Source organism: Denticeps clupeoides, chromosome 13 (assembly GCF_900700375.1).
Source record: "Denticeps clupeoides chromosome 13, fDenClu1.1, whole genome shotgun sequence".
In the NCBI taxonomy this organism is placed as follows: domain Eukaryota; kingdom Metazoa; phylum Chordata; class Actinopteri; order Clupeiformes; family Denticipitidae; genus Denticeps; species Denticeps clupeoides.
This window is the reverse complement of record NC_041719.1, coordinates 21689822-21761910: the sequence shown is the minus strand read 5'-3', so window position 1 is coordinate 21761910 and position 72089 is coordinate 21689822. Positions and strand designations below refer to the sequence as shown.

The following is a 72089-nucleotide window of genomic DNA, read 5'->3' as shown; positions in this document are numbered from 1 at the left end:
CACCGGGAGGCGGAGTGTGTTTGATGGTAAATAGGAACTGGTGTAATTCCATTGCCCCCCTCACACACTCGTGCTTGCCTAATCTGGAACTATTGTCCATCAAGTGTCGTCCCTTTTACCTTCCTCGGGAGTTCACATCGGTCATCATCAGCGCCGCTTACATTCCGCCGAAAGCGGACACGGACACTGCCTTAGGCGAACTGCAGGAGGCGCTCACACAGCACCAAACACAGCACCGGGATGCTGCGCTTATTGTGGCAGGAGATTTTAATAATGCCAGCCTCAAACGCGCAGCGCCGAATTTTATCAGCACATCACCTGCCCCACCAGGGGCGAAAGGACACTGGACCATTGCTACACTATCATAAAGGACGGGTACAGGGCACAATCTCGTCCACCATTTGGAAAATCCGACCACGCCGCCATCTTCCTCATGCCTAAATACAAACAAAGGCTTAAACAGGAAGTTCCGATTCAGAGGGAGGTGGCACGCTGGACGGACCAATCGGTGGCCGCTCTTCAGGACGCACTGGATGACGCAGACTGGGACATGTTCCATAGTAGTTCCGGAAACATCAGTGAGTTTGCGGAAGCGGTTGTGAGTTTCATTGGGAAACTAACGGACGACACCGTTCAGAAAACGATCGTCAGAACGTTTCCCAACCAGAAGCCGTGGGTGAATAAAACCATCCGCGACGCTCTGAAATCTCGCACCGCGGCCTATAACGCAGGGCTGGCTTCCGGGGACATGGAACCATACAAGGCTGCGTCATACAGCGTCAGGAAAGCGGTGAAGGAGGCGAAGCAGCGCTACGGGAACAAACTGGAGTCACAACTCGAACAGAGTGACTCTAGGAGCCTGTGGCGGGGACTACGGACAATAACGGACTATAAAGCACCAACATCCGATACGACGAACGCGGACGTGTCTCTGGCAGACGAGCTAAATACGTTCTATGCTCGCTTTGAGGCTGCAGCTAAAGGCGCTAGCGATGCTACGGCTAGCGGCTCCAACAGCTGCAGACAGGAGGACACTGCCAGCACCGAGAATGCGTTCGTCATCACCGAGCATGATGTGAGGAGAGCCTTCAAGAGAGTGAATACCAGGAAGGCAGCAGGACCAGACGGCATCTCGGGGAGAATCCTCAGAGCCTGCGCGGACCAGCTAGCACCTGTGTTTACAGAGATATTCAACCTCTCTCTATCTCAGTCGGTGATCCCCACATGCTTCAAGGAGTCCATCATTGTTCCGGTCCCCAAGAAAACCCATCCTGCCTCCCTCAACGACTACCGCCCTGTAGCCCTCACCTCAGTAGTGATGAAGATATTTGAACGGCTGGTCAGAGACTTCATCATTTCTTCACTACCAGATACACTCGACCCACTACAGTTTGCATATCCCAACCGGACCACAGATGATGCCATATCACATCTCCTCCATACTGCACTCACCCACCTGGACACTCGGAAGGGAAATGATGTTAAAATGCTTTTCATTGACTACAGTTCAGCATTTAACACAATAATCCCTTCCACACTCACCACCAAGCTGGAGCACCTGGGACTCAGCTCATCTCTCTGTCAGTGGATCTCCAACTTCCTAACCGGGAGACTACAGGCAGTAAGGATGGGTGGACATGTCTCAACCTCCATCACCCTCAGCACTGGAGCCCCCCAGGGCTGTGTTTTGAGCCCCCTGCTGTACTCCCTGTACACCCATGACTGTACAGCCACTACTAACTCCACCACCATCATCAAGTTTGCTGACGACACTGTCGTGGTGGGCCTGATCTCTGACAACGATGAGACGGCCTACCTGGAGGAGGTTGGAAATCTGGCAAACTGGTGCCAGAGGAACAATCTCCACCTGAACGTCAGCAAGACAAAGGAGCTAATAGTGGACTTCAGTACAAAGCAGGAGAGGACCTACCAGACCCCTGTCATCAACAGAAGCCCAGTGGAGAGAGTGGACAGCTTCCGTTACCTCGGTGTTAACATCACGCAGGACCTGTCATGGTCCTGTCACATCAACACCATGGTGAAAAAGGCCCGGCAGCGTCTCTACCACCTCAGACGCCTGAGAGACTTCAGACTGCCCTCCAAGGTGCTCAGGAACTTCTACTCCTGCACCATAGAGAGCATTCTGACGGGAAATATCTCAACCTGGTTCGGGAACAGCACCATGAAGGACAGGCGAGCCCTACAGAGGGTGGTTCGATCAGCCGAACGAATCATCTGTACCAAGCTCCCTGACCTTCAATCTATCTACAGCAAACGGTGCTGCACCAGGGCCAGGAAGATAGTGAAGGACCTCACCCACCCCAACAACGGACTCTTCTCTCTGCTGCGATCAGGGAAGCGCTTTCGCTCCCTGAAGTCCAACACAGAGAGAATGAGGAGGAGCTTCTTCCCGCAGGCTGTCCAAGCTCTCAACAACAGTACATAGAACTCATGCACTTCACCTCCAATCACTCCGGACTCTTTTGCACAAAATCACTTTGCACAAAATCACTTTGCACAAAATGACTCTGCGCTTTTTAGGTCCTTACTGCTCTTTCTTTTATGGCTCTTTCTCTCTTTCTTTAAACATTGTAAAAAAACTGTAACTCATTTGCACACCTTCACCCTACCAGTTACACATATTTTATGTTAAAGACGTAAAAGTGTAATACTTGGTTATGTTTGCAATATTTGCATATTGGTTCATTGTTTACTTGCAACATTTGCAATACTGTGGTCTGTAGCAGTTGCAGAAAGCATTTCACTGCACATCATGACTGTGTATGTGACAAATAAAATTTGAATTTGAAAGCCACACCCCTGTCTATACAAGACCTTACAGCTCACAATGCAGATCTGCTGCACTTAAAGTTCCTAAGCGCAAAGTGGCCTCCATACTCCTTAAATGGAAAATGTTTGGGGCAGTAGTGGCTTAGCGGTTAAGGAAGCGGCCCCCCTAATCAGAAGGTTGCCGGTTCGAATCCCGAGCTGTTAGTCCCACTGAGGTGCCACTGAGCAAAGCACCGTCCCCACACACTGCTCCCCGGGCACCTGTCATGGCTGCCCACTGCACACTAAGGGTGATGGTTAAAAGCAAAGGACACGTTGTGTGCACCGTGTGCTGTGCTGCAGTGTATCACAATGACAATAACTTCACCTTAACGACCAAAACCCAAAGATGACTGTGGCTAAGCTCCAAAGATGTAATTGGGAGATGGGAGAAAGTTGTAGAAAGTCAACCATCACTGCATCCCTTCACCAGTCCGGGGCAGAGTGGCCCAACAAGAAGCCACTCCTCAGTGCAAGAGACATGAAAGTTTGCATGGAGTTTGCTAAAATGAGAAATAAGATTCTGTGGTTTGATGAGACCAAGATAGAACTTTTTGGCCTTAATTCTAAGCGAGTCCCAACAGTGAAACATGGTGGTGGCGGCATCATGCTGTGGGGGTGTTTTGCAGATGCAGGCATTGGACAACTGTTTGCAATCAAGGGAATGATGAATGCGGCCAAGTACTGGGATATCCTGGACTAAAATCTTCTCCAGACTGCTCAGGAACTCAGACTGGGCTCAAGGTTTACCTTCCAATAACACAATGAACCTAAGCACACAGCTAAAATAATGAAGGAGTGGCTTCACAACAACTCCATGACTGTTCTTTAATGGCCCAGCCTCTGCCCTGACTTAAACCCAATTGAGCATCTCTGGAGAGACCTATAAATTGCTGTCCACCAACATTTACCATTCCAACCTGCCAGAACTGGAGAGGATCTGCAAGGAGGAATGGCAGAATCCAGGTGTGAAAAACTTGTTGTATATTTCCCTATAAAGACTCATGGCTGTATTAGATCAACATGGTGCTTTTACTATACAGGGAGTGCAGAATTGTTAGGCAAATGAGTATTTTGTCCACATCATCCTCTTCATGCATGTTGTCTTACTCCAAGCTGTATAGGCTTAAGCATATTAGGTGATGTGCATCTCTGTAATGAGAAGGGGTGTGGTCTAATGACATCAACACCCTATATCAGGTGTGCATAATTATAAGACAACTTCCTTTCCTTTGGCAAAATGGGTCAAAAGAAGGACTTGACAGGCTCAAAAAAGTCAAAAATAGTGAGATATCTTGCAGAGGGATGCAGCACTCTTAAAATTTCAAAGCTTCTGAAGCGTGATCATTGAACAATCAAGCGTTTATTCAAAATAGTCAACAGGGTCGCAAGAAGCGTGTGGAAAAAAATAACTGCCCATGAACTGAGAAAAGTCAAGCGTGCAGCTGCCAAGATGCTGCTTGCCACCAGTTTGGCCATATTTCAGAGCTGCAACATCACTGGAGTGCCCAAAAGCACAAGGTGTGCAATACTCAGAGACATGGCCAAGGTAAGAAAGGCTGAAAGACAACCACCACTGAACAAGACACACAAGCTGAAATATCTCAAGACTGATTTTTCTAAGGTTTTATGGACTGATGAAATGAGAGTGAGTCTTGATGGGCCAGATGGATGGTTCCGTGGCTGAATTGGTAAAGGGCAAAGAGCTCCAGTCCGACTCAGACGCCAGCAAGGTGGAGGTGGAGTACTGGTTTGGGCTGGTATCAAAGATGAGCTTGTGGGGCCTTTTCGGGTTGAGGATGGAGTCAAGCTCAACTCCCAGTCCTACTGCCAGTTTCTGGAAGACACCTTCTTCAAGCAGTGGTACAGGAAGAAGTCTGCATCCTTCAAGAAAAACATGATTTTCATGCAGGACAATGCTCCATCACACGCGTCCAAGTACTCCACAGCGTGACTGGCAAGAAAGGGTATAAAAGAAGAAAAACTAATGACATGGCCTCCTTGTTCACCTGATCTGAACCCCATTGAGAACCTGTGGTCCATCATCAAATGTGAGATTTACAAGGAGGGAAAACAGTACACCTCTCTGAACAGTGTCTGGGAGGCTGTGGTTGCTGCTGCACGCAATGTTGATGGTGAACAGATCAAAACACTGACAGAATCCATGGATGGCAGGCTATTGAGTGTCCTTGCAAAGAAAGGTGGCTATATTGGTCGCTGATTAGTTTTTGTCAGAAATGTATATTTGTGAATGTGGAGATGTTATATTGGTTTCACTGGTAAAAATAAATAACTGAAATGGGTATATATTTGTTTTTTGTTAAGTTGCCTAATAATTATGCACAGTAATAGTCACCTGCACACACAGATTTCCCCCTAAAATAGCTAAAACTAAAAACAAACTAAAAACTACTTCCAAAAATATTCAGCTTTGATATTAATGAGTTTTTTGGGTTCATTGAGAACATGGTTGTTGTTCAATAATAAAATTATTCCTCAAAAATACAACTTGCCAAATAATTCTGCACTCCCTTTATACTGAGCAAAGGGTCTGAATATTAGGACCACGTGATATTTCAGTTTTTCTTTGTTAATAAATATGCAAAAATGTCACCAATTCTGTTTTTTTTTGTCTGTGTTTACATTAATGAGGAAAAAAACTAACGTAAATTATTTTAAGCAAATGGCTAACAAAGAGTGAAAAATTTTAGGGGGTCTGAATACTTTCCGTACCCACTGTAAACAAGGTTGATGTGTTTTGAACAATTTGCTATGTTAGTGTCATCGTGCAAGTTTGGGTACGCACTTGCAGACATGCTTGGAGCGAGTGGACAAGTCGTCGCATGGAGAGTGGGCACTGGAGGAGCTGGGGAGGATGACCGGAGGCACTAGGCCTGAGGGAGGGAGGCAGGAGGTGAGTGGGAATGAAAGTGGAGCAGAGGACGCACTGGTTGTATCCTCAAGGTGGTGCAATGGGACCGGAACTCTGGCTCCGTGTGGAGCAGTGAGGAAGGAGGCGAGGGGATGTGCCTGGGGTTGACCGGGGCAGAGGAGAACAGGAAGACGGCTGCCTTGAGGATGGTCCGGGAGCGTGGGTTGGATGGGGGGGGTGTCTTGGGTGGCACAAGCGGATGCTTTTGCTTGGCTATGGATGACAGGAAGGTGGGGCACCTGGTATGCCACAGGGTTGATGTGTCGCGGGGTCCCAGTTTAAAATAAAAATCATAAGTTAATTCCATTAATTATTATTTATAGACCTCCTGGACCTTATTCCGAGTTTCTTAATTCCCTAATTGTTTCCCTAATTGTCGGCGACTTTAACATCCAATGTGATAAATTAGAAGACTTGCTAAGAACAGCATTCCTGTCTTTACTAGACTCAGTTGGAGTTATATATCAGGACCTACTCATGAAGGTGGTCACACACTCAATCTTGTTCTGACCTTCGATTTAAATATAGAAGACATAGTCATTCTTCTGCAATCTGAACTTATCTCAGATCATTTCCTCATTGCTTTTAAAATATGTCTCAGACATAATAAACTCAACTCCGCTCATTATAGAGACAAATGGACAATTACATCAAGTATGGCACAGATACCCTAATGCTGATAAACTCACCGACAGACCCCGCTGAACTCGACCAAGCGACCAAATGTCTAGAATTAACACTAGATAATGTTGCTCCCCTCAAAAGGAAGATAGCAAGAGATAAAAACTTAATTCCTTGGTATAATGATCACACGCGCTTGCTTAAGAAGACCGCCCGGAAATAAGAACGTAAAAGGCGTCAAAGTAAATTAAACGTATTCCGAATAGCATGGAAGGAGAAGGCTCTTAGCACGGCTCAATCTCTCCTCGTTAATAGACAAGAAAAAAAATAATTCCAGTTTCCTGTTTAATACTATAGCCAAGATAACAAGGAATAAGACAGAAACGGAGACTACCACTCAATATCAACATAGTAGCGATGATTTGTTTGAATTTTTTTAATACTAAAATAGTTATGAATAGAGATAAGATTAAAAGCACAACAAATAGCTCCATCGATATTTCTATGTAAAATAATCTAGACAACATTAGAGCTTGTCAAAGCCCATTGAGGATTGTGACCAGAGGACAGATGATAAACTACCAGAACTGTTTTGTGTGTTTTGTTTGTTTATATGTCTTTGTTTGTAGTAAATGGTTAGCCATAAGTGCAATTGTGTCGGTTTGGAGTTTCTGCTCCATTGTCCCATTTGCTATGTCCCTGACCATAGACGAGGGATGTGTTTTAGGGGCTCGTCCGAAATTTCCTATCACGTAAGTAGGATATCTGGTAGGCTGTGGACCTTGGCAGCTGTTCTCATCTGGGTGAGTTGGAGTTTTGACTGTTTATGTGCGTTTTCTTGTGAGCTCTGGTTAGGTAGCGCTGTCCAGCTGAATTCTGCCTTGAGGGGCTCCTACCAACAGATGCTGTATGTTATATTAGTTTATTGTTTTTGTTTGTTTTTTTGGGGGAAAAATCAGGGGGAGGTACACGTCACTCAGAGACTGGAGCTTGCATTTAAAGATGCCTAAAACTGGTAACTGGTAAAACCCTGAAGAAAAGCTAGATCTCAAGTAGCTGACTGGTTAGTTAGGTTAGGAGCTGGAGTTCCTAGAGTCCCACAGGAGCAGACTGAAGTGGTTTTCATTGTTTTGCCGGGTTCACCTTGTATTTCAATCTATATTTTGCATGTGGGGGTAGAATTACTATAGTAATTACTATTAATTATTAGTTGTTAGCTCGGAGAGTATTGCTAGTGAGCTTCGGTGAAAGGAAATATCACTGCAAGAGAAGCAGTGAAGCAGCAAAGCTGCGGGTTGACAGAGAAGCTTGTGAGCTGTGTGAGAAGGAACTGGAACATCAGTTACAACTTAAGCAATTGGAGCACAATCTCCAGTTGAAGAAGTGGGAAGCTGAAGAACGTGATCATGAATGCCAGTTTGAATGTGAACATCAAGAATGAGACTTGGAATTAAAATGTCTCGAACTTGAATTTGCTTCCAAGTCTGTCCTGTCACCACATTAATCCGTATTGCAAACCCCTGGTTTCCACGTCGGCCGACATATTAGACTGGTGCCACCATTTTCTGAGAACGAGGTTGAAAAATATTCTAGTCACTTTGAACGGGTAGCAACAACTCTACAGTGGCCTAAATTTGTCTGGCTGCTGCAGTGCGTTCTTGTGGGGAAGGCTCAAGAAGTTTACTCTTCCCTTTCTGTACAGTAGAGCTCTGACTATGTGGTAAAGACTTCGATTCTGAGTGCCTACGAACTTGTCCCGGAAGTGTACCGTCAAAAGATCCGGAAGTCTAGGAAAGGTGAGTGTCATGGCCAACGCGCCTCCAGCCCGCTAGAGGGCGCCTCACCAGCCTGGGAGACGATGACCCGGAAGAGGAAATGGAAGCGGGCGGTGGCAAGTATAAAAGTGAGGTAACCCCAAGGAGACACGCCCGCTCTTTGTATGAGTTTACTCGCCAGAGACGCTAGCTCTCGCACCCCCGACCCAAGATAATTGTACCTTCCTGAAATACGACCTTCGCCTGCCCATGACTTCGAGAATTGCCTGATCCCCTGGAAACCACCGGAACTTCCTGGCTACAACCTCTACCTGCCCCTGACCTTGAACCTACCTGACCCATCGGTTAAGACGGGATTCCATGCTCCCCTACCGTCCTGACGCCCAAGACCTACTCCCGTCCAGTCCAAGATCCCGGACCATCCTGAAACCCGCCGTCTTCTGGTTCTCCTCTACCCCGGTCCTTCCCAAAGATCCCGAACTGACTCCCCGCTGCGTTGCAGCGCGTCCTTTGCTTCCTCATTCCTCGCCGGCCAGGCGCCCCCGGTCCTCCTGCCCCGCTCGCCCAGTGTCCTCTACCAGTACGACGACTTATCCCCACGCCCAAAGTATGTCTGCAAGTACGTAATCGAATTCCCCCTGCGACAGTGAGCAAATTACTTATGTGGAGTTTGCCAGAGAGAAAGAAGCTTTGTTTAACCGGTGGTGTGTTTCCAGTAAAGTCAGTACGTGAGAACAGCTTCATGAATTAATCCTTTTGAAGGAATTTAAAAACTGCATCCCGGAAGCCGTTGCCACTCATCTGAACGACCAGAAAGTGTCAACACTGGTGCAGGAAGCTGTCTGTCACGAGACCGGCCACCTCATTGCTAAATGCCCAAAACGTATAAAGAAGCGCAGTTAACCTCCTAAATCCTCACCAAAAGGGGTTGGGTTTGTTCAGTCTGCTGTGAGTGACCCCACTATTGTCGACTCTGTTTTTGACCCTTTTGTGCTTCCTGGTACCATTTGCAAAGCTGCTGGAAACAGCAGTGCAGTGCCTGTGCGCATCTTACGAGACACCAGTGCTGCACAGTCTTTTGTTTTAGCAAATTTAGAGGCACTGTATTGTGATGGTCAGTGATAACATCTTTCATGAGGGTCCAGTAATAGTGGAAACCCTAACACTGTCTCTGGGGTGGTAAAAGAGGGCAGGTTGACAACAGCAGTCAGCCTGTTCTTCATGCACTTGGCTGAGTGGTTGAGGGCTTGATGGACTTTGGACCAGATCTTATAGATTTTATAGAGTCAGCTGCTGACTGCTGGTGGTTGTGGGAAACCAGGTGGGTTTGAGGCCTGTGACCACTGTGGAAGGAAAATTTAGTAGGCCAGACTCTCCATGTGTTTCACCTTTAGTCATGGAACAGTTAGAAGACAACAACTGCATATCTTAGGTCTGACCTTGTTGATGCAAAAGCTTGACGCAAAAACTAGACATAAACTGATAAAAGAAAGGTTCTGTGACGTTGATGGGCGCCACTGTCCAAAGTGGTGCGAGCTTGCTTTTCGACCTTGTTCACCCCAGATGTATAAATGCTTGTGAACTGTAATCAAGCGGGGGATGTTCTCTTGTGGGTCCCCCCGTGCGCGGTAAAATAAACTTGGATAATCAATTCAGTTGACTTGCTTTATTGCAGCTCCCCAGACGGCAGAATTTCCACCACAATTGGCGTCACGAACAGGATCCGCGTGAATCCGCCAGGACATGACCGGAGTGGCTGGTCACCCTGGGTCACCAAGATCCATCTCCAAAACCTTGTCTTAGAGTTTCGGAGTGACTGGGACTGCGGTCAGTGTCCTTGGCCGATTCCGCCGGGATTTTTCTCTTTTCTGTCATCTGGGGACGCGAACACGGTGAGCAAAAATATTCCACCTCTCAAACATTTAATGAAAACTGCAGAATTTAGAAGATTAATAAATTCAAGATCAAATTGATAAGGGAAATTGCATATTTGCTTTATTCTGTAGTCAACTGAGTTGATCCAACTAAGCGAGTGTCACTTTTTATTTTGTTTAATAGAGGTTAAAGTCCTCTGAGTAAAGGATCTTGGAGATCCAGTGTGAAATAAGTGTGAGCCTTCTTTACAAGAAAAAAAAAAAAAATCATTCAATCATTAAGTAATATTTCAATCAGTGTGAGTAATAAGGCAAGGGCACAAAGGGAAAACGTGAAACGGGAAGAATTGTGAGCCATTAGTTATCTGTGAGCTCTCTTAGCAAGAGCAGTTGTTTTCGTTGGGCTGTGAATTCCCCGGGTAAACTCGAGAAAGCTGTGTGCCTAAAAAATGGGAAATAAAAGTGGGAAAAGTGACACTCCTATTAGTCCCGAAACTAAGTTAATGATACAGATGAAACAGAAATATGGTGATGATGTGTGTAATCATCTGGTGGACTGGCATGAAAATTACTTTTTTCCTGCGGGTGGGTCTCTTAGTCAAACTCAGCTAAAAAAGCTGAAGGAGGGGCTAGAGGGTAGCAGGCAAAAAATACTGCAGTCAAGTAAAAGTAAAGTAATTCGGAAAATGCTTATAATGGAAGACTGTTTTAAAATATGGGAAGCAGAGGGCGACCGAAGAGACAAGCCAAACACCCAGAACACTCTGACTGCGCTGACTGTGGGAAAGAAAACAACAGGGGAGACCACGCTGAACCTTGATACCAAAAAAAAAATCTCTGATACTGCACCTGCCTCGTTGTATCCGTCATTACAGGGCGCACGGGTCGACCTGAGTTTGGACTCCACCCCTCCGCCCTACCCCCAACAGCAACCCCCACTGGAACAGCAGCAACTCCCGCTGGAGAAACCGTTACAAGAACAGCAGAAACCACCACAGCATGATGGCGTCACTGCTTCAACTTCTGAGAAAAAAACCACCACCAGAGCAGCCGCCCCATATTCTCCACCCAAGACCCGGTCTGCCACCACATCTTCTGAACCATCAGGACCCTCAACTGCAACTCTCCCCATGATTCAGGTCGCTGGGACAGGGGGGCCTACATTTGTTTACAGACCATGGACAACGGAAGACCTTCTGAACTCTTCCAAGCATCTCCCAAATGCAGATCGAGGGGGTGCGGCCCTGTCCAGAGCCGTGAGCGATTTCATCAGAGAATTCACACCGACATCCACCGAAATGGCCCGAGTCCTGCTAAGGCACATGACCCCTGCACAGTATGGTCAGCTACGTGAACATTTCACTACCCATCATCAGCCCTGCACCCCTGGTTGGGCAACTGCTGATCAAACTGACATTGGTGCAGTGCGGGGAGATGCAGACTACAGATGTTGGGCTGAAGGACTTGTGACCGCGATCGCTGGCAACTTTCCTACTGCCTGTGACCTTTCTAAAATCAGCACGTGTGCTCAGCAGCCTTTGGAGTCAGCAGAAGATTTTTTGATTCGACTCCAAGTTGTGTTTGATGACCACAGCGGCCTTGCTCGCCCCCATGATTACCCTGGACAAGGTATGACACCGTACGAAGCGCTCCTGAAAAATACCTTAATTGATGGCCTTCTCCCCCCCCTCAGTGAAGCAACAAAGACTTCCTGCATCATGTGGGCAGATGCTTCAGTGCGTCTCGCTGAAGTTCTGCGCCATGCGCGCCACGCCCAGGCCAGACAGGCGGAAGCGAGGATCAAAGAAGACAACAAAAACAAAGATTCAACCCACAGGGCACAACTGGCTCTGTTGCAGCATGCTGCTGCCAACTCCACTTCATATCGCGGACCGGATGTGTGCTTCAGGTGTAACCAAAGGGGACACTGGGCACGAGATTGCACCAAAAGATGGAGAGGACAGTGGAGACCACGAAGCGAGGAACAAACGGATGTATGCTTCAACTGTGGCCAAAGCGGACATTGGTTACGAGAATGTCCCAATGAAGAAAGAGGATGGAGCAGAGGACATGGTGTTCCCTATGGCGAGAGATGTGGACACAGAGGAGAACACACCCATCATGAAAAATCCCAAACAGCCTGACTGGTGAAGCGGGGCGGAGCTCCGAACGAAGGCGTGGCTGCAGCCCTGAAGGAGACTCCAACCAAGGTCATGCGCACCCACACAGACACACTCACACACATTCCAACAAAGGTCCTGGGGACAGTGAAGTGGTTCAACGTACGCAACGGCTACGGTTTCATCAACAGGAATGACACAAAAGAAGACGTTTTTGTACACCAGACTGCCATAAAGAAAAACAACCCAAGAAAATACCTCCGCAGTGTTGGGGACGGTGAGACTGTGGAGTTTGATGTCGTTGAAGGGGAGAAGGGTGCCGAGGCGGCCAATGTCACCAGGATAACTACCAGAGCGAGGGGCGGAAGAAGAGAGAGAGCCAGGAAATTGGTCCTGAGGGGGTCGCACAGCCACAGCAACGCAGAACTTTGTTCCCTGGCAGGCGGCGCTATCCACCGTACTTTGTCCGCCGACGCTATGGCAGCCGCCCCCCATATACCAGCGCACCACGAAAGGAAATGACAGAAGGAACTGAAGGAAGTGACAACCAGGGTGGTCCAGACCAGAGCAAACCAATGAGGCAGAACTACTACAGAGGCTTCAGACCAAGGAGTCCCCCATGTCCCAGACTGGTGAGGGAAGGCAAGGAAGACAAAGAGAACCAGGAGCCCCACCAGCAGCGATACAGATGCAACATCAACTACCGCCCAGACCACCGAACCTCAGGATGGCAAAGAGAGCAAGGCAGCCGAAACATCCGCTGAGAAAACGTCCGCTCCCGAGGCTGAGCAGGGCGGGGCTGAATAAATACTGATTTACCATCGCTACCATCGTCCGGTTAAGTCAAGTCATTTGACTTGACAATTGTCTAAGCTTGCAACATGCATTTGACCAGATTACCACCAATTGCCTGCAGAATCTATGCAGACTTGTTCTTTTCCATTATTTTTAGGTGACAGTTAAACATTTTGGGGAAACGGCAGATGGTTTTCTAAATCTGTCTTAAGTTTTTACACCAAATGGTTTTTAAAGGGAAAAATTATTTGATATTTGGTCTGTTTTGAGAGTTGAGAGCTGAGGTATCAAGGTATTACCCTTCCCCTGCTAATACTGTTGGTACTGTGAATGTTTCATATTGTGCATCCATCCACAATCTGTCTGATTCCCCGAAAGTTGATCGTTCTGACATCTGGTGGCGGTAAAACTATGCGCTCCACTTTACCTGAGAACTGGTCGGGTGTCTGCACTCCTTCTACTCTTATCCTACCTGTGACTATTTTGCCCGTAAGCGCATCGGAAGTTCCAGTCTCTTTTTCCAATGTTCACTCCCGTTTAGCTAGGAGATCATTGTTTTCTTTTGATTCCCCTGATACAACTTACATTGATACCATAGGTATTCCCAGAGGTGTGCCCGACGAATACATATTAGTTAATCAAATAGCTGCAGGCTTTGAATAAATTTTTATTTTGAATAAATGTTGACAGAATCAATTACATTCATTACAAGGTGCAGCGCTTATCAAACTTCACTAGAGATGGATTTGAGGCTGTACATGGACAATTTAAAGCCACCTCACTTATGGCCTTCCAGAACCACATTGCTGTTGATATGTTATTAGACCCCTAGAGAAAATTATATAACTCTTGTTCATAGTGGTCAATCATGCTTTGAATCAAGCTCCTCCTCAGATGAGACAGATGCAGACACATAATACACTATATATTGATTGATATACTTGTTGATTTTCATTTTAAATAGTTTGTTTTTTTAATTATTTAGTTTTGAGTTTATATTTTTATTTCAATACAACTCCCTGTGATGAGTTACCTTAAACCCTTGATGGAGTGGTATACTTTGATGTTTCTGGTTGTATATTACGTTACTTTGTAATTTAGCATTAATTTGCTGCATACTTTTTAATCATTTTTATAATCATTTTTTATTCTTTGAATTTTGTGTTATTATGTAATTATGTACTCCTCACCTTGCGTACACATCATATACATTTTTGTGCCTATAGTAGAGATCAATTTATCAAAAAAAAAAAAAAAAAAAAAGTGTGGAGTGTGGAAGGAAAATTTAGTAGGCCAGACTCTCCACGTGTTTCACCTTTAGTCATGGAACAGTTAGAAGACAACAACTGCGTATCTTAGGTCTGACCTTGTTGATGCAAAAGCTTGACGCAAAAACTAGACATAAACTGATAAAAGAAAGGTTCTGTGACGTTGATGGGCGCCACTGTCCAAAGTGGTGCGAGCTTGCTTTTCGACCTTGTTCACCCCAGATGTATAAATGCTTGTGAACTGTAATCAAGCGGGGGATGTTCTCTTGTGGGTCCCCCCGTGCGCGGTAAAATAAACTTGGATAATCAATTCAGTTGACTTCCTTTATTGCAGCTCCCCAGACGGCAGAATTTCCACCACACCACCTTGAAAGGACAATGCCCCGTGGCCAAGGAGCAATGTTAGTACTGGGCGAGTTCCGCGAAGAGGAGGTGTTGGGACCAGGAGGTGGGTCGGGTCGAGCAGTAGCATTGGAGGTACACCCCCACTTCTTTGTTAATTCGTTTGACTGGCTATTGGACTGGGGATGGTTCCCTGATGACAGACTGACCGACACCCCCAGTGACAGAATCTGGAGACAAACTGGGGGCCTCGGTCGGAAAAGAGGTCTATTGGGGCCCAAAACTGTCCACCACAAGCTCGAATGGGGGTCTATGAGGGGGCAACTCCGGCACTCTGTCCTTATCAAAGATGGTGGCAAGGTCATGATAGCAGTTTGGGACCCCCGGCAAGAAGGGGAGGAGTTGTTTGGATAACGTGGCTTGGTCGTGGCGCTGATGGGTGTGGCTTGGTTGTGGCGTGGTTATACGTGCTGGGATCAACATGGTGCTTGTTTGGACATGGACGTGATTCTGCATGTGGGCGTAGTCAATATTGTGTTTACTTTGGGCATGGATGTGTTTTTTTTATGGGCATGGCATGGGTTGAGGGACGTGGCATAGTCTCACTGCAGCAATGTGATGGAAGCAAGAGCAGCACGCAGGCCTGGCTTGCCTGGGTTGGTGGTGGACGCATTGACGTCCCCACTTTGTAAAGGTGATAGTGGTCCAGTTGATTTTGGGTTCGTGGGCAGTCAGCCATGGGTAGTCTAATACGATGGGGTCATGGGGAGTCGTCGTGAGATGAAATACTGCAGTTTCTATATGGTTAGGCTTGAGGCAGATGAGTACAAGTTCTGTTTAGTGCTCACCAGGGGGCTCCAGAGCCTGGGTGAGCTGGGGCATTTTTCAACAGTTGTTGTCTGGGTCGGCTGTTAGGACAGTCTGCGCTGAAGTGTCCACCACAGTAGTAGCACAGCCACTGTTGTTCTCATCGTTTTCCTGGGGAGTGAGCATGGGCTGGGCTTGGCCCATCTGCATGGGTTTGTTAGTTATGAGGGGGGCGGAACTCTGGTGCCGTGCTGACACCGTTCTTGACTGCGCTCAGCGAGGCATCGTTCTATTGACGTGACCGGTGCAATAATACTGTCCAGGGTGTTGCTCAAATCATGGTTCACTTTCATCTTTCCTCGCCTCCGAGAGACCTTGGTACAACGCGGCAGGGAGGGCGGCATCAGTCCTGCAGAGCCGGGGGTTCCATCAGAATTGTGTTGGTCTGTCCTTGAGGAGGGAAGTCATTCCACCTTGCGGAAGTTATGGATGAAACAACGGTAGAAACTAGCAAACCCAAGGAATTGTCCATACTGAGATGGCATTATGTAATAAATGACATAAAGAACATATTAAAATCTGAACATCTGAAAAAAATTGTGTCTTGAACCACCAGAAAAAAAAATAGCTTATTTAACTAATTGACATAAATTTATTCCGATGACTTATTGATTATTGTCATTTAAATTTTACAATAACCATAGTGGAACAACAGTTTGAGAACCAAGGTTTAAAATAATTAAAGGCATTCCCAGACCAGACTGGAAATTTTCTCCAGCGTATCCTGGGTCGACCTGGGGGCCTTCTGCCGGCAGCAGATGCCTGAAACACCTCCCCAGGAAGGCGTCCAGGAGGCATCTTGACCAAATGCCCGAACCACCTCAACTGGTTCTTCTCGATGTGGAGGAGCAACAGTTCTTCTGTGAGTCTCTCCCGAATGTCTCCTCACCCGATCTCTAAGGCCGCACCCGGCCACCCTTTAGAGGAAACGTGAGGTTACTTGACGTAACCCCGGTTCTCTGATAACATGAGTGAGGTATCTCACTATGGGAACGCCCTCAGCGTGACCGATCGCGGAAGCACCAATGACACCACGTCCGTCGCAGACGGACCAATGGCAGCTGCACCCCGGGAGGCACGCCTCCCTATATCAGGTGCCGCCGCCCACCGGAACGGCCTTCTCTAGCATGCTCTTCCCCGTGCCAAAATGCAAGGAGGGGAAAGCAGTGAGATACCTCACTCATGTTATCAGAGAACCGGGGTTACATCAAGTAACCTCACGTTCTCTTTCAAACATTCGCTCGGTATCTCACTATGGGAAAGATATGGCCAACTCCCGTATTGCATGCTTTCCGAAGTACCTCCGTCCGGACGCACACGGAGCCAAAACAACTCTAACCAGCGGCACCGACACTAAGCACAGCGTGACGTCGAGTCGGTAAAACCCAATAAATGTGTGTGGCGTAGCCCAGCTAGCAGCAGCACAAATATCACGTACAGAAACACCCCTGAATAAAGCCCAAGAGGTAGCCGTGGCTCTAGTGGAATGAGCCCTAAGCCCCTGCGGGGGCGGGAGACCACGTGCATGGTAGGGCATGCCGATACCCTCCACCAGCCAGCGCGATAACCGCTGGGATGAAATCGGTTTACCTCTGTATGGAGGAGCCCAGGACACAAACAGCTGGTCACTCCTCCTGAAAGCTCTGGTTCTGTCCGTGTAAACCCGCAAAGCACGTACCGGACACAAACAATGCAGCCTCCGATCTTCTTCTGAAGCAAATGGAGGGGGGTGAAAAGCGCTCAGTTCCACAGCGCTACAATTATAAGCAGAGTTAACAATCTTGGGAACAAATGCAGGGTTAGGTAACAGCACAACTCTAGCATCACCCAGGCCGAAGTTCATACAAGAAGGATGAACAGAGAACGCATGAATCTCACTCACCCGCTTCGCTAAGGACAGCGCGAGAAGCAAAGCTGTCTTGAGGGTCAGGAGATTCACACTCACTTGTTCCAGAGGCTCAAAAGGAGGTTCTGAGAACATCTGCAGTACCAGGGGCAAGTCCCACGAAGGGACGAAAAGATGACTAGCCGGCCGGAGCCGGCGGGCGCCTTTCAGAAAACGGCGCACGAGAGGATGCTGACCAACCGACGTGTTGTCAAACCCCACGTGGCATGCTGCTATAGCAGCTAGATACACTTTAACAGTGGAAAACGCCCTGCCCTTGTCCAACATGTCCTGCAGGAAACATAACACATCAGTAACCGAACACACAAAGGGCACAACCCGCCTCTGTTCGCACCACTGTTCAAAAACGCGCCACTTGCTGTCATACAGTGTGTGCGTGGATGGAGCCCTGGCACTCTGGATGGTGGTGATCACCCTGGCAGGGAGACCAGCCGCGTCCAAATTCAGCCTCTTACGGGCCAGACCCACAAATTCAGCTGACCTGGAGAGGGGTGGAAAATCTCCCCTCGCGCTTGTGACAGAAGGTCCCTGCACGGCGGGAGCTGCCAGGGCTCGTCCCACAGAAGCTGAAATATCTCCGCCAGCCACGGCCTCCCCGGCCAGCGGGGGGCCACCAGCAGGAGAGTCAGACCGCCCTCTCTCACTCGCGAGAGTGTGGGGCAAATCAGGCTCAGGGGTGGGAACGCGTACATCAGCGCGTCCGGCCACGGGTGCGCCAGCGCGTCCACCCCCAACGGCACGTCGCTGTCTTTCAGAGAGAAGAACAGGGGACACTGCGCGTCTCCGCGCGAGGCGAAGAGATCTACGGCAGCCCTGCCGAACCTCTCCCAGATCTGAGTAACCACCTGAGGGTGGAGTCTCCACTCGCTGTATAGGGGGTTCCCCCTGGAGAGGAGGTCCGCCCCCGAATTCACCAAACCCGGCACATGCGTCGCACGCAGTGACGCAAGGTGCGCGTAACTCCAAAGAATTAATCTCCGCGCCAGAACGTGCAGATGGCATGAGCGCGTCCCGCCCTGCCGGTTGACATATGCCACCGCGGTTGTATTGTCCGTCCTGATAAGAACATGACAGCCCCGCAGGTGGGGGAGAAAATGCACCACAGCGTGAAAAACTGCCAACAGCTCCAGGTAGTTTATATGGGCGTCCCGAAGCTGTGATGGCCAGAGCCTGTTGACCGTCCTGCCTTCGAACACGCCGCCCCAGCCCGTGAGGGAGGCGTCCGTGGTCACCGTCTTCCTTACGGACACGACACCCAGTGGCGCGCCGGACAAATAATTGCCCGCCCTCTGCCACCAGCGGAGAGCCGTGAGGCAGTCCTCCGAGACCGTGACAGAACGGCCGAGGTGCCGACGGGGACAGAGACGCAGCGCTGACACCCAGCGCTGAAATTCCCTCATGTTCAACAGACCCAGCGGGACCACTGCCACGGTAGAAGCCATGAGCCCCAGCAGGCGCAGGCAGGTCCGCTCTGCCGCTGCTGAACAGACCAACGCACTGTTTTAACGACAGTACGCATCTCTCGGACAGTGAAGCGCGAAAAGACACAGAATTTATCTGGAGGCCCAGATATTCTACGGTCTGGGACAGAACCAGTGCGCTCTTGGCGTAGTTTATACTGAAACCCAGGCTGGTGAGGTGGGTCACCAGTACTTTCGTTTCGTGCACTGCCTGCTCGCGCGATCGGGCGCAGAGCAGATAATCGTCCAGATAAGCCATAACCCTGACGCCCGAGGATCTGAGCGGGGTCAGAGCTGCTTCTATGCATTTGCTGAACACACGGGGCGCGAGGCTCAGGCCGAACGGAACCGTGAGAAACTCGTAAGCCACACCGTGGAAACAGAACCGGAGATACCGCCTGTGGGCAGGATAGATTCCTATGTGAAAATACGCGTCCTGCAGGTCCACTGTAGTGAACCAGTCGCCGGGACGAACCGAGCGAAATAGGCCCTTGTGAGTGAGCATTCTGAATCTGAACCGCCTGAGGTGTTTGTTGAGAACACGCAGGTCCAGAATAGGGCGGAGCCCTCCGTCCCGTTTTGGAACCAGGAAATAGCGAGAATAAAAACCCTGCTGCATTTCCTCCATGAGGACGGGCCTTATTGCCCGTTTGCTCAGAAGGGAGGTTATTTCTGCCTCCAAAACCTGAGCGGCATCCCCAGTTGCCAGCGACGAAACCACCCCGTTGAACGCGGGGGGACGTGCCACAAACTGCAGCCTGTAACCTTTCCCTACCGTCGCCAGGACCCAGGGGTGAACTGCGCATGCGCGCCAGCTGTTGACACGGCGCGCAAGGGGGTTCATCTGCCCCACCAGCGGCGCGTGAGCACCATCTGGTGGAGGCGCAGAGGCATGACACTCTCCGCTTAAGTTTCGTTTTTGTTCGTGCGCCTGCGCCCTCAGCCCTAGGCGTGGATGCGGCAGCGCCATTTTTAATTAACCCTGTGAACGGCAAGGGGAAAATGAACAGGGACAAACCCGCCTTACTCACTCCACTCTCAAGCTCGACCGAACGAGCTGAGGGGAGGGCGTAAGAGGAAGCACGGTGTGAACTGGTGCTTTGGTCCTGCAATGATGCGGGGGAACAAAAGTGGCCGCTGAACATTGAACAGAACGTACTGCCGACGTGCACACCGTCGCCCGTTTTGCTGGGGGAGGGGCGAGCGTGACGTCGGTCAAGGGAGGGGGGAGGCCAGAGACCACGTGGTGCTGGCGACGCACCTGGTGTGAGGGAAACGAATCCCTAGGTCTGCCGGCACTTCTTACCGCTGGGGGGAGGAGCCGGGCGGTGCTGTGCAGCGACCGCCGCGTATGACGGCTTTGTCCCCTGTCTGAAGCTGGTAGCCCGGTGTTGAGCTGCCCTCCCCGTGGCCTGCGGGCCAGGTGACCTGAAGTCAGATTGGAAACCCCGGTTTTGAGGCGGGGGTCCCGGGCGAGGGGGGGGAGGGGCGCACGGCGCCGGCTTGCGAGGAAGACAGAAGTCGAAGGCTTCTCCTTCTTTCTTCTGGAGATCGCACCTCTGCCGCATTGCCTCGACTGTTGGGCCGAAAAGGTTCTTACAGTCCACCGGCGCGTAGAGAAATTCAACTTTCTCCCGGTCGGTGAGACTGGATAAGTTGAACCACAACGAGCGCTCGCCCGCGACGGTGAGACCCATTGTACGGCCACAACTCTGAATCGCGCCGCGTGAAGTGCGCAGATTCAGGTCTGAAATCATGCAGATCTCCACCCAGGTCGCTGGATCGGGGTTGCCAGAGTCCAGCTGCTTTCCCAGCTCCTCGAGCAGTTCGGCTTGGTACGCCGTCAGGAGCGAGGTCACGTTAAGTGCCCTGGCGGAAAGCGCGGAAGATTTAAAAATCTTCTGATAAATGGACGCGGTAAAGCGATCCATTTTACCTGGGAGCGACTGTCCTGTTGACGAAAATGAAGCCCTCCTGGTCGGATGGAGGTGATGAGCCACCGAAGCCTCGACCGTGGGGGGGCTGGAGAGCCCCAGCTCCTCCATGTCGCCAATATCCAAACCCGAGTAGCCCTTGACGGGAACGCGGTTAGAAAAGGGTTTATCCCAGGACCGTCTGACCTCGGTCACACACGCAGGCACCGCGGGAAGCGATTGGCTGAATGCGGGCGGACGAGAAGGGAGTCTTTTCCCATCGAAAAAGTCCCTCTCAACCCCGAGGTCACCACGGGGGGCTGGCCATGCAATGCCCAGCCTGGCCGCGGCTCTTTTACACACCTCGACCAAACCGAAGTCCCCCGTGGAGGGCTCGCTGCCGTGAGCGCTGGGAGGTCTAGAGGGCTGCGCATCCGGGAGAATGGCATCCACGTCGTCCTCCTCTGGCTCGTCTCGGAGGAGCTGATCGTCATCCTCCTCCTCGACGTCTGCCTCCTCCCTGTCCGCGAACACGTGCTCGTCGAACAGCGGAGGCAGCATATGGGACTCGACGTCCATTATGTCTGCCCAACTCGTGGAGGCGCGGGGTGGAGGGGGTTTTGAGGCGCCACGGTTTTAGGCAGCAGACACGTGTCGGCGCGTGTGGTCGCGGCGATACGTAGCCTCCTCTCCAGGGTTTTCACCGACATGGCTTTGCAGTGAGCGCAGCCATCCGGGTCCGCAAGCGACGCCCGAGCATGCTTCACCCCCATGCACGTGATGCACATGGGGTGCGGGTCCTTGCCTGAGATACTGAAACCACAGGCAGCGGGGCAATAGCGGGACACGACGCCCTTTGGAGGACCCGGCGGGAGAGGGGCTGGCCATCAGAACTTGGTGAGAGCTCTAAATGGCCGGGGACACTCGCCACAACGCGTTAGCGTCGAATTGTGTCCCTTCGCTTTTTTTCTGCTTTCCTACTCCTCGCCTTGACGCGGTAGGCGGTATTCGGAGGGCAGCGGGGGGTGAGCCCACTGTTCCTCCACAGAAACTAAGAGAAAGGAAGACCTCTCAGCACCTCGCGGAGGGTGACCGCAGACCTGCGTTCTGCGGCGAGGTCCTTGACGGTTCGCCTGTGAACTGTAAGCAGGGGGCAGCCACAATCCGGTCACTGAGGAAAGACCGCAGATCTTCACGGGGAAGAGTGCGAGAAGGCCGTTCCGGTGGGCGGCGGCACCTGATATAGGGAGGCGTGCCTCCCGGGGTGCAGCTGCCATTGGTCCATCTGCGATGGACGTGGTGTCATTGGTGCTTCCACGATCGGTCACGCTGAGGGCGTTCCCATAGTGAGATACCGAGCGAATGTTTAAAAGAGAACTCATTTTGTCTGCTTTTATACGTGATCTCATTCTTTCGGTCATTACCTAAAGCTCATGACCATAGTTTAACAAGACCCTGAGATACTTAAACTCCTCCACTTGAAGCAGGACTTCTCTTTCGACCCGGAGTTGGCAAGCCACCCTTTTCCAGTTGAGAACCATGGTCTCAGATTTGGAGGTGCTGATCCTCATCCCAGCCACTTCATAGTTGGCTGCAAACCTACTTTACTTTATTTTACTTGGCAGATGCTTTCATCCAAAGTAACTTACAAGAGGAAGACACCAGCAATTCTCATTCGGTTTCCATAGATTGTTAGAGCCCTGATAAGGCCTAACTTGTCAAGAATAGAACATGCAGGGAATTGTTAAATGCTAGATTAATTTTTTTTTTTTGTGAGTGTGTGTGCACGTGTTAGTGTTAGACTCGATTGAAATACTTTTTAAACAAGTGAGTTTTCAAATGTTTCTTAATGGTCATAGTAGTCTTGGCTATACGATTGGAGCAGGGCAAGTTGTTCCACCAGCCAGGGACAACAAAGGAGAATACATTCGATTGGGATCAGAGACCCCATGAATTTTTAGTCTCAAACCTACCCAGCAAGAGCTGAAGGTTAGAGCCTGATGAAGCTAGGAAGACCACATCATCTGCAAAAAGCAGAGACAAGATTTTCCTGCCTCAAAACTCGACACCCTCCACACCACAACTGCAGCTAGAAATTCTGTCCATATAGATTATGAACAGAACTGGTGATAAAGGGCAGTTCAACCCTCACAGGTCCGACTTACTGCGGGCTATGCGGACCAAGCTCACGCTCCTCTGGTACAGGGACTGTATGGCCCTTAACAAAAGGCCATCCACCCCACACTCCTGAAGCACCCCCCCCCCCCCCGCCCCACAGGGGGTCCCTGGGGACACAGTCATAAGCCCCCTTCATCACCCCAGCAAAGGTAAAGAGCTGGTCCACAGTTCGACGGCCAGGAAATAAACCACCTCAATCTGAGCCTTAACTATCGACCAGACCCTCCTTTCCAGTACCTTGGAGTAGACCTTTCCAGGGAGGCTGAGGATTGTGATCACCCTATAGTTGGAACACACCCTCTGGTCCCCCTTCTTAAAGAACAGGGACCACCACCCCAGTCTGCCACTCCACCGGAACTGCCCCGATGTCCATGCAATGTTGCAGAGAAGTGTCAACCACGACAGCCCTACAACATCCATACCCATGAGATACCCAGGATGGATATCATCCACCCCCGAGGCTGCGCCACTGTGTAGCTGTTTGACTACCTCAGCAATTTCTGTCCCTGAGATTGGACAGTCCATACCCATAATCCCAGCTCTGGTATCTCATTGGAATGAGCGTTGGTGGGATTGAGGAGTTCCACAAAGTATTCCTTCCACCGCCCGACTATAGCCCCAGTCGATGTCAGCAGCTCCCCATCCCCACTATAAACAGTGTGAGCGAGTTGCTGCCTTCCTCTCCTGAGGCATTGGTTGGTTTGCCAGAACCTCTTTGGAGCCGATCAATAGTCTTTTTCCATGGCCTCACCAAACTCCACCCACTGCCGAGATTTTGCCTCAGCTAATTCCACTGCTACACCCCGCTTGGCCATCTGGTAAATGTCTGCTGCTTCTGGAGACCCAAAGACCAGCCATGCCCTGTAGGCCTCCTTCTTTGCCTGACGGCTCCCATAACCTCTGGTGTCCACCAGCGGGTACGGAGGTTACAGCCACGACTAGCACCGGCCACCTTGCAACCACAGCTAGCAACAGCCGGCTCAACAATTGCAGAGCGGAACAAGTCCGTTCGGACTCAATGCCCCCCACTGCTCTCAGGACGTGGTCAAAGCTCTGCTGGAGGTGGGAGGTGAAAACCATCTTGACAGGTTCTTCTGCCAGGCGTTCCCAGCAGACCCTCACTATACATTTGGGTCTGCCAAGTATATATGGCCTCTTCCCCTGCATCCGGATCCTACTCACCATCAGGTGGTGATCCGTTGACAGCTCCGCTCCTCTCTTCACCTAAGAGTCCAAAGCATATTGTTGCAGGTCAGATGATACGACTACAAAGTCAATCATCGACCTGCGACCTAGGCTGCCCTGGTACCAAGTGTACCGATGGGCATCCTTATGTTCAAACATGGCGTTTGTTATGGCCAATGTGCTATGTGTCGAGGTGAGTCCGACTATATCTAGCCGGTACCACTCAACCTCTTCCACAAGCTCCAGCTCCTTCTCCGCAAGAGAGGTGACGTTCCATGTCCCAATAGCCAGTTTCCTTTCCAGGGATCTTCCACCCGATCCACATTGTACCAGACCCATCATGTTCCTCCAGCGTGTGGTGGGTGCACAGTTGGACGAGGCTGGGCCCGGCCAAGCCCCATGGGTGAAAGCCCGGCCACCAGGCACTCGCTCATGGTCCCCAACCCCAGGCCTGGCTCCAGGGTGGGACCCTGGTAACCCTCCAGGCCGTGAACACTGGCTTTTTGTTCTTCCTTCCATGAAAGGACTTCTGAACCGTTCTTTGTCTCACCATTTACCTAAAACCAATTTGTCATGGAAGAGCCTACCAGACAACATAGCTCCTAGGACCATTATGGCTCTCAAACTCCTCCACCATAAGGGGACAAATTAAATAATCAAATTTTATTTGTCACATACAGTCATACACAGTACATTTACATTTACAGCATTTATCAGACGCCCTTATCCAGAGCAACTTACAATCAGTAGTTACAGGGACAGTCCCCCTGGAGTTACAGGGACAGTCCCCCTGGAGCAACTTAGGGTTAAGTGTCTTGCTCAGGGACACAATGGTAGTAAGCAGGACTTGAACCCGGGTCTTCTGGTTCATAGGCGAGTGTGTTACCCCTAGGCTACTATGATATGCAGCGACTGCTATAGACCACAGTGTTGCAAATATTGCAATTATACAATGAACCAATATGCAAATATTGCAAACATAACCTGACGGCTCAAGGAGGAGACTATTCTAAATAGTTTTTAATAATTATTATTTTTCTTTAAAAGATTTAGAACTGTACCTATGCTGCACATGTGCACTCATGAAAGTCACAAAGTTGATGTTACATGCTGTCAGTTTAATTTAAAGGGACTATCAGCCACAGTTAGGGCAGAGTTGTGGCTTTAAACTGTCATTGCCTCCGCTTCTGCTATGATGACACATTTTAAAATACAAGCCACCTAAAGTAATTAGAATGAAAAACTACATCAGACACACTTTGGACTGGAGAATACAAATCAGAAGTTGAATCACTACAAACTTTAGTGTGTGTGTTTTTTTTTGTTGACACATGCTTGTGTGTGCGTGTGTGTGTGTGTGTGTGTGTGTGTGTGTGTTTGTGTGATACAGCTAGAATGATTGTGTTGAGCTGTTCTGGTTTCACTCAGGGTCTGTGGGAGTATGAGGAAGTTAGGTTAGATGATTGTAAGTCAGACTATGTGTGTGTTTATTCGGTGTGGTTGCTGAGATGGTATGTCATTAAACAGAGCAAGTGGGGGGAACTAACTCTGGGCTATTAGGATTTGCAGACAACAGTGCAGCTGGCACAGCTTCAGTAAAATGGTAAATGGTTTTTTTCTGTTCTCTGCTGTCTTCTGTCACTCTGCTTTCCTGCAGTCAGTTATTACTTGTGTTCCATTCACAGCAGCTGAAAGATCTCTAATTTAAACCAGGTGTTGTATTAATATAATGAATTCTTCTGTTATCATTTGTGTGCATTAGTAGAATGTGGCAGTAAAGTTTATCAGCTTCCTTAAATGGAGATGATGTGGGCTTTGCTTGTGTTTTGTTCTGACTTTCCCAAGTCATCATTGTTTCTCCTGCATTGTTTCTCCCTCCATACATGCTGCCACAGATCCAGTCATCTTATCTGGCCAGGTAGTGGTCAGAATAGGACCAAGTAAAAAAGAGGCCTTTTGATTACAGAAACTGAGAAAGGACAGACATGACTGCAGTCTAGGCTTTTCGACAAGCAGGTTTTTGACTTTTTGGTGGTACAATGGTACCAGTTGGAAACCGTTTCGATTTTCAAGGAGATATGTACATGACCTTCAGGAAGGGGACCAGAGTTAGAGGGGGGAGGTCGTTTTGCAAGATGCCCTGAGAGGCAGGAGGAAGTGGGCTAGGAGGAAGAGGTTCGTGTGGTTTCACTCTCTCTTAGTTCCTCTGTTCTCTGAGAGCAGAGGGCCCCCCGCTGTTCAAAAGCCAAACTGGATTACTGTAACTCACTCTGGCTGGTCTTCCTCTTAGCATTACTCAACTTCTCCAGCTGATCCAGAACTCTGCAGCACGACTTGTTTTTCAAGCCAAATTCTAGGGACCAAGGAAGGGTCAGCGCCCTATTGAAAGAGGACATTGTCATCATGGAATATTGTTGCCTTAACAGGACAAGAAAAAACAGTGTGACACACTGCTTATATGCAGTTTACATGATAGAAAGCAATTTAAAATGTAATATCCTGGATCATTGCTGGCTCCCAGGTTGTCCTTGTCCAGCATCACAACTTTACCCTCGCCAAGGCTATTCAGATCCTCATGCGTTTTAAATGTTGCCTAAAATGTTTCACGCCTTGACATCCTTGTATGGCTGAAAGAAAGAACACTATATCTGCAGACTAGTTCTATGTAAGAAATCAGCAAATCTGAGCATGACTACATAATTATTTCTAACATGGTCTATGGCTTTTTCTATTCAGTCTCATTTCATGTTTTTTCATGAAAAAGGACATTTCTAAATGAGGTCTAACTGAATAGTATTGTATACAATTAGTGTTTAGATGGGAATTTTTTAGTATGGAATTTATTTTTAAAGAAATAACCCTAACCCTAACTCAATATACATTTGGGTCTGCCAGGTATATATGGCATCTTCCCCTGCCACCTGATCCTACTAACCATCAGGTGGTGATCAGTAAATACTGATTTAAAGTGCATGTGTGCGACAGTCAAACATAAAATGCAAACAGGGGACAGGGGACAAACATAAAATGCAACCAGGGGACACAGGCAGTGCAAGACAAGCAGAGCAAGAATAACAGAATAACAATACAGACAGTGCTAAAAAACATTGAAACAAGTCATGAAGGTGCAGAAAAACAATGTGCAAATGCTGCTGTCATAGCAATTTAATAAAGATATGTTCTGAACATAAGAGGTAGAGTATGTGTTTGTCAGTTCAGAGTGGAAAGTCGCTGAGTGTTCAGGTGTCTGAAGAGGCATGTGAGGGGTGTGTAGAGACATTCCCAGAGCAGGGTTTACATTACAGCAGATTTACATTAGATTCACACACCATGCAGTGGAAATTTTTTGTATACATGAACACTTAAAAGTGTCTTGTACTGAGTTCTCAAGACACTAAAACCGAGCAATAACACTGTTTTGAACGCTTACTGTTGTCTACACTGTCAAAATGATGCATTGTGCTGGATTCTAGCACAATGAAGGAGAAGGACAGGAAGAGGTTGTTGCACCTTACAGGGTCAAAGAACACTAGTCAGGGCGGATGCTGTTGGAGTGACATCAGTGGAGAAAGAGAGCAGAATAATTCTACATGTACTAAAAAGTTTTAAAAATACTTACCTTTAAAGTGCAAATATGGAACAAGTGTAATATTTGGTAATACTGAAAACAACTGAATTGGCATAGTACATAGTGACGTACATTAGAGTCAGTTAATAGGACAGATGCTTTGAAAACTTTCCAGTCAGATATCGCTGGTTTAAAGTGAGGGAAGAAATGGAGAGGTGAAGCAACATTCTGAACATTTCTGACAAGGACCATACTGCAATAGCTAGATAGTTGGATCACTGTAGCTTCAATTGGATAAATGTTCCACTTCTGCAGTGGCCAGGACCTAAAATAAGTCATCAAAGGAAGGAAAATGTTTGGATCAGCAACAGCATTTTGGGTGGCCAAGGCTCACTGAAGTATGCAGACTGGCCTGTGTTGTACGATTAGAAATGCTTCTATAGCTCATGGAAATGCAATCATTCAGCAGAATAATGTGCACCATGCCACACTGGAAAAAATGGTTGATGTTGGACTTTAGATTGAGATCTGGATAATTAGCATTAGGTACTAATATTAAAACTGCTCCACCTCTGGAGCTCAATACTTCCAGCCCAGCGTGAGGGCATATTCATTTCTTTTGAATTCTATTCAGTAGGCATCATTTGCTGGCTACACTGCTAATACATGATTTCTTGTTAAATTGTGAACTACTTCCCATGGCTGTCACCATGGGCATTCCAGGCGATGGGCAACAGCACAAAAGGCCCTATCGTCCATGGTGCAAACATTTGTGAAGGCGATTTGATTGTGTAGAGGTTTGTGAGGTTGTAAAAATGCACTGGTGAGTGAGGATGAAGATCCTGAAGTGATTGTCATTGTGAAACACTGCAGCACAGCACACGATGACACAACGAAATGTGTCCTCAGCTTTTAACCATCACCCTTGGTGAGCAGTGGGCAGCCATGACAGGCGCCCAGGGAGCAGTGTTTGGGGACTCCTTGGCAGATCGGGATTCGAACCAGCAACCTTCTGAGTCTCTTCCTTAACCACAGAACACCGCTGCCCCAAAAACTGACAACATACGTGGGAGGCTACTCTGCCTGCTAATTTTATAATAAGCTGCCTGTACTCAATATCTGCAGAAATGGGGAGCCGGTGCTGGGAGGCAGAGCATGGGAGTTATCTCTCTTTTCTGCATCTGATTGGAAGAGCATGAAACAAAGTGGAAATAGGAGATCTTTGCAGAGGCATATAATATGGTCTGCAGAAGAGATTTGGGGATCAAATCTCACACCAATTGAATTGTCCTTGAATTGAAGACATTTTTAAGAATATTTTTGAGGTTTACACCATTAAGATTTATTGTATATATGTATTTTATTCTTTTCTTACAGGGCAGTAAATACCACTGGCAGAGTCAGAATGTCAAACAGAGTGGCGTGGATGACATGGTGCTCCTGTCCAAGATCACTGAAGATGCAATTGTGGACAACCTCAAGAAGAGATTTATGGACGACTATATTTTTGTATCCTATGAATTCAAATCTTCCATTCATTTCGCAATCTTTACACCGCTGGTGTTTTAATCTGGTGTCTTGTTGCACATGGGAAAGTCATTCTTCCTCCTGTTCTTCATACAACGACTCAGTGGGGTTTCTGTAGAGTTTGCACTTCACACTTATCTTTAGTAGCCATTAGTCAAACATGCATGTACACAAGCGTCACACAGATAACTTTACAGATAATCATGAAATGTGATAAATGCAGAGGCCTCTTTAATAATTGCATCAAATGACTGTGGTTTACATGACCTTCCTGGAACAGGAAACAATGTTCCTCTGTATACAGTCGTGCTCTCTGCAGGCTGTAGGGTGTTCTGCTCCAGTTGTGCTTTACTTTATCTTCATCAACAGGTTTTTCTATTGTGTTAGGCAGGACAAGCACAGACTCCCAGAATCAATCAGTACTAGACAGCTGACCTGCAGAAGTAGCACTGAAAAGCTCATACATAACACATATGAATTCATACAGACAATGCTGACATTTGGCCAGGCACACTTACAAACAGGGCACACCACTTGCGTCACTCAGCCTATTTCACAGAGCTCTACATGTTCCCCTTTCTATTCCACTAAGTGACTCAACCATAGCAGCACCAAAACACTTCCTGAATTCACAGAAGCAGCAACAGCACAGCACATCTCCATGTATGTATTAGTATAAGTACACAATTAATCAGCTGGGCAAAATTGGGTCAAATCATGAAGAGTGATAAGAAAAGGAATTATGAAACTGTCGTTTTAATTCACAGAATTCTAAACAGAAAAAGTAACCGAGAAGTCAAGTTATATTAATCTCATCATCCCTATAATAAACTTATTTCATTTTGGCATGCTTGGCTGGTTCTGTGCTCCCTCCAACATAATAAGTTTAATTATGTATGCTTGGGGCTTGGGGTAAAATCATTTAAATTAAAGACATTTAAAAACCAACAATAAACCTGTAAAATGAATTCTAAAATGAATAGAAGGTCAATAAAGGGAAACCAAAACCTGAGTTAAATGGTCACGCTGTGGTGACCATTTCTGGTAGGACAACCTGCAGATGGCAGAACTTTGGTTAAGGTGCTGAGAAAATGTTACCAATAGTGATTAAAAGCTCCTCTTTGTTTGCTGAAGTGAGGCTGAACTATAGTTGAAGAACAATGGAACTGTGATCATTAGTATCAAGTGAGTAAAAAAATGGCCTGTGACAACGAACCGGCCACAACATACTGTGGCCGGTTCGTTAAAAAGTCTTTTATCTATCGACAAGCGCTGTATTGTATGCCATGCTGTATTGTCAGCCATTTTGTAGATCAGTCTGCTGGGCAAGATGGAATTGAACTATGCTGCTCTATACACAGCAGCCTTTCATGCGTTCCTGGTTGCTATAGGCAGCACAGCACAGTATGGAGGGCCATGGAGGTTACCAGTTTACCTGTTTGTCCGGTATGTGTATTGATGGGGATCAAGGGTGTTTGGCAGAGCAGCTTTAAGATGTTTGCAGAACCATACATTTCATGATTATAGGTGTCAGGTGTCATGGTGTCACTGTGTTCTGTGCTGTAGTGTTTCACAATAACACATTTAAAAGCTCTCTTTAACCTTTTGTCCATATCTATTTGACATGACATTGGTCATGGCTAAGGAAGTGGACTAGTCATCAGAACTGACATTTAATTCTAAATCGTTGTTATGATTATCCATGTCACAGAATAGCACAATATCAGTCAGTTTCAGGCTTAGCACTAATATGCTAACATTATCATTTCAGCCATCAGTATTGCTATTCTGAAGGTAAAACAATTCTCCCTTAACTGCCTCTTAGACCTATATTGGCTCCGTACTGATCTCAGTAAACCCTTTCAAGCAGATGCCATACTTCACTGATCGAGAAATTGAACTGTATCAAGGGGCAGTAAGTGAAATTGAAACACTTTTTAATAGGAGGATAAATGCACTCATTTCTAGGCCCACCAAATGATCCAAACATACATTGCATTAAGTCAGAACAGTGACTGAATGTGACTGCAATTATACATTATGCAGTTATATCATTTGCATGGATTGTAAATTCATCAGTTCATGTTGTATTTCTTGCAAATCCATGCATATGTAGCCATGTGACATCGTTATTTAGACTGACTGGTAATGACTGGAAGATACTCTTCCTCATCCAGTACTCTGCCAAATAGTGTTGGCAAGAGTACTGGATTAGGAATAGATTGACAGATTGACAAAAAGGTTAGACTATCCAGATCTAGGCATGTCTGTTTTGTTTTGAGCAGCAAGTCACTGGATAATGAATGAGTAATATTATGTAACATATCCTGTTGTAAAAAAAATACATGTTTGTTTTTCATGTAATCGTAAAACCATTTTTTTAAGTATATAATCTCGACTTTTATCTGTTTTTGCTTCTCTCTTACAGGCTCAGTATGAGAATCCTCCCCATATTTATGCTCTGTCAGACAACATGTACAGGAACATGATGATTGAAGTCGAAAATCAATGTGTCATAATAAGGTATGGTTGTTTTCTTCAAGACAGTTTTATTGGTCATCTATTTTTGGATATTCTTTTTTTTTATTCTTGTTAGGTTGATCTTTGTCATCCTAGAACAAAAAAATCTATTTGTTGCCATTAGAATACAACATAACCACAGACATCTTATCTTTATTGTATTAAAACTAGAGGTGGGCATAGATTAATTTTCTTAATCTAGATTAATCTCACTGTAATCTTGGAATTAATCTAGAGTAAGCAAAATTTATCTACATTAATCAAGATTAAAATGGTTCATTTGAATTCTGCCGAAAGCATTCAGAATATGTGTGCTACCAAATAATGACTAAAAGTAAGTCTTTGAGAACGGGTTTCTCAAGCCAGGTGGCGCATTAGACCAGGGGCTCATCTCCTGTTTCCAAAATGCATCACAAACTGCTTGAGAAAGCTGTTCTACTATGATAATTGGTGATGAAAATAAATTATGTTCAATAAGATGTACTTGTGTTTACAACAACAACAACAACAACAACAACAACATTTATTTCTTATATAGCCCAAAATCACATACAGTATGTCTCAATGGGCTTTGACAGGCCCTACAGTTGACACCCCCCACACTTGACCCTTCTGCACACAAGGAAAAACTCCACACAAAAAAACTCTAGGAGAGAGAAAAAGAAAGGAAGAAACGTTGGGAAGGAGTGATACAGAGAGGGACCCCCTTCCAGGGTAGAGTGAGCCTGCAAATGGTGTCAGTGCAGGGTTGGATATGATATAATGATAAGTCCTACGGTTGGAGAAGTCCAGGATGTATTCAGTGTCATGGTCTAGATTACGTGTCCATAATGATGTTACTGGTCCATTTGAAGATCCCTGAAGCTGTAGTTGTAATGGTGGTGGTGGCTGTGGTTTTCTGTCTGTGATAAACTGGAATTGACACTGTGTCAAAATCAAGTGAAATGAGGGTCTAGGACTTTAGCAAAAAGCCAGAGAAAACAGATAGGTTTTGAGATTGGATTTAAACACTGAGACTGTGTCTGAATCCCGGACACTGACAGGCAAGCTGTTCCACAACTGCGGAGCTCTATAGGAGAAGGATCTGCTCCCAGCTGTGACCTTCTGCACCTTTGGTACCAGTAGTGACCCCGCACCCATTGATCGAAGGGGGCGTGGCGGTTCGTAAGGAACCAAAAGTTCACTCAGGTACTGTGGGGCGAGACCATTTAGAGCTTTATAGGTTAAAAGTAGGATTTTGTAGTCAATCCTAAATTTGATGGGTAACCAGTGCAGTGATTGTAAAACAGTACCAACTGTTTATTCAGTTAAATATCTGCATCCATGTTACACGTCACGTTTGATGTGGTAATTTCACAGTTCGAAGACTCGTTCTCGCCCCCTACAGTGCAATTCGGCTAGGTATCCGCGCTAAAATATCAAGGTGAAAGTCATCATAGTGTAGCGCTTCTTCTTCTGCGTTGTGGAACTTTTTGATTTCGTTTCTTGAACCACAAATGATGAGTTGACACCCAAGTGTATTCTGTACAAAAAGCAAGGTCGCGTCAGAACATCGCGTCAGAACATCGCGTCACACATCGCGTCTTTCTGCACCTCTCTCTACAATATACAGTATTAAAAGAACATAAAAAAATATTCACAAAATAACACACATGCAGAATATTCCTAATATGTACATAAATTAAAATGAAAGAAATAACTTTTGGCACACAAACCACACGCCTGAACCAGGTCTCAAAAACAAAATAAAAGTCTTTAGGAAATAAGAAACTAAAAGACACAAGAAAGAAGAAATATACTTATAAATCTAGTGTAACCATTTAACTCCGGCACAATAGCTTGCGTAGTATAGACCCGGCTCCCAACCCAACTTTGTGAATAGATTAACGGCGATAATTTTTTTATCGGCGAAGAGTCTCACGTTAACGCAGCACGTTAACGAAGATAACGCCCCACCACTAATTAAAACCCTGCAGCGCCAGAGCAACAGGATTCGCTTCTTCTATGCCAAGTGTCCCTGATACGCTCATAAATCTATGTTTTCATGTTCAGCATTGTTTATACAGAATACACATTTACATACATACATATTACCACAGGTAGCTGACATACGGCTGCATACGGCTTCATTATAGCCAAATAGAGCATCATGATTTATTATGTAGGATCATTTTTCATGTATCAACTTAAGATAAGAAAAGATAAGATGATCCTTTGTGGGAAATTTACATTGTCACAGCAGGAAGTAGACAGTAAAAGATAAGAGCAGCAAAAACTAAACTATGTCAACTGTTTAATATAAGATTCAATATACAAGTATGCAAATAAAAAGTCCATGAATAAAAAAATAAAAAATTTATACATAAAATATATATTTGTGAGATTTTACATATGTACAGAGTGGGTAGATATAGACATATTGCTAGAAATGGAGATGGTGTACTAGATGTGTGTGTCTGGTGGTTAGCTGTTGTAGAGTCTGACAGCAGTTGGCAGGAAAGACCTTCTGAATCTCTCTGTCCCTAATCGTGGGTGCTGCAGCTGCTCAGTCCTGTTAGGGTCTCCTCCATGGGGTGGGAGATGTTGTCCAGCAGGGATGAGAGCTTAGCCTCCATTCTACTGTCACTCACCACCTCCACTGGGTTCAGAGGACATCCAAGAACAGATCTGGCCCTCCGAATCAGCCTGTTCAGTCTCTTCCTGTCCCCAGCAGAGATGCTACCTCCCCAGCAGACCACACCATAAAAGATGACGGAGGCCACCACAGAGTCATAAAAGGTCTTCAAGAGTGGACCCTTCCCCCCAAAAGACCTGAGCCTCTGCAGCAGGTACAGCCTGCTCTGCCCTTTCCTGTAGAGGGCATCAGAGTAGTTAGTCCAGTCCAATTTATTGTTCAGATGAACCCCAAGGCACCTGTAGCTCTCCACAGCCTCAATGTCCATACCCTGGATGTTCAGTGGTTGTAGTGGAGAATGTTTGTGACTGCAGAAGTCTACGACCAGCTCCTTGTTCTTTCCAGTGTTGATCTGGAGGTAGTTCTGCTGACACCAGTCCACAAAGTCCCGAATCAGTTCTCTTTACTCCTTCTCATCACCATTTGTGATGAGGTCTACTACTGCAAAGTCATCAGAGAACTTGTCCTCCTACATAAAAAATACATTTTTTGTGTGCTTTCTACTGGACCTAGTTTGAACATGTTTGTCTCCTTGAGACAGTGGTGAAAGTGGAGCAGGGAAGACTGTTGCTGCAAAGTATATTATGGGATACATTTCCAAAGTTTCCGGAGGCAGCAGTAAAGTGCAGGTACTGTGATGTCGACTTTTACTTATCAATGTTCATACTATTTCTTTACATACATATTTCAGCATAAGCATCTATGAAAGGATTTGTGTGTGTATGGTTATGTGTGTCTCAGCATGTAAAAGACATCATCCTACAGTCCAACCCTCTTCTGGAGGCATTTGGAAATGCCAAAACTGTCCGCAACAACAACTCCAGTCGTTTTGTGAGTAACTTCACAAATAAGCTACAATGCCCATTGGATGCTTTTGACTATGCTGAGCTGCTATTATAGTAATGCAGCTTCATGTTGCAAAAAAACAGACTGAATTAGTAAAAAACATGGTAAATGGTTGATTCTGGCAGGGAAAATACTTTGAGATCCAGTTCAGTCGAGGAGGAGAACCAGACGGTGGAAAAATCTCAAACTTCCTGCTTGAGAAATCTAGAGTGGTGAGCCAGAATGAGAATGAGAGAAACTTCCACATTTACTACCAGGTCAGAGAGCCAGAGTCAGGCTTACATTTGTGACTCGGTTCAACTTTTTACTTCTTCATACAGATAACCTTATTTTATCTGAGTATGTTTCCGCTTTGTATTTTTTTTCACCCTCAGCTGATAGAAGGGGCTTCCCCTCAGCAGAAGGAGTCTTTGGGCATCATGACTCCAGATTACTACAACTACCTAAACCAGTCGGGAACCTACAAAGTGGATGGAACTAATGACTGTAAAGACTTTCAGGAAACCATGGCAAGTTCTAAAATATATTAAATATGGACTCTACGTTACACACGTTTACATGGACAATACTACATATATTGCCAAATTTTGCAAAGAGTCATTGGTCATTTTTTCTGGTAATATTTTGGTAATTTTTTTTTAGTTTTGGTCAGATTTTTGCTGTTGGTGGCGCTATGGCACATAAAAAAGCACTGACTTCACATTATTTCCATTCATCCGTCAATTGTAGGGTCAGTCAGTTTTAAAATGTGCATTATCAACCTCAGGCAGTGGGTCTAGCACAGTGGGACCGGTACTTCTGCTGACCGTCTTCACTCCAGAACTACAGCAGTCCCTTCTGTAACTCGGTCCAAGTTATGCAACATCAGACTCGAACTCACCTCTTTTACCTGTCTTACGATGTGACCTGGGCTGACATTTCATAACCACCTTCCTCGATCAGCTTTGAGTGAGCTTCCAAGAAGACCCCCGGGAAAGAACCATGTACCTACGGCTCTTCAGGCAAGGAACAGCAAGGAACACAGAGCGTTATGGATTAAGCCATTAAAGTTTACATGTACAGCATTTACTTTACTTTACTTTACTTTATTTGGCAGACGCTTTTATCCAAAGCGACTTACAATGGGAAGACACCAGCAATTCTCGTTCGATTTCTATAGAATATCAAGTATACAAACTAAGAGCCCTGATAAGGCTTAGACTTGTCATTGAAGAGCATGCTCGGAGAGTGTTGGGTGCTAGACTAAGAAAAATTATAATGTATTTATACATTTTGTATTTGTTTGTTCAATGTGTATGCATGTGTATGTGTTAAATTTGTCTGTAATATTTTTGGAATAAGAGGGCATTTATCAGATGCCCTTATCCAGAGCGACTTACAATCAGTAGTTACAGGGACAGTCCGCCCCTGGAGCAACTTAGGGTTAAGTGTCTTGCTCAGGGACACAATGGTAGTAAGTGGGATTTGAACCTGGGTCTTCATGTTACCCACTAGGCTACTACAACCCTGGTAGGGTAAAGTTCGCACTGTGGCCAATGACACCCAGTAATAATCGCCTTCCCCATCATCTTCTACCATGGTCTTTGGGATACAATAAAAGACGAGATGGTAAACTGCGACTGGAGCAACATTCTGGACAGCATCATTTCACTGGCCTCAGCTATTGATCACTGACAGAGAGAGTGCCAACAGGAGCCCCAGCAGCAGGTACCACTCTGCCCCACCTCCTTCCAAAATACAGGAATTCCCTTGTTACTAGGCCACGCTCAGGGTCCACTCAAGTCAGGAGAAAGACAGCAACATATAGACCAGAACCTATGCCAGCCCAGAACCATGTCCAGTGAGTCCTGTGCAGACTGTATGTCGGACCACCTGCTGTACAACATCGATCACCCTCAACTGGTACCTGCTACCCCAGTTTCCCATGGTCATTATCAAGGCTGAGCACTGGTGGATTCTAGAGCACCCATGGATTTAATTGGCCTCCATCTGGCCACACAGCTGCATCTCCCTGTCACACGTTGTGAACTGTGATGGGGCTGGATGGTGGTCTTCTCGGTTCGGGTCATGTGCACTTGCAGACCAGGCCAGGCCAAATCAAGTAATGCCCATGCCACACCGAACCACGACCACACTGAGTCAAGCCAAGTTCATGCAGATTCAAGCCATGCCTGTGCCAAGTCAAGCCATGCCCATGTCAAGTCAAGTCACCTGGTGATCATAAAGGAGGGTGACAAATAGAAAACAAGTTTCATTACTTCCAACGGTCACTATGAATACCATGTGATGCCTTTCAGCCTATCCAAGAGTCAGGCGCATTCCAAACATTTATGAACCACGTGCTTCATGAGTATCATAACTGATTTTCTTTTGTTGGGTCAGAACAAGCTCGCATGGTAAATGATTGGACAGCAAACACAAATTTACAAGCTACAGTGATTTTTCTGCTTGTACATTTATTTCAGTCATAGGTAAAAGTTTCGAATGCATGAATTCCTCAAGTCCAGCCCAATCGCAGCTTTGTCGTGCACTGTGCATAGTACATGATGTATGAAAATTGTCTATGGTGCCGCACCACCTCTCGCAGGACTATGTTGGCAGTCTGAGCTGCTGTGGGGAGGCCATGAAAGGCTACAAACATGCCATCTAAAAAAAGACTGCAATAAGGCCATGGGAGGTAGTAAGGCCGGTCTAGGAACGCATGGGACCATGGGCGATGATACTGGTACAACCTGGGGTGGTCAGACAAAGAACCGTCATGATCCCACTGAAGGACCTGAGGGCATGGGGTAGTTTGCTCACAGGATTCTTTGATATGACCTCCTTCCTCCTAGAGAAGGGGCATGGCAGTGAGAGAGGACATTGGCATTGGTTTTTGGGCAATGCTTGTTGGGATAACATTGCCCCTACACCCAGGTTGGAGGTGTCAACTTTAACAGAAGGTGAAGATTGAGTTGCACAAGAATGGGGGCAGAGGTGAACCAGCTTTTTAGTTCCTCAAAGGCTACCTGAACTTGGTTATGCTGTCATCAGGGCAGTCAGGGGCTGTGCTATCTGACTATAGTTGCAGATTCATCTTCTGTGAAAGTTTGGGAAGCCCAGAATTCTCTGTAATTGTTTAATGGACATGGCACTCTGACCAGATGGTAGGCATCAGCTGGGACAGAGATCAGGGTAACAGGTGGGTCGGCACTAAGGCTGTGCCCAGTACAGAGAAGGGCATGGGTACCTAGGTGAAGGCTGGGGTCAATGGGAGCTGAGGCAGGGTCAACCTGCCTAATCTACAACTGCCACCCCACTGTAAGAGCTTTTCTGTGCTCAACACCTAGCCAGGGGTGTCCCAGGACCATGCAGGGTGACCATGAACAAGATGTCTTCTTTATGGGATGACTCAGTTCTGAGTCAGATGGGTGAAATGTAGACTTGCACCTGTCTTGACCCCAGTTTACACCTATCCAGGCCCATAACGGTTCTAGGGGGTTTACAGTGGACCATTGGCAGGTGGAGGTGAGCAGCAAGGTCCTACCAAGACAATGATTGGTAGCAAGGCTGCTACCAAGACAATGAATGTATGACCTTAGTGTTCTCTTATCAGCTCAGATCAGGGTCACAGGCAGTGGGAGGCAGATATTACGGCTCACTAGGAGCTCCAAGCCATTGTCACTTGTGATACACAGCAACAGCACAGCACACAGTGCACACAGTGAAATGTGTCCTCTGCATTTAACTCATCACCCTGAGTGAGCAGTGGGCAGCCATGACAGGCGCCCGGAGAGCAGTGTGTGGGGACGGTGCTTTGCTCATTGGCACCTCAGTGGCACCTTGATGGATCGGGATTCGAACCAGCAACCTTCTGATTACGGGGCCGCCTACTTAACCGCTAGGCCACCACTGCCTCACCACTGGTGAGGGCTGGGGTTTTCCGACGGCTGTCTCTGACATTCACGGGGAGTCAAAACGGTCTGGGTTAGATGGATTCCTCCGGGGGCAGCGGAGGACGGGGCATGGTGAGGTGCTGGTGAGTGTTGGTGCTCTGTGTGCCTGTGGTCAAGGATGCGATGTGAATCGATGGCCCCTGGGGGAAACGAGTCAGCAACAGGAACAGGCTGAGAGCCTGTCCACAACACACACCTCAGTCTAGCATCCTGGAGAGTAAGCTTGATTAAGATAAGATAAGAACTTTATTTATCCTGAGGGAAATTCTTTTGTCAACAACATGCTCAATGCAGAAGGAGAAGCAAGAGTAATACATTATATTTACAAAAAATAGTACAATATGAGCAGTTATCAAAAATAGCTTAAGGCTCAGTCACAATAATGATATTACTATATCCAGTGAAATGCCTGAGATAGTGCTAAGTGACATAATGATTATGCCATGGGTACAAGTGAGAGGGGGTAGCAGCGGCAGCGTGTGCAGGGGGGTAAAAACATACATTCAAAGACATATAGGTGAGTAGTATTGCACATCTGAGTGAGAAACATTTGTGTTTGAATAGCCCTGAAAAAATCACCTACAGAGCAAGAGTTATACAATCTGATAGCTCCAGGTAGGAAGGATTTCCTGTGGCAATTACCACAGGGCCAGGGACATCCGGGACTGCAATGTTCTCTGATTCTTTGAGACATGGCTGAACTCAGCGGTGCCAGACCACGGCATCCAGGCGGCAGAGCACTTCTCGGTTCACCGCATGGACAGGACACAGTCATGGGGAGGCGGCATTTGCTTGATGGTAAACAACAGCTGGTACAACAGCTGGTGCAACAGTTCAAGCGTTGTTCCTCTTGCACGCTCCTGCACACCCAACCTGGAACTAGTGATCATCAAATGTCATCCTTTTTACCTTCCTCGGGAGTTCACATTGGTTATCATTAGCGCCGCTTACATTCCACCAAAAGTGGACATGGACACTGCCCTATGTGAGCTGCATGAGGCACTCACACAGCATCAAACACAACACCGGGATGCTGCACTTATTGTGGCAGGGGATTTCAATAATGCCAGCCTCAAACGCACAGCGCCAAACTTTCATCAGCACGTCGTTGGACCATTGATACACCACAATCAAGGACAGTTACAAGGCACAATCTGTTTGGGAAATCCATCCATGCTGCCATCTTCCTCATGCCTAAATACAAACAAAGACTCACACAGCAAGTTCCGGTTCAGAGGGAGGTCGCCTGGACCAATCGGTGGCCACTCTACAGGATGCCCTGGATGACGCAGACTGAGACATGTTCCGAAACAGCTCCGATGACATCAACGTGTTTATGGAAGCGGTTGTAAGTTTCATCGGGAAACTAACAGATGATTCGTGCAGAAAATTATCCAAATCCATGGAACCACCGTTACCCAGCCTCTTAATGGCCAACATCTGGTCACTGGAAAACAAACAGGACAAACTACAAGCAAAGATCACAAGACGGTGGGAAATAAGAGAGTGCTGTGCTCTTATTTTCTCAGAGACCAGGCTCTCAGACAAAGTCCCGGAATGCCCACCACAAATGTTCCCCAAACAAAAGCCCCTGATCAACAGTCATGTATTCCACATTCTACACATTTTCTTGCTTGCATTTAGATCAGGCAATGAGATGGTGTACAAAGCTGCGAAGTACGGACTGAGGAAAAGCGACCAAGAGACAGTAAATAGAGAAGCTAGATGACTTCTATTCTTGCATAGCTACACAGGGGCTCAAATATTCTGGTGCTGAACAGACCAGAGTGGTTCTTCTAAATAAAGTTGACATGGTGATGGTGATGCACCGTTCTCCTAACTTGTGGTTTTAGATAGACCTCACCTACTTTACTTTACTTTTACTTTACTTTATTTAGTTTAATACTTTTTTGACATTAAGTGCTATCATGTTTTCTATGACCATGCAAAGTCTTCCGGCACAGCATCTCTAGGTGGATAGGGGTGTTACAAGGAGATGCTCTAATCCCACTAGCTAGCAATGTGCACTCAAACACAACCACAACAATGAAATGGTCCTAGTGGCTAGAAATGGCGATTGAAGTAAAAAGTGCTTTGTTCTGTTCAGAGAGCAACAGCACAGATGGTCAGATCTGGAATTTGTTCCCTTATGACCTCATAAGGGGAAAGGTTACCTTCCCCTTTCTCATGCTTGGTCTGCCCAGAGAATTTCCCATCCCTCCCCTAAAAAAGTAAATCCACTGACCGTCATGGCTTCCAAACATGTGAAACATTGCAGTGATTGGATGTGAAAATAAGCAGATTTTTTTATTTCCATCATGTGAGAAGCTGTAGAAACAGTGGGTAATTCTGGGAAACGCCGACACAACTTCATGGAATGCCCACTCACTTCTATAGGCCACTCTTCTCCTCGTTCCACACACCAAAATGGTGCATCCTGGGGAAATGTCATTGTGTGACTCACTAAAAATGGCTGTAATTCTGCATCCCAGCTGAATTTGGGAAAGAGACAGATATAGTATTAGGGGACAACTATCAGGCCAGCAGTGATGCTCAGGTGCATCAGTCCGTTGGAGATGTGCATGCAGCACTACAGTTCAGGTTCCAGCTGAGCCTGGTCTGATGATACGGTGTGTCAGGCCAGCAGTTGTCTCCTCATTTGCTTGTTCCTTAATCATGATTGGTGTTTATTGCTTCATAGCAAATGTTATTATAATTACCATAGTACCCAACTGGCTCATACCAAACCCTCATTTGAGTTGTTTCTGCAGGAAGCTATGCAGGTCATTGGAATCTCCCCAGGCTGTCAGATACAGGTATTGCAGATAATAGCAGGAATCTTACATCTGGGAAACATCATCTTTACAGAGCAAGGAAACTACGCCCAGGTGGATAGCACAGACTGTGAGTAAACTAACACCTACACAAGCACACTAATGCATTGATATTTATGGATACATTTTTTATACATTTTGTGTGAATGCATTGTTTGTTTCTGTGCCATGCTTAGTGCTGGCATTTCCAGCCTACTTGCTGGGAATTGATGCCAACCGACTGCAGGAAAAACTGACCAGTCGAAAGATGGACTCAAAGTGGGGTGGCAAGTCTGAGTCCATCAATGTTACCTTGAATGAGGAGCAGGCCAGCCACACTCGAGATGCCTTGGCCAAAGCCCTCTACGCTCGATTATTTGACTACCTGGTGGAGGTTTGGCAAACCCAGATAAACACATTGCAATATTACACACTTACTAGTCTTTGCAAGAGTACACACTGCATTTCTGATGGTTTTCAACAGCTCTTGTTCTGTTTCCACCTTCTTCTATCATCCCTGACTTTGGCCCATTGCATCTTTCCTGTCTGTTTAAAATTATCCACCATTCTTGTCTTGCTCGCCAAACCTTTGTTGTCCACGCTATAAAGGGTGCTTCCCTCAGTGTTTCCTTGGTTGCTTTTTTGCGTTTCGTTCACGATTAATTTAGACTTTACATGCATTCTTATCCTGCTTCATCTGTGATACCCAGCACCCTTAATGGACAAAACAAACACTAACAGAATTCCCGTTCAATAAATCATACAGACTGCAAATGGGCTGATTAATGACCTATATTTTCTCCAAAAAACACAGGCAATAAACAAAGCCATGCAGAAACCTCATGAAGAGCTGAGCATTGGAGTTCTAGACATATATGGATTTGAAATATTTCAGGTGACCCTTAAACAAAAATATTCACTCTTACTATAAAATGATATGTGAATGTACAGTACTATGCAGAAAGAAACCATGGCAAGTATGAACACATTTTGGTTATGTTCATGCACTGCATTTTGTTAACTGATGAAAATGAACAAATAACACTTTAGTATTTTTTTGAAAATCTTATTTTATATAATCACATCCCCAATATTTTCTCACTGTACACCCACATACGATTTTTCATGACTGGTAGGATCGGTATTTTGCTGGAGCCCTATAATGTTAATTAAGGGCTCCAGCAAAATATGATGACTGGTGTGGCAGAGTACACACACCCATAAATTTTCTTTGCACCTTCCACTTAACACTATGCATTAGATGATCGGAAAAGGACCCCAATGTGGGATGTGGGACCCCTCTGTGTTTGGAGAGGCTACCAATGCAAATGTAGAAATCTTAAAACTGAAGAAAACTTGGTCCTCTGTTATACAGAACACAAAAAAACAATACACTTATGCTAACTTATTGTTCCCAACTGGTTCCTCCACACTGTACTTGGAATGGCCATATAGAAAGGACACTTCAGCAGCAATATTTACCCCTTTTAAATTGAAATGGTAGTTTAAAATTAGTAATTAGTTTACAAATGTCCTCCCACCAGCTAATGTTATAGCTGATTGGTGTCTACATTTCTACAAAACATTTAAAGCAGTTGGTACTTTTTTCATGTATAATTGTAGTCTCAATCTTGTTTTTGCCTGACTGTAGAAAAATGGCTTTGAGCAGTTCTGCATCAATTTTGTGAATGAGAAGCTTCAACAGATCTTTATTGAACTAACACTGAAGGCAGAGCAGGTAAAAACATAGACTTTTCTACGCTAATCCTTCAGGGAACATCTGTATTAACTTCACAATACCAATAGATCTCACAAAAATAATTATTTTTTGGACAGGTTTTGTTATTGTTATACATATGTTATACATATATATCAAAATCAATGCATTCATCAATTAATTCATTACTGCAGTGTTGGGTATTAATGACATGATGTGGAGCAAAATCAAAGCAAATAGAAGAAATGTACAACACCAACATATTTTTAATACCTTAATTATCATAGCATAGATTCTTTAATGCTGTATTTGTAGGTTTGACATATCTATGACAAGTAGCCTGTACATAATAATTCACTGCTTCATTTGAATTTTTTACTTTAGGAGGAATATGTCCAAGAAGGCATTAAATGGACACCAATTGAATATTTTAACAACAAGGTGGTGTGTGATCTCATTGAGACCAAGTTGGTAAGTTTCTAAGAGACTGTTCTTTAAATTTGATGTGTTTCCATCACACATACCAACAACCGCTGATTCTATTAACAGAATCCTCCTGGCATCATGAGTGTACTAGATGATGTGTGTGCCACCATGCATGCCAAAGGCGAGGGTGCCGATGATACACTCTTGCAGAAATTATCGGCTGCCGTCGGCACACATGACCATTTCAATAACTGGAACTCTGGCTTTGTCATCCACCACTATGCTGGGAAGGTGAGTGGCACAAAGGGCCTGTGGGCTGAAGTTACCACAAGATACCACTGCTGGTCCATCTAATCACAGTGATCACTACAGTTGCAACAGAAGAACAGAACTAAAGTTGACAACAGGCTTATGACATTGAATTCAAATGTAAAGTCAATAAAGTCATTGGTGGTGCATTAGTGGTCTAGCGGTTAAGGGTGATGGTTAAATACAGAGGATACATTTGATCACATCTAACATGAAGAAATGAATATATTTTACAGTCGTACTGTAGGGGTATAATGCAGTGTAAACAGCACTCAATATACCCTGATGATCATTGACCAAGTGTGGAAAACACATGCCAAGCCATTTTCCTTCTTTAGTGAACACACTCATTCCTTAGATGTTCAGTGTAGTTTGAGTGTGCTGCATTCGTCGTGTCTTTCTTCTGAGCTTCCTGTAAAGCTCTGGTGTGTCTCACTATTTTGTTTTCCTCTGCAGGTTTCTTACGACATTATTGGGTTCTGCGAACGGAACCGCGATGTGCTCTTCAATGATCTCATTGAGCTTATGCAGAGCAGTGAACAGTATGTGACTTTTGACCCCAAAATCTCTTTATAGTTCCTGTTTGTCTAACCAGTTATCATAGTCTTGATAGAGTTTGCCTTTTTATATGAACTAGGAGTGGGCGATATGGCAAATATATATATTATTATAAAAAGGAAATGGAGACAGAAAAAGTCAAAGACACATGCAACCACAATAATTAGAAAGAATGTAATCTACAGTATATTGAAGCTAATGCAATCTCTCTGATTCACAATCTCATATTGTCATATTGCCCACCACTAGTATGAAAAGTATTCTGAATTAAATAAGAATTATGACTATTTTTTGTTGCCCTAAGGGACTTTATTCGGAGCCTATTTCCAGAAAATCTGAACACAGAAAAAAAAGGCCGGCCTTCCACAGCCAGTTCTAAGATTAAGGTATAAATTAGAGAGATTAACAAATGTCTGCATATATCTGATCCCATAAATACATATCAGCAGTGAAATTTGGTAAGTCAAAAATCTGTGTTAGATATTAATTATACTAACAAACCTTCCATCTGAGAAAATATAGTAAAAAGATTTGGTACATGTTAAAACTCAGAATCTTGACTCTAGAAACAAGCCAACGACCTTGTGAATACACTCATGAAGTGCACTCCTCACTACATCCGCTGCATTAAACCCAATGAGACCAAGAGGGCCAAAGACTGGGAGGAAAGCCGGTGAGTGTCAGTCTTTCTCCAAATAGTCCCCTTTTTTGTGTTTTGACGCATCTTTGATCACTGAAATAGGAAATCATTATTTTTAGAACCAAAAGTGAAGATGCCACACTTTTTTACTGATCATGGGTTGCCCAGTATCTAGTTTCTGTTATGCCCGAGGGCTGAGGGGTGAAGAAAGTGCAGAAGGTACCGGAGGACACTGCTGTTTAGACCTGACGGTGACTCCAGCTCCACGGGACACCTGTACACAGAAAGCAGGACCGATCCTTCTGGGCACGTGCAGGCCCTGTCTCTCCACATACCCTGTGACACTTCCTGCATCCCTCCCTGCCACCCCCAGGGAGGAGGCCCCAGACCGCCCAGAGACCATTCACCATACCGCAGGGTGTGGTGGAGGATTTGCTGAAGATTCGATCAATAAATTCAAGAAACAGAAAACTAAAGTAGACAATACGCAACAAAACAACAGCCAGCCAGTTGACAGAGCCTTCAGATGTGCATATGAAGGTATCTGCTTGAAAGGGCATATAAAGGCAGCGGTTAAGAAAGTGGCCCCGTAATCAGAAGGTTGCATGAACCAGCATCTTCATTTTAAAATATATAATAGGTCATTCTAACTAGTTCTGTAATGGCAGGGTGAAGCATCAGGTGGAGTACCTGGGTCTTCGGGAGAACATCAGAGTGAGACGGGCTGGATTTGCCTATCGCAGAGTCTTCAACAAGTTTCTTCAGAGGTGAGTGGGTCAGGATATTTCTGTTTTTTAGGGTAATACTATGATTGGTTGTCCTACTAACCCTTCAAGTTCAAGTTCAAGCAGTTTATTTATAGAGCACCTTTAAACAACCAGTTGACCAAGGTGCTGTAGAAGGTGCTGTGCCAGTGAGCAGACGTGCCGCTTCGTTCTGCACTAGGTGCAGTTGGTGGGTCAAGGACTGACCAATAATAAAGTATAAAGAATTACAGTAATCCAGCTGTGAGGTGATAAATGCATTGATTACCCGCTCCAGATCTCCAGGTGGAGATATAGTCCTTAATTGAAAAAAAAATGTTTTTATGTCTGAGGACATAAAAATTTCGTATGGATGGTTTGAAATATTGGGACAAGGGACCTAAAAATGACATTTAGATAAAAAACCCTAACTGTGTTATAATGAACATTTGAGCATTCTGCCCATTATAAAGAAGCTTGCTGCTGTTAACACCCACGGCGTGTGCAAAAAGCCTTGGAGTTTGGATTGTCTGAACCATCATGTTGCTGCGATCTGCAAAATCCTTGATGCTGCCTACAGGGCTGTAAATGGAAGTTCACCCTCTTACACCAACACACTACTAGCTACACTCCTGCACGCCCTCTCAGATCTGTAAATGAAATGAGACTGAAAATCCCCTCTTCACGGGGTCTCCAGTTCCAGTCGACTCTGTTCTTCTTTGTTGTCTCTGGTTGGTGGAACAACTTGTTCTGCTCCGTTCGACTAGCCAAGACTACCAGCACCTTTAAGAAGCAGCTGAAAACCCGCTTGTTCAAAAAGTATTTCAGACGAGTCTAACACACACACTGCACAAAAAAAAAAATATATATATATATATATATGTGTGTGTGTGTGTGTGCGTGTGTATGTATATATATATTTCCTCGTCTAGCACAATGCATGTTCTATTCCTGACAAGTTTGGCCTCATCAGGGCTCTTAGTTTTTGTAAAATCAAAATCTCTAGAAACCAAACGAGAATTGCTGGTGTCTTCTTCCTGTAAGTCACTTTAGATAAAAGCGTCTGCCAAGTAAAGTAAAGTAAAGTAAAGAGGGTTTTCACTAGATGCAGAATAAATAGATAGTTTTTCTGATAATGTTTCAGGTACGCCATCCTTACGGCAGAGACATGGCCCTGCTGGCGTGGGCAGGAGAAGGATGGTGTCCTGCATCTGCTGCGCTCCGTGAACATGGATTCTGATCAGTACCAGATGGGGCGAGCCAAAATCTTTGTCAAGAACCCAGAATCGGTACAACGTCAATCCCAAAATCGAACATGTAATGAGAAATGTATCTAGTAAAATGCTGTTCTTTAAGGTGAGGTTGTAAGACATCTCACCAAATGTCTGTTATTGTAAAGTGAAGTTTGATTCTGGAGCTTTTTGTCTTTTGGAAAACCGACTGTCATTGTTGGAGTGACAAAATAACTCCCTTGAAAAAATCTGTAGCTGTTTTTACTAGAAGAGATGAGGGAGCGGAAATTCGACACATTTGCAAGAATCATCCAGAAGGCCTGGAAGAAATACATCGCCAGGAGGAAATATGAGCAGATGCGAGAGGAAGGTGAGTATGTGCATTTATGTGTGAGTTATTTTGGGGCAGCGATAATAACTATTATTAAAAACCTTCAAGGTACACATGCTCCCTGTACTGGTTGAAACCTCTGAGTTACTGCTGCACATTTTAATGCAGAGTAGTTATTATCCTTAAAATGCCCACATGCTGCAGTACTGACAGTGGATGATATTAAGATTAGGAATAATATTGTCTTCTGTGCAAGTTATTAAATAGGCTTATTCTACTATTTTTTATGGTGGAATATCATCCGAAATTGTCTGTCTTCTTCAGCATCAGACATCCTGTACAACTTCAAGGAGCGACGTAGAAACAGCATCAACCGTAATTTTGTTGGTGATTACCTTGGCATGGAAGAGAGGCCTGAACTCCGGCAATTCCTAGCAAAGAGAGAGCGGATCGACTTTGCTGACTCTGTCAACAAGTTTGACCGCCGTTTTAAGGTTCGACAGATGCGGCAACATTCTGTAGTGGAGAAATGTTGGAGTATAAGATTTCAGTGTCAAGAATACATTTTTAATAAAAATACAAAATGTTAAAAGTGCTGATTATTTCCCTTTTCTCTGATCAGTCCATCAAGCGTGATCTGATCTTGACTCCAAAGTGCATCTACCTGATTGGTCGAGAGAAGATGAAGAAGGGGCCAGAGAAGGGTCAGATTAAGGAGGTTCTGAAGAGAAAGTTGGATATCGGAAGCATTCGTTTAGTGTCTCTGAGGTACAGACGCAGTTTAGGTCGTAACCTCTACAAACAGAAAAGCCTGCATTTCAACAATTTGTTGGACAAAAATATGGTGTGACAAATGCAGCAATAACCATAAACCCATATACTCAAGTGAAGTGATCGTCATTGTGATACACAGCACAGCACACGATGCACACAACTATTCCTCTGCTTTTAACCACCATCCTTAGTGAGCAGTGGGCCCGGGGAGCAGTGTGTATGGGGACGGTACTCAGTGGCATCTTGGCGGATCGGGATTCGAACCAGCAGCCTTCAAATTACGGGGCCGCTTTCTTAACCGCTAGGCCACCACTGCCCCTACTCTATTAGCATACAAAAGTTGTCATTGCTCATATGACTAAGGGGACATTTGGTGGCTTTCTATTTCTAGAACAGGAAAAGAACAGGAAATCACTCAATGTTTACTGACATAAACCAGTCTCTGCTGTGCTAGGCCTGCTTATACAATTCATTTTTTACTTTATGCACCAAAAGAGTGATTATTCTCTGTTTGAAATTCATCATTTTACGGCAACTGTAAAAGGGGCATGAAATTTGCCTGACAGTGTCTAAATATTACATATGATTATCAAGTTATTATTATTGATATTATTATTAGTGTATTACTTATGTTTCTTATCCAGTTTGAATGACCAATAATAAAGTTAGTTTTGATTGTGTTGGCTCCCTTCTCTTGTGTCCTATTCTTCCTTTTCTACCTCCAGCACCAGGCAGGATGACTTCTTTATCCTTCATGAAGCTCAGTATGACAGCTTGCTGGAGTCCATGTTCAAGACCGAGTTTCTCAGTTTGCTCTCCAAGCGCTATGAAGAGCTGACGAGGAACAAGTTGGCTCTGTCCTTCAACGACAGGTACACTCTTACCTACAATCTGCTTCCAGCAACTTTCTGTAGCCAACTTTTGCAAGAGTTTAATACATGTGTTTCTGCTTTAGACTATGAGAAGAATATTATGTAACATGAAAAAGACAATGTGATGAAAAAACGTCTCTCAATGTCACTGCATCACTTAAAGGCTGGAATTTAAAGTCAAGAAGGAAGGCTGGGGGGGTGGGAGCAGCCGTCTGGTGGTGTTCCTGTGCGGACAGGGGGACATGGCGCAGCTGAAGCTTGGAGGGAAGACACTCACCGTCAGTGTTGGCAATGGTCTGCCCAAGTCATCAAGTGAGTCTGATGGAGAATGAGAGAAAGGGGGTGGGAGGATATAGAGAATTTATCTTGTGATTGAAAATAGAGCGATTACCATAAATGCTGTAAAAGCAAAAGATGGGTTCAGCATTGAATAACCCGCAAAAAAAGAACCCGTTTCACAGGGATGCTACAGTTGTGGCCTGTATGTACCAAAATGAACTGAACATACTGTGCCTCTGCAGAACCTACAAGGAAGGGCTTCTCACAAGGACATGGTGGAAGGAGTCAAGCACACCAGCAAGGTATGAAACCCCTAATGTAAATCACACCTCACGTAAGGAACACTTAAGATAGTGAGCAACTAAATCTAGTGAACAACTAATATATGAAAACCTCATCTAAGTTCAAAGGACCTTTTATAGAGTCGGAACATTAGGCATTTTATCAAATCTGCAGTGTGTCATTAAACTGAAAAACATGGCACAATGACAATTTTTGAATATATACACTCATAACTCACAAGCTCGCAACATGGAGGAAAACCATGGAAGGGAAATTTTATACATTTTAGAGCAATAATGAACTGTACTGGAATGAAAAGAAGATATGTTACACAGCACGATTGTTTGTCAAATCCAGTAGTTGTACGTAACATTAGTTTTGCATGAATGCATGAAAGGAGGGGTGAGAGGGACTTGACAAAAACCGAAACGAAACAATCAAAAACATCTGACAATCTTCTGGAATTTCAACCCAAACTTTCCTTTAAGGAGGTCACCATAACTTCCCCCTGCTTCTTTGCTTCTTTGTTCTGCTCCGCTCTCCAACTCTTTCAGCCGGCACATCTGTATGAAGAGTGAAGCATTATGGGGGTTGTAGTTTATGACTCGGTGGCCATTTTGTGAAGTGGCAGCTGTTCCTCTTTGAGAATGTAGCAACCCTCGACTGCATAACCCCTCGTGATGCTATTGACTCTTTTTCTTTAATGGACTCAAGGTAGTGAGACATGAGCTGCATTTTAGCAATTGTTATGTCATGGTGTATATCATACAATATGTTCCTCATCATGAAATGAGATTCCTCATCATGAAAAACAAAGTAATATTTCCACAGATGCTAGTGTGCAGTTTGGTAGTGCTGTCTGTGAATTTGCTGGGTTTCTTCTACAGGCCATCTGAATGGTGCAGCTCAGTTCTCCCGAGGTCATAACATGAGCAGGCCCAAAGAACAGATGTATTCCATCCCCACAAGACAGACACGGCCACCCACCAAGGCCTTGCAGATTCGGGGCTGCCAAAAGACACAACGCAATCAGACCCAGAGCCAGGAGAGCAGCCTGGACTTCCTCAATGTGCCTGACCAAGGCATGTCTGGGTAAGAAATCTGCTTGGTGCTGATGGAGTTTATATAAGCACATACACTGAATCCCTGTAGAAGCTCCAACTCAACCTGTTATTGAATTGGAAGCATAGTTAAATTGATCATTTCTATGTAGAACCACGGGAATGGTTTTGACCTTGCACATACAAGTTTTCATTTCACGCAGCTCAAATCTCTAATTAAAGTTGGAAGAAGGTAGTGTAGTAGTGTGGAATTTGTGTGTATATTTTCAAAGCATGCAGAGGAAAAAGAGCATCAGTCAGCAGCGTGCTCCACCAGCACCATCTAGTCGTCCTAAACCACAGCCCCGCCCACCCGGCCCACGCTGTCGTGCACTCTACCAGTACGTGGGCCAGGATGCTGATGAGGTCAGCTTTGAGGTCAATGAAATCATAGACCTTGTTAAAGAAGGTAAGCATCCATGTATTAATTCATTTACTGGCCACTTAGTGTAATAATCAGACAATATTGATTATTAAAGACTTACACTATATTGCCAAATGTATTGGAACATCAAGGGATTTTAGCATTTCCACACACAATGGCATTTTGCAATACGTCCTTTTGTGAAAGCTCCTCAGTACAAGCCAAATTATGCTAGTCATATTATAATAAAGTGTAAGTAACAGCAACAATAAAACCATAAAAAACAGAACATGTTGAGGGACACATTTGACAAGCTTCAGCCCTCCAAACCTCATATGGCCTTCAGACTGGCTCAAGAACAGTGCATACAGAGAGCTTCATAGACCGGGTTTCCATGGCTGATTAGCTCTAAGTTTTGGATGAATTCTGGTATAAAGCACGTCACCACTGGACTCTGGAGCAGTAGAGATGGTAGATTCACTGGCAGATGCTGGTACTAGTCTAACTGAATTGTACCACCAGTTTGGTGTTCCAGAGTAAAAACATAACAAGGCAGGCCAGGCTGTGGATAGTAAAATGGAGTGATTGACCACAGTTAGTTCATGATTTAACAAGGGTGCAAACCCTTTTTCACATAGGGTTTTGGATAGTTTTTCCTTAAAACAATAAAATCATCACTATGAAAACTGCACTTTGTGGTTACTTTGAGACATCATCATGTATCTGTAAACACAGGTGTCCCAATACTTTTGGTCTGATTTGTCATAATTTGCAGTGATTTGCTTAATTGCATGCATGTAAAATCTGTTATTAACATGTTCCATTATTATTTTAGCATTTTTAAATAGTAAATTCAGGTATTGGCGTGGTGCTGTAAGTGTTCTGACATGTCTATGCTCCACGACAGACCCGTCAGGCTGGTGGACAGGCCGGGTCAGGGGCAAAGAAGGCCTTTTTCCTGGTAACTATGTGGAGAAGATCTGAGGACCACCTCAAGATGGCATAGACGCAACCAGCAATGTTAACTGACCTCAGTGACCTCTCGCCCTTTGTACCTTTGTACCTAACTAACAAGTGTAAATTGTCTGTAGGTGTGAGTGGATGGTGTGTGTCCCCTCCCTGCACCCAGTGATTGAGTGAGAAGGTCGCAGCATGTCCTTCAGATAACCTCAGGCTACCACAGAGGGCTGCTGTTGAGTGTTTTACTTCTGAAATATTTGATCATAAGAAAATAGCTCACAGCTCATTAAATAAACAAAACGTATTTTCTTGCCATTGCAAATTTGTTGCATTCTTTATTTTGATTTTGGTAATGCTGTGACTTTTACTTTTTTATGTAAAAAAGTAGCTGTTTGCACAGAAACAGATAACCTGTTTCAAGAAATTCTTTCCTTTCTGTTCTACAGCAATATTTCAGTAAACCCATATTTCATTACATTCTTTTCAACATTCCTCTATATATCTTCAAATAAATTTTGATTGACTTAATTATTATTGATCATAAAATCTATCTTCGTGGTACATTTTGTGCAGCCAGCTTCATAGATTGGTTAGACTATGTAACAATTGATGTCTTTTATGCCTTTAAGTTGCCAGAAGAGTGTTTTTATTCACAGTCAACTCAGTGATCTTTCTCATGTGTTTTCCTCATGATTTGTTGAGATGAGATCACATATTTGACCATCAATTTTGTGAATTAGTATTTTTGCTTGTTACCACGGTTAAAAATGTGTAACCCATTAAAATGATATGTGCCATTTTGCTATTGTTCATTAAAGTATTTCTTTCCGATGTTGAGCGTTTGCACCTCCACTCTTCTTCTTATCAGTTGTGCAACTGCAGATAATGGGATCTGCCGTGACACTTTCACTTGCAATATTTGAACAAGCAAATATTTCCCCAATTCAGTGAGTACCTTAAAATAAAGTTTATATCCAAAGCTACAAGTAATTATGCCTTCTCAAACATATATTGGAAAAACTTTAGAATCTTATGTGCTTATAAAAACTAACCAGTTTACTACATTAAATAAAATAATAATAATAAAGTGAAGTGATTGTCACATGTGATACACAGCAGCACAGCACATGGTTCACACAGTGAAATTTGTCCTCTGCATTTAACCCATCACCCTGAGTGAGCAGTGGGCAGCCATGACCGGCGCCCGGGGAGCAGTGTGTGGGGACGGTGCTTTGCTCAGTGGCACCTCGGGATTCGAACCGGCAACCTTCTGATTACGGGGCCGCTTCCTTAACCGCTAGGCCACCACTGCCCCACCGTCCTTTGTTTACTCCAAAAAAAACAATTTATCCTTCTGAAAGGTTTCTGAAGGAAATTCATTTTTTAGCAGCTAGTACACCAGCATAAAATATAAGAAGATATAACCCTACCCCAAAGTGATATGATAATTTTTTATATAATTTGTATTTAATATAAAAATAGCTACAATTACACAGAGACACTGAGTAATAATAAACTGTGGTGGGGACGTATTGCAAGCAATAACTAAATCATTATTGCACAGTCATTTACGCACTGCCCTTTTTATACTACCTATTCTCTCTTTTCATCTCATAGCTTTATAGTCATAGCCTTATGTCCGTAGAGCCATGTGTCCACATTCTGTGCATCCAGCCCTTTCACCCCCTCTAGTGGCCAACCACAAAACAACTACATGTCCACTGCAAAAGCTGAAGCACATAGGAACCCAGGTTCAGGAACACTTGAGCGTGGAGAATAGACCACATATCTCGCAAACAGAGTGGAAGTGGGTAGCGCAAGCATGTACGGTGTGGAACTCACAGGTATCAGCGCCATAAATTAATATAAGCAGAAATATTCCATGAGAAGTGTCCAATGTTGAATGTATTTATTCAGTTACATTCAATACGAGTTATAAGCAGTTAAAACAACTGAACACAAATAAATTGGTTTTACTTAAATGAATTGATGTACCGCGTCTGTTAATCGGACTCACTTTAAAGCAACACGATAGAAGGCTCGCATTTCACCCCCGTGGTCCACGCATCAAGGACGGAATTGAATCACCTGCGTCTTCACGTCATATGTGGACTGACCAACATGGAGGACAAAACATGCAGCCTGTCAGCAGCCCCACAGCCAGGTTGATACCAGAAGAACCGGCACGGTGCGACAGTGTCGCCGACCTGAGGCCACCAGTCTGGCGAAACAGGCCGGGGGACATTTTTCATGGAAGGAGTAGATTTAAGCTCAACCTGCGGCACGCCGGGCTGCTGTCAATCGCGCTGGGGACCGGAGGTGACAGGTGAGAGTCTCTGTCAGGAATCTACAGGAATATGAATTATTCAATTTATTACTAAATAATATGATGCTGTTTAGAAACCCGTCCTGGCTGCCGGGTAATGATTATTAAATAATGATTTACAGTCATTATTATATAACATATTAGATAATATTAAAATGTCAGTTTTGGGTAATGGGTTATGGCACCTGCTGGAACAGTTGATGGGACAAAGGCACTCTGTTGTCCATAGTCTTCGTGGTTTGTTGTGGGTGCCTTTTTTTCCATCCTTGCTTTCTGTGGACTCTGCAGGGGTGAAAATGGCAGATGTTTTCTCCTACCAGAGCTCAGAGGTGGACTGGTGTGAGGACAACTACCGGCACTCGGAGAACGTGGTAGAGTACTTCAACACTGTAAGAGCAAGTCTCCTGGTCTCTCTGTCTGTTTCTCAGATCTCATTTAGTGTATGCCCATGTGTTTTATGAAAACTCTATGGAAAATACCAAACCATAAAAGCACAATCCAGTCAGTTGAATAAAGACAATGAGACACATTTCCACGCTCAAATACTTGGACAACATTTTAATTTTACATGTGTTTGTTGAACATTAATTTTTTCAATGGCGCCATGACAAGAATCCTGGAACGAATCAGTATTTCACACATTGCTTCAGTCTTTTATGTTCAGTCTTTCTTTTATTTTCTCCCCTCAGATGAGCAGCACTGTCTTTTTTCTGATAGCACCCATCATGCTCTACCTGTTACATCCATATGCCAGGGAGAGGAACCTAGCTGTCCACCTGGTCTGGCTAATGATGGTTTTTGTGGGTAAGATTTTTCTTCCTGATTGACAATGACACCTCAAAGCAGTATAATGGTCTCTCACCATTACACTATATAGATCAGATTTTACTCTTGCTTTTACTTTTACTCTTTATGTCTTGAATGATTGTTTCCATGGTATTCATAATACATCACCTTCAGTTCATCCTTAAACACCCAACCCAAACACATTTGTCTTCTCTTGGGCTGAATTTGCTGGTGCAAACTGAATAAACTGTTAGATTTCATTTTCACTTAAACCTTCACCTGTAGGCCACATTTTGGCCCCTGAGCCAGACTCTGGACATGCCCATCATGTTTGAAATATAGTGTTTTTTATGCAATGCAATAAACATTTTTAAGAATAAATATATCTTACAGTGAAGTGACACTTTTGACTTCCTCCAGGACTTTTTTCCATGTACTTCCACATGACACTGAGCTTTGTTGGTCAGATGCTGGATGAACTGTCCATCCTGTGGGTTCTGGCCATCAGCTACTCTCTGTGGTTTCCACGCAAACACTTCCCTTTCTTTGTAAAGGACAGGTATTGAAAACATCAGCACACACTCACACACACACACACACACACACACTCCTGAGTCATGCTATCTCCTTCTCTATGAACCAAATGCAGAGGCTGCAGGGATCTCATTTCGCAGCAATGGACACTTGAAACAGTAACCTGGTATTGGTAGAGGCCGCAGATATTCACAGATGGTACCTATCGAGCATGCAGTGCGGGCATTTACTTTCTCACCAGGCCCTGAATATTTAATATTTAAAAAACTTCAATTGCTGGTGGAATCCTTTACATAATTACTAAATCATTTTATGTCATATATAGTGCAGTAGCCATGGGATAGTCTTTGGATACATGATCATTGATTAATTTGCATTTTTCAGATATAAATTAATGATCAAACCTTAATTGTCCTTTATTGAGTTGCAGAGGCTCATTGGCATTCAGTGAACATGCAAATAGGTTTCATGTGGAAGTATGCTGTACTGTTCTTTTTTTTTTATCTGTACATCCAAGATGTCAGACTACAACAGTATTATTTACTATGAGCCAACAAAGGATTCACTATCTTGAAAAAATACATGGGGCAACGTGCACGAGGAGAGGACGCTGGGTCTGCATTAATGCTGCTGCCGCCGTGGTCAGACCATCTCCTGTTGGGCACGCATCCCAGCTGCATAGCTGCAAGTCCATGCAGCTTTCTGACTAGCAGCAACGCAGCTAAAAACAATCCGTCTTTCCACGCCGCTGCTGATACCACTTTACTGAGTTACTCTGCCGACATGCTGAGGAATCTCAGCAGTTTCTTCTTTCCACCATGTAACACAGTGATTAAACACCTTGGACTTCTCCGAAGTTCCTGAAGAAAGTTCCTTTACTCACAGACAAATGCCACCAATCCCGGCTCTGTGGTCAGCCTGGGCTGTCACTCTTCACACATGTCATCAGAGCCACATTTCCTACTCGATAAGTAGTTTGGGAGTTTCTCTGGCAACACCTCTCTGGGAGCCAGATGGAAAATGTGGAGTGGATAAATGTTGCGTCATCCAGCAGTAAAATTGAACTGTTGAATGCTGTTGAATGTTGAATCTATCACTAACAAATCTGCCCTCATATATGACCACATTCTGGATGAATGCCTGGATTTTATGTGCATAACAGAGACCTGGCACCAACCAGAATGCCTTTTCTCTCTGGATAAGAGTTATCCCCCGGGATATAGCTACCTCCAGAAAGCCTTCAGTACAGGTAGTGGTGGAGGCCTGGCAGTCATCTACCACAGCGATCTGGAGTTACCACTACCTGAACACTCTCCATTTGAATGCCTTGTATTAACATTTCCCCTTTGCTGTTGCTCCTCATTTACAGACCATCAAAACCAAACTCACTTTTTACCAAGATGTCTAATCTCCTCACAACCTTTTGCACATCCTCAGCTGATGCAGCCTCATAGACCATCAAGTCTGGCCTCACTGTTCACAGACAAGCCTACCGGGAGCACCAACAGACAAGTTTCAAAGTCTCTTAAAGATCTAAGGTCAAGGTTTTAATCCAATGTCATCAGAAATAGCCAGGGACATTCCAACCATCTCTTTTCTACCATTAACCATCTTCTCAAACCACAATTCCTCCCCTAACTATAGCAGAACAGTGCCAACTCTTCATGGATTACTTCCAAGATCGCACACGTTTGTTCCATCATCTCTAGTCCACCCAAACAAACAGTTTTCCCAACATGTGCCATCTCCCAAACCCTAAACTGCTTTTCTTTGGTTTCATCATAAGAGGTGCAGAACACAATTAAGAAGATGAAACCCTTCAACATGTGCCTTAGACTCCCTGCCAACTTCCTTGGTAAAAAAAAACCACATCACTGTCTTAATCCCTGATCACCTCTGTTATAAATTACTCTATCCAATCTTAAAGAAAGCCATACCATCCACCTTCAAAACCACCTACAACTTAAAAATTTCAGTCTGATTTCTGGTTCGCTCACACCACATGTGAGTCGCAAATGATCTCCTGATGCCATCTGATGCTTCTGTGCTGCTGCCCCATGCCTGTGGAATTCCCTCTTCCACAACTCCCTCATGGTTCCATAACCCACTAACTTTTCAGAAAAACATCTTAAGACATTTCTTTTTTGTAAAGCCTTTGGTCTCTCCCCTACAGATATTTAATTGATCTCTATTTTAATGTTTTTTAAACATGTAGTCCTCTGAGATCTTGTGACAAAAAGGCAATATAAATACAATTTATTCTTATTATTTATTATTATTAAATGCCCAGTTTCTACAACAAATTTCTGAATGAATCAATGTTAGCAATGCAGTGCAGAGGTAATCAGCTCAAGTTTTATGGATGAGTTGGCTCATGGATGAGTATCATGGTCAGCAAACCATTTGATAGCTATTTTGGCACTGTGGTAGGTGCCGCAACTTGTCAGCAGATTAAGTGTTCTAAAATGTCCTGGGTCCCATTTATTAACGAGTTTCAATCCCCAAACCTAAGCCAGACTCAAATTTGTATCTAGTTCAAGAGTAGTTTAAATGCTTTGAAGTCTGCATCAGCTTGATGTTCAGATTGTGACAGTTGTAGCCTCCTTCCTGAAGATGACACCAGCCTAAGTTCACTTCATAGGAAGAGTTTTAATCAACTTGATTGTGGTTGGTTCTGGTTGTTTCCCAGAAGTTATTATCCAGGCATTGGAAAAAATGCACAGAAAAAAGGGGAACATAAAGAAAATGGTAGGAAGCCGCAGCCAATACTGTGCAAATAAGGTAGTAATACATTGTGGCGAGTGTGCCTAGCTGATCCTGTTTGGTCAGGGATGTTGTGTCTTGCCATTGCCCACGGCCTCCTCTGCAACAATCCATAAAAGGATGATGAGGACACCCTTCTCCCAGATGCACAGCCCTCTTGACAATGTTAAAAAATGTGGGTCTTATTAATGTGGCTGAAGGAGGAGGTGGTCTTTTAATGTGGCTGAAGGAGGAGGTGGTGGTCTTATTAATGTTGCTGAAGGAGGACGTGGTGGTCTTATTAATGTGGCTGAAGGAGGAGGGGGTCTTATTAATGTGGGTGAAAGAAGGAAGTGGTCTTATTAATGTGGCTGAAGGAGGAGGTGGTGGTCTTATTAATGTGGCTGAAGGAGGAAGTGGTCTTATTAATGTGGCTGATGGAGTAGGCGATCTTAATGAACCTGCAGGCAGTCTCTATAATGTGGCAGATTGAGCAGGCATCCTAAGAAGTGACTGCTTTAAGATTGTGTTGAATTACAGTGTTAGCAATGATGCAGTAGCAGTATCCCTTGAGGGGCCCCTTTGTTGGCAATGATTCTGTAGTAGTACCCCTTGTAGGACCCCCTTTTTAAAAATGCTACAATTAGCATTCAATGCATTCCTATAGAGATTTGACTCTGTTTGAGTGTTAATAGTTAAGCCAAGCCCACTCCGATTACTTATAAAATTAATAGCACACCTCACACAATAGAGTACTAATTTTTGAAATGTAGTTTGCCGGTGTGTGTGCTTCGGTACGATCCACATTAAGTGCCAAAAAAGTAATAAATAAATAAACGTCCCTACCCATTGACATTTAGTTTTTTCAAAATTTCCGGTCTTGGCAAGATCTACAAGACAGCATTCTTTATTTGACTAACCGTCTGGCCACAAAGTCCAAAAAACAATGTTGAACGAAAAGCCCCATGAACTGACATGAAAGTCGGGTGTGTGACCTCTCCGTTGTTTCCATCGCAGTGTGTTTCTGTGCGCAGTGTGGCAGCCTTGAATGCTTTTTTCCTGGTTTTCTGGGGGGGGTTAGGTTTTCTCGACTGATGTTGGTGGCACCAACACATCCAATTTGTCAGATTGTGAAAGTCTAGATAGCTTCAACGGCTACTTCAGTGAGTGAAAATGTTACCAGCACAATAGTAAATGGTCTGTAATACTGACAGGCCCAATATAAATGTTTATTGCCCATTTAATTTATGTCTATGTATGCATTGGTGATTTTAGAAAGAAACGTTATAGTCAATCCTGGTGGACAAAGGAGGCCAGTGAAGTGAGTGAAGGGTGTGAATTATGTTCTCATGTTTGCGCAAACATGCAAAGAAGTCATTCAGTTCATATGGGAGGGAGACATCGCTGATGGTGATTTGTGGATTGGGTGTGTAGTTTGTAATTGCATGTATGCCCTGCCAGATGTGGCAAGTGTCTCTGGTGCTGTTGAAATGTTCATTGATCTTATGTGCATGGTCTTTCTTAGCTCTCCAAATGGCATGAGACAGGTTGGTTTTGGCCATCCTGAGGGCAGTTCTCCTCTCCTTTTCCTCGCATTTATATCCTTGTACATAACTCCATCTGTGTTCATTCATAGTTTTAAGGTGGAGTTTGAAGTTGAGGCTTTGAGGTTGAAGTTTGTTGTCATATGTACAAAGTACAGCATACAGAGCACAATGAATATACTTACTTGAAAACCCCTTCCATGCAGACAGAACATAGGACATGATACACAGAAGACATGGAAGACAAAGTGGTGCAGCAGCAATAAATTCACAGAAGGCTACGTTGCATAACGTGAATGTGCATAATGTTACGTAAGCTACATATTGTAAAGTGTAAAATCAATTTATTGTTCATAAAGAGAGAACCACAGTTACAGTGTGTTGAATAGCCTGATGGTACTGGGGTAGAAACGGTTCCTGAATCGTGATGTCCATGTGTGAATTGTCTTGAGTCTCTTGCCTGATGGCAAGAAAGTAAAACGTGACAGTGCAGGGTGGATGGGGTCCTTCAGGATGCTCTTAGTTTTCCTGAGACAGCATGCTGTAAATGTCCGTTATTGCTGGGAGTGGTGTGCCTGTGGTCCTCTGAGCTGTTTTCACCACCGCAAGACTTCCTGTGAGGATGGACTCCACAGCGCCCCAGCCTTCTTAATAGATGTATTAATAGATGTATTAAAGTGAAGTGATTGTCACTTGTGTTACACAGTAGCACAGCACATGGTGCACACAGTGAAATTTGTCCTCTGCATTTAACCCATCACCCTGAGTGAGCAGTGGGCAGCCATGACAGGTGCCCGGAGAGCAGTGTGTGGGGACGGTGCTTTGCTCAGTGACACCTCAGTGGCACCTTGGCAGATCGGGATTCGAACCAGCAACCTTCTGATTACGGGGCCGCTTCCTTAACCACTAGGCCACCACTGCCCCAGTGGTGGCCTTCTTTAAGCATTTGAGGAAGTGAAGTTGTTGGTGGGCTTTTGGTGACCACTGCTGTGTCTTCTGAGGTTGGCACTGAGGGTGACCCCAAGGAGCCTGAAGCTGCTGACCCTCTCCACAGCACCTCCTCTGATGTAGAGTGAGCTGCATCCTGCCTCCTAAAATCCAAAACCATCTCCTTGGTTTTGCTGACAATGAGAGAGAGGTTATTCTCCTGACACCACTCTGATGAAAATGACAGCTACAGGCAGAGGATGGAAAACCAGCTCCAGCAGATCAATGTCAGCAGAGTCTAGAGAGGCCTTAGAACCATCTCAGGCCACAAACAAAAGAACTCTCTGCCAGTGGAGGATATGAGGTTGGCAAATTAGTTGAATCTGCCACTGACTGCCCCACCCCAAACCCTCTCTGATGCTGTCCTTAACATCTGCAGACACCCCCACCCCCACCTCTATTCACACCTCCTCTACACCCCCCACCTGCACCTCTCTTTGCCCAGCATTCTTCTCGCCAATGTACGGTCACTGGTGAACAAAATGGATGAGATTCGACTCCGAATCAACCACAGCAAGAAACTCTGGAACTGCAATGTCATGATTTTCACTGAAACATGGCTAAACAACGGAATACCGGACAATGCTATTGCTCTAGCTGAGCACCACATTCTCCGGGCAGACAGAACGGCGGATGACTCCGGTAAGACCAGAGGTGGGGGATTGTGCATCTATGTCAACAAAGCCTGGTGCACGAACTCTACTATCATTGGGAGACACTGCTCAGCTAACCTAGAGTTTCTCATGGTTAAGTGCAGACCGTTCTATCTGCCGCGGGAGTTCACATCCACCATTATAACTGCCACTTACATTCCTCCTGATGCTGATGCCAAGCTTGCTATGAACGAACTTCATGCGGCCATCAGTAAACAACAGACTGATCACCCAGAGGCTGCATACATTGTGGCGGGCGATTTTAATCATTCCAATTTGAAGACGGTATTTCCTAAATTTCATAAAAACATTCTCTGTCACACCAGAGGAAACAAAACTCTGGATCAAGTTTATACAAACATGGCTGAAGCCTATGCTGTGACCCCCCTCCCCCACTTCGGACAATCAGATCACCTTTCCTTGTTTCTCACCCCCAAGTACTCCCCCCTCATCAACCGTGTGAAGCCATCAGTGAGGACCATCAAAGTGTGGCCAGCGGGGGCTGACATCACACTCCAGGACAGGTTCCAACACACAGACTGGAGTATGTTTGCTTCACAGGCCACCTGTGGCTCTCACACGGACATCGACATCTACACCTCCTCTGTTCTGAACTACATTAACACCACCATAGACACGGTTACTACTCAGAAACAGATCACCACATACCCTAATCAGAAGCCTTGGATGAACAAGGAGGTGCGTCTCCTGCTGAAGGCACGCAACAATGCCTTCAGATCGGGTGATGCACAGGCCTACGGCATTTCCAGGGCGAACCTGAAGAGGGGCATCAAAAAGGCCAAGCACTGCTACAAACTAAAGCTAGAGGAATACTTCTCCAATGCTGATCCTCGACGCTTGTGGCAGGGCATTCAGGCCATTACAGACTATAAACCCAGCAACTCAGCCCCCACAACCACAGATGTCCTCTTTCTGAATGAGCTCAACGACTTTTATGCTCGCTTTGAAAGAGACAACAAGCAACCTGCTGTCAAGATCCCCTCATCTACCGACCACTCGCCCATCATACTCACCTCCTCAGATGTTTGCACTGCACTGAGTCGGATAAACGCGCGCAGGGCTGCTGGACCAGACGGCATCCCGGGGCGCGTACTTAGAGCATGTGCAGAGCAGCTCGCTGGCGTATTCACGGACATTTTTAACATGTCTCTCGCCCAAGCAGCTGTTCCAACATGCCTCAAATCCACCTCCATTGTACCAGTGCCGAAACATTCTAGTCCAACATGCCTGAATGACTACCGCCCTGTAGCACTCACACCCATAATCATGAAGTGCTTCGAGCGGTTAGTCCTGGCACATCTGAGGGACTTCCTCCCACCAACTCTGGACCCACACCAGTTTGCGTACCGTAGCAATAGGAGCACAGAGGATGCAGTCTCCATAGCGCTGCACTCTGTACTCACACACCTGGACAAGCAAAACACATATGCACGGATGCTGTTTGTTGATTTCAGCTCAGCATTTAACACTGTCATCCCCTCTAAGCTAATCTCTAAACTTAGAGCCCTGGACATCAACACCTCACTTTGCAACTGGATTATGGACTTTCTGACCAGCAGACCACAGCATGTAAGGTCAGGCCACATCCGCTCCACTACTGTCACGCTCAACACTGGTGTACCACAGGGCTGTGTGCTGAGCCCCTTCCTCTACTCCCTCTTCACCCATGACTGCCGACCTATGTATGGATCAAACTCCGTTATTAAGTTTGCAGATGACACCACGGTGATAGGTCTCATCGACAACAACGATGAGACTGCCTACAGGGAGGAGGTCCAGCATCTGGCCACTTGGTGCACAGAAAATAACCTTCTTTTAAACACCACCAAGACCAAGGAGCTCATTGTGGACTTCAGGAGGGAGAGAAGAGGCTCGCATGATCCCATCCACATCAATGGGATGACTGTGCAGCCTGTTACATCCTTCAAGTTCCTGGGGACCCACATCTCAGAGGACCTGTCCTGGAGCATTAACACCTCCAGCCTGGTCAAGAAGGCTCACCAGCGCCTCTTCTTCTTGAGAACATTAAAAAAGAACCAGCTACCCAATACCATCCTGTTGAACTTTTACCGCTCTACAATAGAGAGCATCCTTACCAGCTGTCTCACAGTGTGGTATGGAAGCTGCACTGTTGCTGAGCGTAAGGCGATGCAGCGGGTGGTGAAAACTGCCCAGCGCATCACAGGGACTCCACTTCCATCCATTGAGGAAATCCAGAGGAAGCACTGTCTGCGTCGAGCTCACAGTATTCTTAAGGACTCCTCCCACCCGGCCCACGAACTGTTCTCTCTCCTGCCTTCAGGCAGACGGTTCAGGCTACCACGGACAAGAACCAGCAGACTTAGGAACAGCTTTTTTCCCAGAGCTGTTTCCTTGCTGAACTCCTCTGCCCCCCCCATTCACTCTTGATAATCACTGCACTGCACATATCACTTTGTACTGCACATATCACTTTGTACTGCACATATCACCTTATGTATAGCACATATCACTTTATGTATATATATATAACTTAACTTATTTGAACTGTATCCTGCACTTGCTGCTTATTGCACTTCTGGTTAGACCTAAACTACATTTCGTTGCCCTGTACTTGTACATGTGTAATGACAATAAAGTTGAATCTAATCTAATCTAATCTATTCACACCTCCTTTGCACTTCACACCACTTACACCGCTCACTTCTCCTACCCCCAACCACGGCATCCAGCACCCATCCAGCACACGGCTCCAGCCTGTTGCTCTCATCTATGCAGATTAGGAGAGAACTGAGGAGGATGAAAGCCAGGAAGGCAGCGGGTCCAGATAGAATCAGCTCAAGGCTTGTCAGGTCCTGCATAGATCAGCTGTGTGGGGTGTCCCACAGCTCTGGAAAACCTCTTGTGTGGTACCAGTGCCAAAGACTCCACATCCCAAAGATCTTAACAGCTACAGGCTGGTGGCTCTGACATCCCCCCTGATGAAGACCCTGGAGCGGCTGATCCTGGCGCAGCTTCAGCCTATGGTGAGCTCATCACTGGACCCAGTTCAGTTTGCTTACCAGCCTGGCACTGGATGAGTGGATGATGCCATCATCCACCTCCTACATCGTTCTCTCTCTTACCCAGAGAACACTAGGAGCAATGTGAGAATCATGTTCTTTGATTTCTCCAGTGCTTTCAACACCATCCTACCCACAATCCTGAGGGACAAGCTGGGATACACAGGAGTGGACCATCATCTCACCACATGGATCCTGGACTACCTCACTAAACAACCACAGTATGTTAGAACCCAGGGCTGTGTGGGTTCTAACATTCCCGCAGGGAACGGTTCTGGTGCCGTTCATCTTCACAATCTACTCTGCAGACTTCTACAACTCTACCAACTGCTTCCTGCAGATGTTCTCTGATGACTTTGCAATATTCGGCCTCATCACTGATTGGGATGACATGGAGTCCAGAACTGACACGGGACTTTGTGGAATGGTGCCAGCAGAACTACCTCCAGATCAACCCTGGAAAAAACAAAGAGCTGGTGGTAGACTTTCGCAGGCACAAACATCCTCCATTGCAACCACTGAACATCCAGGGTATGGACATTGAGGCAGTGGAGAGCTACAAATACCTTGGGGTTCATCTGAACAATAAACTGGACTGGACCTATAACACAAATCCTCTCTACAAAAAAGGGCAGAGCAGGCTGTACCTGCTGCGGAGATTCAGGTCTTTTGGAGTACAGGGGCCACTCCTAAAGACTTTTTATGACTAGCTTCAGCCATCTTTTATGGTGTGGTCTGCTGGGGCAGCAGCATCTCTGCTGGGGACAGGAAGAGACTGAACAGGCTGATTAGAGGGCCAGCTCTGTTCTAGGATGCCCTCTGGACCCAGTGGAGGTGGTGAGTGACAGGAGAATGGTGGATAAGCTGTGATCCCTGTTGGACAACATCTCCCACCCCATGCAGGAAACTCTGACAGCACCGAGCAGCTCCTTCAGTGGCAGGCTACTGCACCCACGATGTGGGAAGGTCTTTTCTTCCAACTGCTTTCAGACTCTATAACAAAGACCTCACAGTTGACCTCACACACTGTGAAACAAACAAACACACATTTCAAATACATCACAGTAATTACCAACTGTACAGGACTAATAAAGGTAGATCTTATCTTGTCTTATTCCATGTAATTTGTTGGATTCCGCAATTCCGTCCACATTTTCCATATCACGGAAATCATAGGGCCCAACATACTTCTTGTGTTGCACCAACTGAAACGACTGAAAGGGAACGTCAGGCTATGCATACAACCACAGTTCCCTGAGGAAGAGGACCAAGGTATAATCAGAAGATTGCAGATTTTGAATCCCGCATGGTAAGAGGGTGAAGAGTGCATGCGAGGGGTGTGTAGGGTCCTTCACAATGCTGGTGGCTTTCCTAATACAGTGTGAGAGGGGCAGTGGTGGCCTAGTGGATAAGAAAGCTGCCCCATAATCAGAATGTTGCTGGTTCAAATCCCGAGCCTAGTGGCCAAGGTGCCACTGATCAAAGCACCGTCCCCACACACTGCTCCCCGGGCACCTGTCATGGCCCACTGCACCCCAAGGGTGATGGGTTAAAAGCACATTTTGTTGTGTACCATTTTGTTGTGTGCACCATGTGTTGTGCTGCAGTGTTTCACAATGACAATCACTTCACTTTCAGAGACTCTGATTATCTTCTTAGCTATCTTCACTATATGCAATCCAAACAGTAATACAACTGGTCAGAGTCTCTCTATAGGTGAGGATTGGTGGCGAGATGGGCTTTCCTCAGCCTTTGCAAGAAGTAAAGCATATGGTATGGTTTTATTGGGGTGCAAAGCCCTTCCTCCTCTTACCCCATCTCATGTCTCCTGCCATTGAAGGTGTCTTCAGGTGGGCATGCAGGGGTGTGGTTTACGTGCAAAATGAGCAGTGTTCATTGGCCACCTTTGTTCCCTCACTGTACTGCATAACGTGAACACAAGTACCCTCCATGCTCCCTTATACTCCCTCCCCTCAACTTGAATCCAAGACGAGCTTGAGACTGGAGCAGGTAACCCTTGTTCGGACCTGTCCCTGTGTTCTCCTCACTGTTCTCAGGGTTTATTAAAAATTGTACTAGCACATCCAGGCTACTGGTTAAAAAAGAGAATCATATCTTGCTTTCCCTGCAAGAGGGTGTTTATGTGCCAGTTGTTGGCGGGATGAACCCCCTTGATGTCCACATGGTGAGCTGGCGCATATGTGCAGTTCAAACATGGGTTTTGGCAACAGTAGGGATGCATCTCAGGGCATGGCTTTAGGATGCCCATATAAACATGACCGCTGTGGTGTATACTAACGGGCATGGCGGAACATGTTCTGTCCATCTGCATGGTCTTGTGCACAGATTAATTCTATGTGTGTAATTTTCTGCGAGCGACAGATGAATCTGGCCTGATAAATCCTGGGGCAGATCCTCCTCTCCAGGGAGAATCTCCTGTACAGGGAGTGGATGCACTGTAGGGGTTAGACGCACTGGCACATCCGTGGCCAATCCTGCTGCTGTACACATTCCCATTCCTGAGCAACCAACTGTTTCTTTCTTGGTCTCCTCTTTACAGACGTACACATATATCATCTCAGTGCTTATCATGCTGGTTGATGTATATCCTGTACATATTTGTGCTGCTGCTAGTGGGGCTACACCACACACATTTATTAGATTTTTAGAGCCGCCTCTACTCGCATGAACTGTACTTAGTGTCGGAGATGTTAATATAGTCTGGCTCCATGTTCATCCAGACAGAGGTGCTTTGGAAAGCATGCAATATGAGAGAAATTTAGCAAATGTTGGAAAGAGAATGTTAGGTTAAGTATACCCGGTTCTCTGATAGCATGAGTGAGGTATCTCACAGCTCATGCTAGAGAAGGCCATTCCACTGGGCTGCAATGGCTGATTTAGGGAAGACAGGGCTCCCTGAGTCCAGCTACGATTGTTCCATCTGTGATGACGTAGTGTCATTGGTCCTTCCATAGTCGTGCCTCTGGCGTATGCCATAGTGAGATTCTGGGGCACGTCGAGCCTAACATTTTATCTGTTCAGGTCATTGTGTCAAATGGGGTGCACAGACATTATGCTATCTGGATTCACAGACATAAACATAGATAAAAAAGCCGTTATAATTGTTTCTTAAAGCCAGAGACTAATGTTTTCATTAGGACATTTTTAAAAGGGAGAAGGCTGTATGGATTACTGACAGCTCTCACATATACCCTTTTATTTAAAGAGTTCTCTAAATATCCTTGTAATGTCACATTCAGCTTGCATAGTCCCCATGAGCAGAGTCAGACTTTTTCTTCTCTTTTCTTCCTCTATCCTGTTCTATCTTGCTTGCACAGGACATATTTCTCCTGGATGGTAATGGTCATCACCACGCTGACCACACTATCATCATTTGTCAAACCCGCTGCTAATGCCTATGTGCTCAACTGCTTTGCACTCCACATATTTTACTCGCTGTTCAGGGAGTTAAAGAGGTATGTTACATATGTCACAAGTGTTTCTGTGTTTACTCTTTTAGTTTTTTTGTTTCATAGGTCCCAGTTTATCTATTTAATTTTCCCTTTTCTCACTTGCTCTCCTTTCCTCTCTACTCAGTTGCAGCAATGAGAGAGTTTTGCGTTTAGCGCAACTTACCAGTGGCCTGTGGATTCTTGCCATTTCCTGTTGGATCGGTGACAGATTTGGTTGTAGTTTCTGGCAGAGGATCGACTTCTGCTACCTTCATGGTATCTGGTAAGGACAGTCAAAGTCTAGCCTTCAGTGGCTGCAGATTTTTCTTGAGTGTGAAGTTGTTCATAGTTTTGATGCCTTCAATGAGAATCTACCAATGAAAATGGTCATGAAAATAAAGAAAACGCATTAAATGAGAAGGTGTGTCCACACTTTTTTTGGCATGTACTGTATGTATGAATCTGTATGAGGTCCAATAAAAATGAGGTCTTTGCTTTCTCAAGGCACATCCTGATCGTCATGGCAACAGCATACGGAAGCACCCTTATTGCCTACCTTGATGCCAGTTTTGAGATCCCATATTCCCTCCCGGACCTCCAATATTGGCCCAAAGACTGTGCTCTGGGTCTACCATACATCGTCTTAAAAGGCACTACCAAAACACAGAAGACATGTTAGGATGCACACTACACTGTAGAATAATAGGAGGTTTGTGCTTGAATCAGTGACTTTGCGAAGACTTGGTTTTATCTGTTCAGTACATTGGGGTGTCATTTGAACTTTAAAAAATCTTGTTAATGAATTAAACATAGACACTGAATGTTTTTAAAGTATAGGGATGAGTGTGGGCGTGTGCATGTGTGTGTATGTGTATGTATGTTTTACATTTTAAATATTTTTTTATTTAATTGGTCTGGATGAATATTATTACTTTTGCATCAATAAAAGACAAACCCAAGAATGAACCTTGTCTCAAAAGACCAGTATCAGATCATATTTGGAAAGTGTTCACTCCAATTGTTCCCTCATTCTCAACATTGATTGATGGAAATGGAAAAACAGTCTGGTTCATAGAGCCAGTCTATGAAAGAACAGCAACAGAAATGGGAGGAGAACCTCCTTGAAAAAAAAATAGAGTATTGTTGCTATTGCTAGAGACCTAACTGTTGTTCTGTTTCAGAGAGTGGTGAGTTGGTTGATTGCTTGGATATCATCAAGAATGTCATTTTGACCCTTTGTCACATGAAATTCATCAGCAGTTTTTTTGTCCTTTGAGCCAGCAGAATTCTTTTGACCGCTCTCAGTTAAATTTGTAAAAAGAAATCTGTAAAATAAATAATAGTAATACATGTACAATTGATGTTCTTTGTGATGTATAATGAAGCAGAGGACCCCTCTGCAGAGGTGAAAAGTTTGTAAGTTTACCCTTATGAAGAAATTACATTTACTCACATTACTGTAATTTAGTGTTTTTTGTGAGTAATTTCTAATTTCGTCATAAGGGGAATAGTTACCTCCATTCCAAATGCTTAATGATTGGATGTCCTATCATGTGAGAAGCCAAAGAACCAGTGGGTTAAGTACATTTTTTCCCTGTTTTTCTGCTTGGTCCTTTGTCTTGTCTACTGTTTCATGTCTCTCAGTCCAATGAAACCATGGATTTGATCAACTGGTCTCACAATGCGATTGACACCATCTTTTTAAAGAGAAATCCAGATAAGGGGTAACCTGAGTGTCCTTCTGGGAATGTATGCAGCGGGGTACGTCATGGAGCTTGGAGGCGGAGAAGCAAAGGTGGCAGTCTTAATCCTGTGAGCATATGTCGATCAGGACCGAGTTAGGTTTCTCAGAGGACTGGCAAATAGAAGCGTCGGGAGTGTAAGTAGGTTTGGAAACATCCATTTGAGATACCAGAGAGAGAATCAAAAATCAGTGCTGTTGAGAACAGGCAAGGGGTCTAGAGTCAAAATTGGGGTCAAAAAGTATGCAAGCATCAATGAGGAAAAAACTGCCAAAGAGCGGGTAGGGTTCAGTATACCTGTCTGGTTTTTATGTCTCCTGGTGACCCCATCTCTTTCCACTTGTGGGTGGCCTTCCCCTCGGTCATCTTAGTTCCCCCTGGTGGCCTGTCACAGACGTGACAGTTCTGTTATTTGCATTTGTACCACATTGTCCTGTATTTCCCACACTGATATGCCACATGTGGTCCGTTTGCACCCGGTCATCATATTCAGCTGGAATTACACAGTGGTGCTCCAGTCTACTTTCCAATGCATGCCAAAAGATGCCAAGTCACTTGCACTTTCAAACAATAACCATAGATTCACATAATAACAAAATACATCACGCAAAATGTGCCGCAAGTATATGAAGTGTCAATAAAAACACATTTGCCATTACACATTATATTACTTTTTATTCAGAAACCTTAATTTATGAAAATAAATAAAACAGATAGTGGGCATCTTTTTCCCTTCAAATGTTTTCAGGGGTTTGAGTAGGGGGATCCTTTTTAAACTATGCATTATTAATAGCTATATTAACATACATTTCCAAGGTGGTCAGAAATAGCATTATTAGCTAGTAGTAATAGCATTATTTTTGTACAGATCAGCTGCAATGTAAAGTGGGCCAAAAGCATTCATGACTGCAGGCAAAACAAGCAATTGCTGAAAGGGAATCATGAGAACAGCCGATTATGCATTACAACTGCATTTATCTCTACCAATCAACATATTATCAATCAATCAATCTTTATTTATTTATATGGTGCTTTGTACAGTGTACATTGTCACAAGATGCCTAACAAATAGAACAGTGCTCAAAGTCCCAGGTGAGTCAGAGGCAACAGTGGCAAGGAGAACAAGAAGAAAACCTACACTCAGCAAGGGGAACCCATTCTCATCTGGTCAGCACTGGATTACAATGAAATACATCCAAATAAATGTGGCATACACTCGAAAAAACGCTGGGTTGTTTTTTCAACCCAAATGCTGGGTTGAAAATCGGTCTCGATCTGTAACCCAGCGGTGCTGGGTTGGGAACGCGGACCTGAAAGAGAGCACGCACGTCACGTCAACTACCTGGGACATCAGCGAGAGGAGCCGCCATTGTCTTTGCACCGTCTTTAGTTTCTGAGGGGCGAAAAAAAAAATTTCTGAAGGGCAAAAAAGTTATTTTATGAGCGAAAGCCGCGGGGGTAGGAGACGGGCGGAAAAAAATTCTGAGGCAAAAGCTGCGGGTAGAAGGACAGAGGAGACATTTTCTGCAAGCTTCACTGCTTAATATCTTGCTAACTAACACTTGCTATGCTAACAATGCTTAATATCTTGCTAACTAACACTTGCTATGCTAACAATGCTTAATATCTTGCTAACTAACACTTGCTATGCTAACAATGCTTAATATCTTGCGACTGCATTGGAGCCACCAATTTGTGTGTACTCACTCACACGGAGATCGGTAAG

At 45.2% G+C, this 72089-nt stretch overlaps 2 protein-coding genes across 3 annotated transcripts; both read left to right on the top strand.

The window, feature by feature from the left end:
• The first annotated feature begins 25504 nt into the window (after window positions 1-25504).
• Window positions 25505-53366, top strand: myo1f (myosin IF). Of its 2 annotated transcripts, XM_029000908.1 has the most exons (28): window positions 25505-25668; window positions 29011-29142; window positions 30986-31075; window positions 31589-31683; window positions 34896-34983; window positions 35096-35185; window positions 35326-35457; window positions 35575-35709; window positions 41907-42039; window positions 42146-42342; window positions 42763-42843; window positions 43600-43686; window positions 44050-44136; window positions 44215-44382; window positions 44857-44942; window positions 45263-45344; window positions 45525-45631; window positions 46267-46365; window positions 47486-47630; window positions 47829-47943; window positions 48229-48398; window positions 48527-48672; window positions 49404-49550; window positions 49714-49862; window positions 50072-50131; window positions 50999-51203; window positions 51445-51620; window positions 52483-53366. In XM_029000908.1, exons 1-28 carry the CDS (start codon window positions 25666-25668, stop codon window positions 52557-52559), a joined length of 3282 nt encoding a protein of 1093 aa, XP_028856741.1. In that variant the 5' UTR covers window positions 25505-25665; the 3' UTR covers window positions 52560-53366. The 2 variants fall into 2 exon arrangements, with proteins under 2 accessions (XP_028856741.1, XP_028856742.1); XM_029000909.1 differs by lacking the exons at window positions 25505-25668; window positions 29011-29142; window positions 30986-31075 and adding an exon at window positions 30430-30606.
• Window positions 53367-54828: 1462 nt separating this feature from the next.
• acer1 (alkaline ceramidase 1) lies at window positions 54829-69325 on the top strand. The gene is made up of 7 exons (XM_029001470.1): window positions 54829-54861; window positions 55150-55250; window positions 55551-55665; window positions 56068-56206; window positions 68508-68645; window positions 68767-68904; window positions 69126-69325. The coding sequence occupies exons 2-7, from the start codon at window positions 55158-55160 to the stop codon at window positions 69298-69300; spliced, it is 798 nt and encodes a 265-aa protein (XP_028857303.1). The 5' UTR covers window positions 54829-54861; window positions 55150-55157; the 3' UTR covers window positions 69301-69325.
• The last annotated feature ends 2764 nt before the right edge of the window (window positions 69326-72089 follow it).

Coding starts and splice junctions, on each gene's coding strand:
- myo1f (XM_029000908.1), top strand. Junction 35,458..35,574: donor ACTTCCACATTTACTACCAG/GTCAGAGAGCCA, acceptor TTTCACCCTCAG/CTGATAGAAGGGGCTTCCCC. Junction 48,399..48,526: donor AGTTTGACCGCCGTTTTAAG/GTTCGACAGATG, acceptor TTCTCTGATCAG/TCCATCAAGCGTGATCTGAT.
- acer1 (XM_029001470.1), top strand. CDS start 55,158: ATGGCAGATGTTTTCTCCTACCAGAGCTCAGAGGTGGACTGGTGTGAG. Junction 56,207..68,507: donor CCTTTCTTTGTAAAGGACAG/GTATTGAAAACA, acceptor TTGCTTGCACAG/GACATATTTCTCCTGGATGG. Junction 68,646..68,766: donor CTGTTCAGGGAGTTAAAGAG/GTATGTTACATA, acceptor CTCTCTACTCAG/TTGCAGCAATGAGAGAGTTT.